This window comes from Melozone crissalis, unplaced genomic scaffold (genome assembly GCF_028551555.1).
Source record: "Melozone crissalis strain CALT ecotype California unplaced genomic scaffold, PUWL_Pcris_2 ptg000014l_1, whole genome shotgun sequence".
In the NCBI taxonomy this organism is placed as follows: Eukaryota; Metazoa; Chordata; class Aves; order Passeriformes; family Passerellidae; genus Melozone; species Melozone crissalis.
Genome location: NW_026535792.1, coordinates 15,117,696 through 15,189,784, shown reverse-complemented (window position 1 = coordinate 15,189,784; position 72,089 = coordinate 15,117,696). Strand labels below are relative to the sequence as shown.

At 39.7% G+C, this 72,089-nt stretch overlaps 1 protein-coding gene across 1 annotated transcript; it reads left to right on the top strand.

Annotated features, from left to right (window-relative positions):
* Positions 1 to 36,138: 36,138 nt before the first annotated feature.
* On the top strand, positions 36,139 to 71,764 carry TRPM1 (transient receptor potential cation channel subfamily M member 1). Its single transcript, XM_054272719.1, has 26 exons — positions 36,139 to 36,212; positions 36,953 to 37,148; positions 37,420 to 37,633; positions 38,336 to 38,460; positions 39,122 to 39,293; positions 41,699 to 41,873; positions 43,383 to 43,506; positions 44,943 to 45,015; positions 45,826 to 45,926; positions 46,782 to 46,955; positions 47,592 to 47,726; positions 48,009 to 48,059; positions 49,533 to 49,673; positions 50,285 to 50,314; positions 51,537 to 51,826; positions 52,348 to 52,576; positions 54,024 to 54,146; positions 54,481 to 54,612; positions 56,579 to 56,707; positions 57,023 to 57,274; positions 57,854 to 58,028; positions 61,170 to 61,190; positions 62,798 to 62,942; positions 64,997 to 65,196; positions 66,332 to 66,464; positions 68,329 to 71,764. Exons 2-26 carry the CDS (start codon positions 37,146 to 37,148, stop codon positions 69,590 to 69,592), a joined length of 4,611 nt encoding a protein of 1,536 aa, XP_054128694.1. The 5' UTR covers positions 36,139 to 36,212; positions 36,953 to 37,145; the 3' UTR covers positions 69,593 to 71,764.
* Positions 71,765 to 72,089: the final 325 nt, after the last annotated feature.

Sequence of the window (72,089 nt, the reverse complement as noted above, 5' to 3'; positions counted from 1 at the left end):
AGACCACCCCTGGGGGGCTCGGGAGTCCTGGAATGTTGCCAGAAATGTCTGGTGGCTGGACTTTGATCCCACAGGGGAGATGACATCAGTATGAGGACAGGAGGATTTCACCGGGGTGAATGGTGAAGGGATAAGTTAATTGGAGTGTGAGATACAGGGTTTAAGATTTCTGTACAGGGGGGTCTAGAGAAGTAAGATGGAGGAATTGGGGCGTGCCCTTCTCCTTCTTCTTCTTCCTCTAGGCCTCCATCTTCTGTGGTGGTGTTGGCACTCTGGGATTGGACCTTACTAGGGGAACACTGGTTAATAAGGGTAGAGGGTATTGGAGAAAAATGATAAATATTGTATACGTAACTCCGGGTATAAAGATAGGTGGCCGCCCCAGGGGCTGTCAGTGTGTGCCCATGGCTGACTGCTGAGCAGAACTCTGTCAGGCCAAGAGAAAATCTTTTAGATAAGCAATTAATAAACACCGAGACCGAGAACAAATCTGAAGTTTCCTCTCGTCCTTTCGAACCCGGGGGCCCAAGGCCATCTTGGGCTTTTCCCAGACCATCTAAACAGCCCCAAAATCCGACAGGTATATGCTCTTATGTTTTTTCGTAGCCTGAGGTTGACCAATTTGTTTTCATTGCAAAAACATGGAGGATGATGGACAGGTGTGTCATTTCCTGTCATGAATTCTTCCATTTCAGAACCAGTTTAAGGGTCTGTCACTTCCATACAGTGCCAGATATTCATTTGTTGTCCAACAGTATCCTGTGGCCAGAGATTACTGTACTTTCCTCCCTCTGTGCTGATTTAGCCCACGTGCTTACACAGATCTGATCCAGGCCACACAAACCATTGAATCAGCTCAACTGATGAAGCAGAAAACTCCAACATGAGACAGGAACCTTCATAATAACATTTGTTTAAAAGGTTTCCTAATGTGAGACTACACTCCTAAAACCACAAGCTCTTTTGGAAAATCTATTCAACTTGTGCTTCTCAGTCACAGAGCTGTTGAAAGTGCCAGCATGGTGCATGTCTGTTTCCCAATCTAGTGGAAATGGCCCATGCAGTGTTATATAAACACAGTGGGGGCAAGAACATCAGCTTAGTTGCCTGATTTTTCAGCTGGGGTTAGTAGTCAGCAGCTTCTGTTGCACTGATTGCTTTCATCTGGCTCTTGAATGCAAACATCCCTTTGGTATTGATGAACTGTGAAAATCCAGAGTGGTCCTTAAAGTGCACCAAGAACAGGGAGCTCAGACATCTTAGAATCGCACATCCAAAGGGACTGAGTCAATTGAGTTAATTCCTTACTCGCATTCTGCACTGTGTTTTGAAGAATAGATTTGTTTTCTAAATTTTTGCCTTTTGAAGAGTATGTCCCTGTTTTTGTTCTTGCTGATCAGAACAACAAATTTCGTGCATCTCTGTATATCAGTCTCTTCCACATTGTTTTGTTTTAGCTTTCAGGACAATTTTTTGTGTCTTCTCTAACCAGCTGCAAGCAGGCACCTGTGCCGACTTTACTGAGGCACAAAGGGATGAACCTAAAAAAAATATAATAAAGAGAGAAGTATGACTCTCCGACTGAATCCTGTAAGTTAGTGGTTCTGACTTGACCTCACAGTTACAAATCTGCCATCCCTGTACATTTTTCTGAAATGGATCTCTGTTTTCTCAGCGCTCTCATCCATTTTCTTTTTCTGAACCAGACTCTGTAACAAATTCCTGGCTGGTGTCTTCTGAAGCCAACTAGATATTTCCTAGTCAATAATTACTTGGTTGTTCTTTTAGAGCACCTTATGTCCTCCTCGTTTCTTGTTTGCCCTCTCCTACCTACCTCCATTTGTTCTCACTCTGCACATTTTAGGCAGAATAATACAGAACAGGTGCATTGAGATATTAGTGAGAATTCATGAAGGTTATACACACGACACCTTATCTGCCCTCATTCCCTAATTAGTTACAATCTGACTGGTGATCTTATGGGCTGTTTGCTTTTAAAACCTTGTCACTCTCATCCTGGGGCCTGGTGTAGGCATCAGCAGTTTTCCTTTAGGGCTCCACCAGGCCTCTAACCCATGGTCTGCTGAGGACCATCTGCTCTTTTCATGTGCCTTTCTACTGATACTAAAACAATTTCCATCTGACTGCCCTGTGCTTTGCACAAATAAAAACCTTTCGGGCTGCTGCTTCTAAAGTAGATTTACCTTCAATCACCATTTATTAAATCTCTGTCCATTAAAAACCATAGCTTGCAGAAGCTGTGTGCATTAAGCCTGATTATAGAGTCAGTAGAGAAGAGGGAGGGGGCCAGCAGTTGCTATCAGTGGATTGCCTTGTTTTTCTGCTTGGCTGGCTGCTGGTAGCACTTGTGACAGGGTCCATATCAGAACAGAATATTTGGCTCATTATTTGGCTTTGATTTTGTTCTATGCATTTGTCTTACTTTTTATTTAAGCTGTAATTTAATGATTGCTGGCTTCAGGAGAAAACCTGCTCAGAGTACGTGACTGAAATCAGGGTTTTCTTTGATGCTGGGGTGCTAGTTCCATTATGGAGGGGATTAAGAAAGGAAAGTTCACAGGTTCCTTACGGAGGATGAGTGGCTCCTTCAAACGCACTTCATTTAAAGGCTCAGCATCTGGATCACAGAGGGTAAGTCTGCAATTACCCAAATAGTGCAGCCGGAGGGAAACAGCTGGAGGCACTGTTTGGCCCTCTTACTTCTAGCAGCTGGTACTGTTATAAATGAGAACTATTCCCTTTGTGCTTAAGTCTCAGAGGTATCAGTTTTGTTCATTGCACTGGTTCTAGCAATTAATCTTATTCCTGTAACAGGAGTTCTTTCACAAGCTCCTGTCTTAAGGGTCTTTGGGTTAAATATCACTGTACAGGGCTAGCCTGTAATTATTCCTGTCCATATCAAAATAATTTTGATGACTATTGATACTCAGTGTTCATCACCAATTTAGATGCAGTAAATGCAAAGACTGGTAGGATGTATACAAGATTTTGATGTGATTCACTGAACTACAGATGACAGAGTCTATGAGAAAAGACTGTGGTTAGAGTATTTGCTGTGTAGGTTATGAATGAAAAAGCAAGGTAGGAGAAAGAAGACATGAGTGACTGCTTTGTAATGTGTGAGCTCACTGTTGTTATCATAAGGTTGCAGTAAATGAATAGTAAGAATTCATTTCTTAACTGTTTTCAAGCTATTGAGAGGATTTACATACATATTTTGTTCACAGATTGATAGATTCTTTTTACAACAAGTACCGACTAACTTCAGCTCAGGATTACTTACATTCCAGCTCAACTGGCCTTTTTCAAACTGATTCCATTCAAATAATGAGAAATAGTTTTTGTCTACTCTTTGAACCCCTGCAGCCCTCTTACCTCTAATTTCTGCTGATTGCCATCACAGTGTTAGAGTCAGATTCTAGCTAAAGGGGTTAAAGGAAGTTTGAAGGAATATAAACTGAGAGAAAAATGCCACACAGGCAATTAAGTATGTATTAAAATGTTTCCTTCTCTAAGAAGATTGTTCTGTACTATGTGCAATATTGGTCATAGTCATCTGTGATTGCAAGAAAGGATATGTCTGTGGTTGGGGACTTTTTCAGCAGAGACTGATGGTCATGGGGCAATTACCAGGGGAATTCCAAGCACTGTCTCAGAATAAAATAATTTACAGATTTGTAACAGTGATGGTTTTTACCTACTGACTGTGGACCCTAGCCCTTCTCCCTGTAGAGATTGTCAGGCTGCATGTAATACCTGCATTACAGGCCAAATTACAGAAAATGAGTGCTAGATTGAAAACAAAACCACTTCAGCTGTAATTTCCTTGGCATCAGGGCCAAGCCCAAACATTTGGAATCAAAACAGAAGGTTTTGCAGTGGGTTTATATTTTCCTCATTTGATGGATGTAAGGCAAAGTGGCAAAATGAAATGTCAGCAACACTTAGCAAGTGTTACTTTGGATAACTTTGCCCATTTTTTGCACAGTTTCATCCTGGTGCCTCATGACAAACCAGGCTGTCCTTCAAGAATCTTGAGTTTCATGAACAAGTGTGCATTGCTTCCTTTGTTCCCCAGATGACTCCCAGCTTCATAGGCTGGGAGTATTAACTTTATATATTGAGTAATACTAAGAAATAATGATAAATTAAGTTTAAAAGTATTTCCCTTTTAAAATGTCCCCAAGCCTGCTTTGATACTGCAAAGCATACAGCATTTTACTTCTTGAAAGGAATAAAGTCAGAGTAAAATACCCAGGCAAAAATTGCTTGATTTTGTCCCACTATTCCCATGGGAAAGACTAGTCAAGTGAAGATAGAAGGAACACAGTTCAGATTTTAACTTTCTTGACTTCTTATTATAAGAAACGTTGTCTTTCAAAAGCTGAAAATTCCTTTTGTGGCTTGCTTATTTTAATCTTCCCAATTCTTTTGGTGTTTATTTGCTTTAATGTTCATTTCAGAAACAGAAACTTTACCTTTTGTGAAAAAAGTTATTAGAGTTGAGTAAAAAACTAGATTTTTATGATTATTTAATAGGCTGTGAGTGTTATTTCTACCAGCAATGATGTGGGTTGGGTCCCTGATGTCAGTAGCATGCTGTTGTCATGCAGGCAGGTGAAGTGCTCGTCTCTGAGAGTCAGGACATCTCCAGGCAGGAAACTGGGCACTGTCATGCTTGAGAGTGTTTTGTATTGAACATTAATTTTTGCTAATGATGCAGCTGAAAAGGGGAATTGAAACTGGTTTTGAATGCGAGTGCCTTGTAGGGGTGTAGTGCTTTGGCATATGTCTGGAAAACCTGCGCAGGAAAGGGTTAATGCCATGTGATTGAGGTTTATAATGAAAATTTCACTGCTACTCTAATCTTTTTTCCCTTTTGCCACTCTCACTCTTGCATTTTTTCTGAGGAATGTGTAACAGTGTGTGGTCCTGGCCCATGATTTTAACTTCCAGCTTTTACTGCAGTAGTTCTGGATACCAAGACTTCTAAAAATGTATCCTGCTTAGTGCTTTACTCTGCTTAGCTTTCCTGTGTAGTCCCCTAATTTTGACAACAGTGCTGTAGAGGAAGATAGAATTTTATTTCCTGGGCAGTTTTACAAAACCAGCTGTGCAATTAAAGGTGTAATTCTCTACCTCAACAAAGAATGCCCTAAATGACATGTGAAACCCATGATACTTAAGAGCGTCCTTGTGTGTCTGTGTTTTGATTTTTGTCTCGTAAACATCTCAGTTTATTAGCAAAAGAAGCAGCTTATCTGGGTGCACATCACTGCTCTGTCTTTCCCACTAATGGGAATTACTTCAAATTACTTTTCTGGTACTAAACAATGCTTTCATCTCTGCTTGCTATCTCCATTGACTTGATCTAAATGTCTTTAAGATGTACCTACTATGACTCATTTTCTGTTCCTCTGAAGAGAAAACCATTTTATTGAAACAGCTTTACTCTGCATTTATTTCTCTTTGCCTATAATTCTTCCATGCTTGTAAATTCTCTGTGATTATCTGTATAAGGGTATATTCAGTACAAGCCTTCCAGATGCTCAGATTTAAGCTTTTGTAGAGCCACTAAAGTATTTTATCACTGTCTCCTTCCTGGTTATTAAATGTAGTACAAGAAATTACAGTAGTGCCTAACAAAAAATTTAAAGAACATTTTATCTAAATGCAATGGAAAACTTTAAAAATCTCAACAGCACTACAATAGAAAATATAATGGATCTCTGTAATATCTTTAAGGAAGTGCAGTATTACCCAGTGGTTTATTGGAAAAACTTCCATGGATTACAAAGGAGAAGATATTATTAGGCCTTCAAACTAAGGCAAATAACTTGTGCTATATTTTGTAAATGACCAGACAAACCAGTGATGAATACGTTCACTTAGATCAGAGAAAATGTAGCTTCTTGGCAGAAAACCAATTTTGTCTCCTCATTAAGTCAGTTTTGATCTGTCTTACCATTTGCTAATGAAGCTTGAAAATTGGTGTGAAATCCCTGGAAGGGAGTTGCAGTTGTTAATATCAAATTGTATGTTTCATGTGCTTTCTTACCATAGGAAGAAAAAGACTAACAGGATGAATTCACTTTCTGCTCCTAAACTATTAGTCAGGCAGCTGTGATTCCTTCCAGTTGTATGCCTTTTGATGGTTTAGGTTTAGCATGGTCATAGGTATACTTGGAAGTTTTGTGCAATTAGCAAATATTGCAGTTATGGTTAAAGAGATCCTTTGGTAACAGTGAAATAATTTTCATACTCATTCCTTTTGAGAGTTTCAAGTTTTTCCTCCCAAATTTCTGCCGTGATTAAGACATGTGCCAATATTTCAGTCAATGGCTCAAGAGCTAAAAGTGCTGTATTTTTTACATTTTGGGCAGTCAGTTGAGTGATGTAAGTAAGAATATAACTGGGACATAATAAAATTTATTTCTGAGCATGTTAATGTTAAAAAACTAACAGGGCAATAATTAAACTGTTATCACAGGTAGACTTTCATGGCCAAAAGGGGAAATGGAAGAAGACTCATGTCTGAAGAACAGGCCAGCAAGTTATCAGTTGCCCCTTTTCAAGTGAACAAAGACTGTAGTTAGCAACCTGTGCAAGGTCCTGAGGTGAGACACGGCAACACAGCCTGTGCAACTCTCTGTAATGGTAGAAGGGAACATCAGATTGGAATAATTTCTATCAGAGTAGCTGTTTTCTTATAAGAAACTGAAATATGTTATAGCTGTGTATATAACTTTGTCCAGTTTTGACAAATCTTTTCTACAGAGAGCATTCTGCAGGCTCTGTCACTTCCCTGCCCTGTATCAACACCAAGGTGCTTTAGTGCGGACTGGATATTACAGTGTCCTTCACAGCCTGGATAAGAGCATTGTGAAAAACATCTATAACAGAGTGTGTGTTAGACAGCACCAGCTCATCTGAATAGGCATTGGAAATAATTCCTTTAACCCCCTAAGCAGGATGTTAAAGTGGCCAAGTGAGTTATAAGACTTGTTTTGCTGTGACACACCCTCCACAGGAAGAATATCTGTAGGAGAGGATTTGTCCAATTTGAGATGTAGAACCAAAAGGTTCTCCTTGGCACATCCGTGACCTTTTCCTTGACATCCTGTTCCTTTTCGAGACAGACACTGCAAGGTATGGCTCTTAGGAATCTCTCTGTTGTCAGGAATTGTTCCTAAGGACTCCGGTCTCTGTTCTGCAGCAATGACTCATCCAGCATAGTCAGGCACGCAGCATTGCAGCAAACCCTGTCCCTACAAGTCAGTGCATTGCAGACATCAACAGAAGCAGCTGGTGTGTGCACTCAGTGAGGAATGTCTGATCTGTAGCACAAAGGAAAGGTTACCACAAAGGCATGGAAGCTTGCTGCTCAAACAGGATATAAGCCTGGAATCAGTGACAAGACCTCTTGCACTATGTCACTGTTAAAACCTCATGGAGCTCTAGCCAAGGTGCTGCCCTCACACAGCTGCCGTGTCATGGTGGCTTTCAGCAAGGTGAATGCCATGAGTTTTGTGGGAGCTTTTTTAGTTTAAGCCCAAATGTTTGGCAAATTCTTAAAACTGCTGGTAGCTGTAACTAACAGGGAGTATCTCATAGAACATCTGAGTGTCTGGGCAAATACTGCATAACCCCCAGAGTTTACTGCCAGTGCAGGCTGAACCCCAGCTGGGTATGTAGGTGACACGACTTCTGTACAGGGCTCATGGCATGGACTGAGTGTCACAGTCGCCTTGTGAGTTATGGGATAAAGTTTTTTACTTTTCAGCAATATGCTGCTGTTCTGTTCAGCAGATTATATTCACTTCTGGCAACTGTGGAACTTGGATGCATTTGTATCTTTTGCAACTCTACTTTGCTGCCAGTTTCCCAACATGAATTTCACCTAGTCTCACACAAAAAATCTGCCATGGTTGCCTGGCTCATGCTGCCCCTCTTGCTGGTTCCTGCTTACAGCATCTGTTCAGTGGCAGACTCAAATAAGCCTAATGTAGCTCTGAATAGAGAACAGAAAGCCTTGAGCAGTTTTAACTTAAAGTACGGTTTTGTTGAGAATCTGAGAATCTGTCAAGAGTGGATACTTACTACAAATTGAAACAAATGCTTATGAGTACTAAAAATCCCTGTCTGACTTTCAAACACAGAGAACAACAAATGCATGTTAGAGTGCTTCTGAGGTGGATCATTTTACAGTAGCAGGAGATTCAGAATGTCAGTGTAAGAGGCCTAGAAAACACAAGTGTGGATAAGCAAAGGATAAAACAATTTTTCTGGAAATTGATTGTTAGTTCATGTCTCATGTAGCAGTAGTAGGTTAGTTGACCTTGCAATGAGGGATGTGGATTGGGGTCCTTATTGCTTTCCAGTCCTGTTTGAAGAATCAGCCACTGCTTTAGAAAACAAAAACTTTCTGATGCTTTTTCATTTCAGACTCTGCATTACTAGGATCACTTCTGCAAGTGATTGAGATTTTTTTATTGAAAAGGGGGTGTTTCATGGGCAACATGGTGTGTTGTATCAGCTGTTGAACTTCTCTGTTTTGTTGCTACTTGGTGAAATTGGGCATCTCCCTTTTCATTTGTTTTTTTTTTTTTTATGTTTCTTGTCCACAGAAATAGTTTTCTGTTATATGTGGGTCCCAATCTCTAGTGCAACTTCTATGATCTATGTTAATGGAAAAGTTAGACAAGCTATAGCTGGTTAAAACTGATTAATGTTCCTCTGATCATATACCCGCTGCTTCAAGCCTCTTTCTAAATAAAAAGTAAGCCATGAGATAACCTGCTTAAGGGCTTACATTTGGGCCCCAGTTTTACCTCCTAGTATGTGTGTTATTTTTTGTGTTGTCAGTACTTTTTTCTGCCCCGTGCTTTTGCCAGCTGTTAGCAGGCAAATTATTGCTATTGAGCAGCAGAAGTGTCATTGCAGGGTTAGCACTTAATCCAGTTTAGAGAGGGGAGAAGTCCTGCAGACAGGCATTAGCAGGGTGGAATCAGAAGGCCAGCTGGTCTTGGGAAGTGTCATGAAGCTGAGAGGAAAGAGCAACTTTTGAATGTACTTACTTGTGAGGAGTGGAAAGGCCTGGAAAGCAGTGTTACATAACCAACAGCTGGCTCATCAGCAGATGGAAGGGAGGGTGGAGAGGATTAAAGGCAGGTGGCAGGGGCTGGGAAAGGCAGCTGTACATGCCTGACTGCCCAGGCTGGGGGATGGCAGCTGGGGCAGATCAGCTGGGCCAGGCAGAACAGGGGAATGAGAAAAAGGAGCCTCTGCAGGACTGAGCAAAGCTGGGGAGGGGGACAGGCAGTGGTGGCTGAGCCGACACTGAGGGAATTGCAGGGGACAGTGGGACAGCAGTGACTCAGCCCAGCCCAGACTAAAGAGATGCTGCCTCACCTTTTGGGCTGCTGTGCTAGAAAATCGCCACACATTCACTCTGGAGCATCAATCTGGTGTCAAATGAGCAAAAAACCAGAGATACCCTGATGATTAATTGTGACACAATTAGAGAAGAGTCTTGCATTTAAGAAAATGAGGAGAATGCAGGTATAGATAATATAGATTTTTTTTTCTGTAACTATGACAACTGATTTCCTTAGTGCAGCTGGTAGTATCTTATCCAAAACTCAAGAAACTGATTAGAAGTTTATTTTTCATGCTAATCTCATAATCTTTAACGGATAATGCTGGCCTTTTCTGCCAGTAATTTTACTTTTTTGGAGGAGTGTGATGCTTTTTGTGATTTTAATAGCATTCCATCAACATGTGATCTAATAGGAATTTCTCTGGAGTGTGCAAATGCAGTCACTTGTGAAGTGTATCAAATAATTAAAGCAATTGCTCTTCCAACACCCAGGCTCACCTGACAGGGGTTTATGCTTCATTAGAGAATTCTATGCTCACAGTGTTGATTCTGTTTTGTTAAAAATCTGTTAAAATCCTGGATGTTCCTCATTAGGACTTCATCAGCTAGATGATGTTAGAAGTTTTAAACTGGATTAATTCCTAGGTACTGAAGATAGAAAATTGCCTGGCCTTGAACTTTCCTTAAGAGAAGATTTAATATCACTATGAGAATATTCTGGTTCTTTTGATGTAAATAGGAAGCTATAAAAGCAATTTTTTGCAGTCACAATAAAAATTAAACAATCAAATTACTACAGTGACAGTGTCTTCTCTAAGTATGAATGGCTTAGATTTTGAGGATGAAATTGAATAAAATTTCACCATGTCATCATTAGCACCTTCTTGCTTCAACTCTTTGTGAAGATGTGCTGTAAAAAAGTATCAGCTTGTATGATGTCCTCTTGGAAATGACAGGAAAAGGCAGCCTTGCTCCATCAAGATTAATCTCTAATAATAGTGCACAGTAAAAGATGTAACAGCTGGTATGGATTAATATTCCTTAATATCTACTTTCATGTGATTAATAGCTGCTTAAGCCCCTACCAGTGGAAAGTGAGCAGTGGTTACTAAGCTTTACTAAATGTACTGTTTGTAATTTTTTTAACAGAATGGACATTTAAATGTTTTCCATTTTTTATTTCCGGTGGTTTTAGTTGACTTTAAATTCCCTCCTCCCTGATTTTCTTGTTGCAGGTCATGTATTAAAAATTTTATTTCCCAAAAAAGGGAGCAATGAGTTGCTCAGGGCTTCATCCTCTGTTGTTTCTTATGCACAGTACCCAAGACTATTCTTGATACAATCATTAGTACAATCACCATAATACAATACAATAATTAACTTCCATGTTGCTTTATTTCTTAAGGTATTTCACAGAGATTGACAGGTCAAGAGGAAGGCATTTGTTTTAGGCTTGATGTTCACAATAAGTACTGAATATCTTTGTCCAGTTCCACATTCCTGGTGGTGATTTTTTTGTTGTATCTTTGCAAATCTAAAATCTTTTTCAGTTTGGCACTGAAGAGTAAAGGGTAAATTCCAAAGCTTTTTAAAATATTTATTCATCATGTGATTAGCTGGATCAGTGCTCAGAGCCTAGCGTTTGCTGTTTTGAAATTACATTTTAATCACTTAATAATTTACCTACATTTTATTGAAGTGAGTCCCCTAAATATTTTCAATTATAGATGTGGATTTGCTCATGACACTGAAGACTGTAAATCCAGGTGGGAATCAGGTGCACTGCTCGTGAGCTGACAAGTTTGTTTCCATTTAATGCCCATTGAATTCAGAGGTCAGGTGTGAGGCTGTTCTGTGCTGCCCAGAGCTGGAGCAGCACAGTCAAGGGAGTGCTGCAGAGCAGGGAGAGATGTGGTTCCTCTCCCCCAGAGTTTGCTCCTACATGGAGATACTTCAGGTAGGGACTGTGTGGAGCAGAGGTAATATTGTTGGGATTTAGGTGAAATTATGTTGTTGCCTTTTAGTCAGCACAGTATCCTTCACCAAGATGTTCTGCAGCATAGCTGCAAATTGTACAGAAGTGTGCCAGTCAGCTTGAGCTCACTAGCTTTGGACATTAATTTTTATCTTTTATGGTTTTTTTATCCTGACAGTATCCCAAGTTGGGGATCTTTTGATGTTGCTGTTGAATTTTGTACTTTTGTATGCTTTTGTATTTAGTTCTAATTTCACTTCACAATTCTGCTGAGCCATCCTTACAAAATCTTGATTCTTCTCATTCCCAGAAGCAGATCAGACAATTTTTGTTTGTATTTGTCAGGCTTAGGTTTGAACAGAGCTGTTGAAAGGTGGAAAGTCAGTGTGTTTTCCTGAATCACTAGCTCTGAGCATTGAAACACTGACATGAGATGAGCTGACATGCATTCACCAAATCTGGGTAACTCTGGCTGCTCAGCAGTGTCCTTCATCCTTAGAGTCCCAAACTGTTGTATCAGCCTCCTGTCTTCAGAATAGTTAATTTACCAGAGAAATGCCTCCACCTTTTCAGAAGGATCTAGACATCAAGTAACATTAATTTTTGTTCTGTTTCAGCGATAGTTCTGCTGATAAATAGTGCTGCATGTAGATCTTCTGGTAAACCAGACAGCTGGGAGAAGGAGGATCCTTGTAGGACCCAGGGGCAGGCAGGCTCAGTACCACACTAAAAGCATTTTTTGGGTTTGGTTCCCCCCAGGCACACACCACAGTGATGCCCCCATGGCCCAGAATGCCTGATGTGTGCTGTTCCTGCCCCTTGGTGCCTGCTCAGGCAGGTTGGCATGGGTATCAGCCCTGAGTGTCTGTGATCCTGAGCCTTTTGGGCTTGTGCAAGTACAGCCACCCCTGAGAGCCTGGCAGGAGGGGCTGTGCTCCAGCAGCTCAGGGTTACTGCTGCCTTTGTGCATTTCATTCAGGAAATGGCAGAAGGAAATATCTGGCTTGATGGACATGGCTGGCCCAGCACATTTGTCATTAGTGGCCCACTCCAGTCTGTGGCCTAGTTAATTTTAATCATTACTTCCCTCTCCCATAATAAATCCTATGGCATTAATGTTTTGCTGTAGATAAAGCTTTAGTAGTTGGAATAAATAAACCCACTAATGCAATCTCTGATCTTTCTGATATTCACCTGTGTCACTCAGTAGGATTTCTAAATGTTTTTTCATTTGAATTACAGATGTTCTGAAGTAATGTTTCTCAAGTACTGAGGGAGAGCCTTGTTGCCTTTATTTCGTATAACAGCCTATTAGGAGGAAGGAACAAGGGCACTTGAATTTGATTGAAACTACTTGAATTTAAGCTGTTAGTGCCATTTTCCATCCTCTCTGGCCTCTAGCTGCTGAGGAGGTCTCTGTAAGATCCTTTGGGATACTAACCCTGGGACACACCAGGAATCTGAACTGGTGCCAGGTGTGTTGGTTCAGGCACCTGACTATTTTATTTTCTATATATTATATAATTTATATATGATTATACATATATTACATTACATGTTACACATTTTATATACATTATATTTTATGAATAATATATATATTATATTATAATATATATAACATATAATATATATTATTTAATATTATATTTATTATATATATTATATTTATTTTATTATATTATATAATTTATATATTATTTTCTAACAAATCCTTTGTTAGAAAATAATATGAACTGGTCCCCACAAAGCCCTGTTAATCTTATGGGTCTATTTCATTAGCAGATGCTGCCTGAATCAAAAGCTAGAGCAAGTCATCTTGCTGTCACCTTGATTTTTTTTTTCTCTGAAAGGAAACAGAGGTTATGAAAATTTAATGGAATGAAGATATGGGGGGTGGTATTTAACTTGGTCAAATTGCTTTGATTTTCAAATAATTGTCATGTTGAAAAGGTAAAATATTCTACTGATATTAAATTTTCACTAGTTTCTCCATGTTCATATGACTCTACTGCTCTTCAAAGTGTTGAAAGGGGTAAGTACTTTTGTTTTCTGTGCACAGGCACACAAAACATCAAATGCATTTTAGTGTTTTGCTAGAACACTACTCAATTTAGAGCAGATTTGAGTAATTTAGAATGAAAATATACTAGTAAAACGTTTCTATGTCAACCTGTGTTATGGTTGCAGAAATGCTAAATAAAAGATGAGTGGAAAAGGACATGAAAACAGGGCTGCAAACGTATTTAATTCCTGTACACAAAATAAGGAAGCTGTGTTCACGTTGCTTTCTGGAGCAATATGTAGAGAAACAGATGCAGCTTGAATGGGAGAGGATGTGTTTGCAGCTGAAGTTTCAGTGGTCAGAATTATCTAACCCCAGTTCCAGGATTATTGACAGGCCCCCAGTTCATGTATTCTAATCATTCTAAAGGAAAGGTGATTCCCAGGCTTTCTGGCAAAGTTACACAACACTCAAAGCTGATTTCTTAGAACAGTTGTGTGGGCTTAACCTTAAGAGGTGTTTAAAATGCACATTATATTTTATTGTTGGCTATATGCAGCAGGTATGAGTCCTTTTCCCCAGCTGCAGTGCTTTTACATTGCTATTTTAATTTTGCCACTGGTATCTGTTGGAGGATTGCTTTACTTTAAATGAAACTATACTTATTTATACAGTTACTAACCAGAATTATCATTAGAGCATTATTCAAATAACTGCTATGTGAATACCCATTATTTCTTTAAACCTCCACTGGTTTAAAGAAATAATGGTTTCCCTGATGAGCTTGGGAAAAACGTAGGCACACTTTTGTGAAGCTTTTGTAATTACCAGCAAAAAGCAGTGACCTCTGCCCTGTGCTGATGGAATCCATTACTCAGTTCCACAGGACAGAAGTTAGCAGCTCTCCTTCTGCTCTGCTCAATTAGGAGCTGACACAGGTTAATGTTCAATATATCCCTGAGATAGATCATGAGATTGGGAAAAAACACAGCATTTTCTGCATTGGGCTTCAGAGCTCTGTGTGCTCAGAGGGACAGGTACCAGCTCAGCCTGCTGAGGAATGTGTCACCCCACAGTGTTTGCCCCTGCTGAGGGATGGATGTGTCACCCCACAGTGTTTGCCCCTGCTGAGGAATGTGTCACCCCACAGTGTTTGCCCCTGCTGAGGGATGGATGTGTCACCCCACAGTGTTTGCCTCTGCTGAGGGATGAATGTGTCACCCCACAGCGTTTGCCCCTGCTGAGGGATGAATGTGTCACCCCACAGTGTTTGCCCCTGCTGAGGGATGAATGTGTCACCCCACAGCGTTTGCCCCTGCTGAGGGATGGATGTGTCACCCCACAGCGTTTGCCCCTGGGCCATCCGGTGCTGAGGCTAGGGAGCAGCTCCAAACCTCCCACAGCATCATCAGGGCACAGCAGAGGCTTCCCAGCCATCTCTGGCATATTCCCCATGCAGGGGTAAGCACACGGTGAACAGGAGTGCAATGAAGCGCTGAGTCTGTCTGTCCAGCTCCACTGGGGATCTCTGTCAGGCCACAGACAGCCCCAGTGCCCTGCCTGAGTCAGGTGTTTGAGCCCTTGGTTTGTTCCTGCAAATTGTATTGGAGAAAGTGCTCAGTACCAGAGAACTCTCCACCAAATCTCGTTTATCAGTGCATGGAAAGGCAGGATTGAGGTGCCACCTTTGCTGGTGTGTTTCCAGCCTTATGCAAGGGGAGTGGCAGTAGGTCAGAATAAGAAAGTGTCACCTTCCTAAGGCTTTCCTGGCCTTCACCACGTTAATGATTTAGTCTTCTTTCACAGCCAGCTGCACTTGGATTAATCAGCCACTAGATAGAGCTGTGTTATATAGAAAGGACCTCACTCTGCAGTATTACATTAAAATTTGGTATTTCCTACTAGTGAGCCAAAAAAATGGATCAGTTGTTGCACAGGACAGATATCAGATTTGACAGGAAGCATTCTTTCTCCAAGATGCAGTAAATTCCCTCTCCATTCCTAATTATACAATAAGATCATGGATCTTTTCCAAGTGTACCTTATAATAAGACTTCAGTGGATAGTCCAATTTAATTCCTATGCATTAATTATTAAATAAGGCATATCTTTAAATTACCCCAGCAGTTAATTTTTAATCAAGCAGTCATCACAGAGCTGTTTCATCATGACTGTGGACAGTAACCTTGAAAGCAAAGTTTATATTACCTTTTTGATTTTTCATTTCCCACATTCCCTTTCTCCCTTCCTCCCCTCTCCAGTGCTGAGAAATGCTCACATATTGATCCAAGAGCCATAAACATGAGAAAAAGGAATTACCTATAACATTATCTAATAAAGCAAGCCTGTTCTGAGTTTTATTTAATACTTTATGTATTTTTATTCTAATTTATCGTGCTAAACTTCTGAGATGTTTATTCTGATTATTATAAAAGATCATTAGCAAAACAACTAGTGATAGGTTTAGGTCAAAAAACTAGGTTTAGTCTTTTGACTGTGTTTAAGATGTTATTTACCAAATTTGTATTGAACTGGTACTAAGCCATACTGTGTGCTTGAGGCTGCAGAATACAGTGTAAGTCATACTGAAAGATTTGCTGATACTGAGAAGTTGTGTGAAAGTTGAAAATGTGTGGATTTGACAGCTTCTGCTGGCAGCAAGTGCTGCTGTAAGAACAGGGTAAAAAACAACCTCCCTTCAGCAAAAAGTACTGATGGCATCCTGTAGCTTCAGCAGGTACAGGCACAGGCATTGTACAGATAATTCCATGTGTATTCTGGCCCTGGGCCTTAGCCATGAACAGAAAGAAATCCCTCTGGCTGTTTCTTAGTGGCACATTCAGTTCTTGGCCCTCCTTGGAGCAGCTCCAAAGTGCAGGACTTGCAGCCAGTTCAGTGGGTGAATGTCCTGCAGCCATGAGGCCATAACAATGACACAGTTTTCTTGCAAATTCATGCATTTGATTTTTCTAGTTTCAATTTTTCATATTCCAAGCTTGACTTAAGCAGAGAGTCCATAATACACACTTTATCAAATACAAGCAAAATTTTTTAATAGCCAGTATTATGAGTGTGTATTTGATTCCATTTTGTTCTCAGTTCTTGCCAATAAAATGGCACTCAGCCTGCTGGTTGAGTGGATTTGTGATTCTTTCCAAGGATCAGCTGTGGATTAGGGAAGTGCAGCTGGTGTGTTTCTCACGCCAAGTAGTTTGGTTTTGGTTTGGTTTTTTTTTTTTAATATCCTTTTTGAAATAAATCCTGCCTCTTTTCCTATGCCTTTTCTCAGAATTTCATCTTTTTCAGTAGTAAACTTCATCCTTTATCAAACTGTATGTTAATGAGGCTGAGCAAACAGGCATTGCCCAAATGTTTCTTTACCCACAGGTGAATTTAAAAATATATTCTTTGTTTTGTTTAACAAGGAAACTTCTTGTTTAAGGAGTCTCAGTTGTGAGTGGAGCTGCTGGTGTAAAATGCCAATGATCTTACCCTGAGGCTGGTATGCACTCGTGTACAAGCTCTTGAGAGGTACAATTCATGAAACTTCTGTCTGATAAAGCTTTTTTCATCTGCAGAGCCACATGGTAGTGGCCAGAGCTGTAATAGAATACTTTTACTGCAGTAGCAAATGTTAATTATTTTGCTCCCCCATGTAAAAAACATGACTGAAGAATAAAAGCAACCCAAACTTAGCAAGTAATTGCATCTCAGCCATCAGAACATGCAAATTCACTGTTTATTTTTGCAGATTTTTCAGTCATGGTACTGTTGTTACAGGTAATTGTGGCAAGTTATGGAAGCAGTTGAAGTGGATGGATCCATTTTAGAGTTCCTGTCCATGGATTCATTGTGTTCAGTCAGTGCTGGTGCTGGCAGGATCCTGGCTCTGTGACAGGGGCCCTTCACCAGCAGTGACCTGTTAGAGACACTAAAGGAAACCTAATGCCTGTTTTAATAGGAGTGATGATTGCTCCTTGCATGTAAAAAACAGCACATCAGCCATCTCTGCAGTAGCTGTCATCAGCAGCCTCTGTTCTCTGAAGGACCAATATGAGTATTTGTAAGAATGACCATTTTTGCACTAAAAAGCAATAAATAGATGGGATGAATTATGAAGGATGCTAGTGACTTCTAACATTTCCAGTAAGTATATTACAGGGTATCTAAACCTTATTCTCTGTGTAGATATATCTGCTCAGTGCAAATTTCAGTTTGAGGATTGAGTAGCTTGGCTCTTAGCTCCTGTTTGGACTCATTTACAGCGATAAAAAGATGCATTTACTCTCAAGAAGTTCTCAGGTGACATTTTCACACTATTCTCTTTGTCATACAAAACAGTTCCTTTTTGGAGAAGCACACAATAACTGGCACATTTCAAGTTCTTCCCCAGACCAGTCTGAAAAGCCATGTTCCAAATCCCACCTTTCTGTGCTGGGAAAGTGAGGAGGTGTTTGGTGGGTGTAATTTGGCTGTGCAGCACAGCATGTGGAATTACAGTGTGTTTTCATCAACTCCTGCTTGTAACTTTGGGTTCTGCATCTGTTTTATTCTGTTGTGCATTTCAGTGCTTGAAAGCCTTTGCTTTTGAAAGGTTTCCTTTAACCTGCAGCCTGTAACTGTAAATCAAGGTTATTGCTTTCCTGTACAAAAAAAGTGCAAAGTACTATATATTTCATGGGTCTTTTCCCAGACAAAACAAACCCATGCTGTTGTGCACAGATTCGCTCACTGATAGTCCTGAAACAGCATTTTGATAAAATTAAGATTGCTGGCAGTACTTTAATTAAGGTGCCTGTTTCCTCTGTGATTCTTGTTTCAGAATGCTGTTTTCTTTCCCCTGTACCATTCTTGAATGGCTGCTGAGGGGGAAAAAAGTAAAATATCATGCTAATGCTTTATGCCAGTGAGCTTAACTCTGTAGTAATCAGAGTTCAATGGAACTGCACATTCAGCAAAGTTGAACAGTGCTGAGAACATGTCCTGAGAACGTCCAGCTTATCCTGAGCTTTGCAACTGAAAAGCACAAATCATCTTACCTAATCTTTCATGGGAACTTCCAGCCTGAAAAGCCAATAAAATAAGCACACTGATGGTTTCCATAATTCCCTGAAAAGGCATTCTTTTGGCTTTAGGCATAATTTAAGTACATCTATATAATTTGGATAGATGCCTCTATCAGAAGTGTGAACAAAGTAATGAATGTAGTAAGAGAGTTATACACACACAGGACGTATCTGAATTATTCTGTGCAGTGAATAAAACATGGTCAGTAACTTTATAGTGACTTTTGTTAAACCCTCAGTGAGGCTGGATGCCCCTTGTCAATGATCTAGTACTCTTGGACTTGTTCAGGGAGCCATTCAAGAAGAAAAGGAGTGCATCATTTCAGGATTTTTCAGAGCTGTGGTAGTTTGGGGACAGAAGAGGATTCAAGGCATTAGTAGACTTTAGTGTGTACCTGTACACAAACCACAGCTTTACTACCAACTCAGCTAGGAAGAGAGTGGCAAGCGCTTCCAAGGGCATTGAGATAAATGCAGTGGGATCTGTGGAAGCACTCTTTGAAATCTTGGCTTTTAGAGCTGTAGGATAAGAGAACTCTGTTCAGACCTAGTGGAATTTGTCAAGAAGCCAGTATGCAACACTTTTACATGACTTTCAGTAAAAGAGAGACAGTGTCATAATGGACAAGAAGGTCCTAAACAAGCCCAGGTAGCAAAAAGTTTAGACCAGAAACAGGCACTTCTCCCCTCTCCCCTCCCTCTCTATCTCCTTTTTCATTCCCTACCATTCTCCCTAAGTGGAGTGCTACAATTTCACTGAATAAATAAACACCATGAGGGTTAATGTAACTATATTAAATGAGGTATGCTTTGCACTTCACAAACAAACAAAAAAAAATCTGTGTCTGACTCAGCAAGCTCTCAGTCTCACTAGCAGGGCATGATTGGAAGCCTAGATACTTCTGATAATGTATTTTGTACTTCCATATCTTCTGCATTCACATCTCAAATTAGATCCAGGAGGGTGCAAGACCTTTTGTAGTGAATTTATGTTCCTTATGATCTATTCAGATGAGTCAGCATGGAAATAGGCATAGAGATAGGGTCAAGTCTTTCCGTATAAATTCTGTTACCAAGTTTCATTAGAAACTCTGCTTATTTATTTTATTATAAATTTCAAAACTTCTGCTTTGCTCTACAACTGTGTTGTATGTTTAATGAACTTCCCTCACACTGGACAAGTCAGAAAAGCATTTTTGTGATGACTAAGGCAGTAGCACAGGATGGGAGGATGAGCAGCAACATCTTGACTTTGAACTCACTTCTGTTTTCTCTTTTGCTATGAGAAACATGTCAAGTAATTAATTTGACAGCTTTACGTTGAGAATAAATTAATTTATTGCAAAGTATTCATTTGTTCAGTGTCAAGTATCACTCTCAGCTGTTGTTCCAACAAACATCAGCTGTTCAACTCTAACCTTTATAAATATTTTGCTATTTAAGCTCCATACTGAAGCAGCTCTGTTGGCCAGCAGTGACAGTTCCTCTCCAGCTGTTTCTGTGATGGTGCAAGGGATGGATGTGTGTCCTGCACAGCTCTCTGGTGGACTGGTAACAAACCTTAAGTTCAGCAAATTAATGTGTTGGTAGAATGGCATTTAGGGTTAAGTTTAGGTGTGCTGTCAGCTCTGCTTTTGTGCATGGTGCTGCTGTACAGGGTCACCAAGTTGTTTAAATTGCCACAGTCTTTATAAAGGGATATGATAAAGCTTGGAGCTGCCATATTTGAACATGCTGTCCTCAGACAAAGAGAACTTGAAGATTGTCTTGAACAGAAAGATAGAGGATTGTATATATAAATTTACCTGCTGGCTTACATACTCTGTGGCATTTCAAGGTGAAATTATGGTATTGTAACCCCTGTGTTTCTTTTCTCTAAGTGCTAGTCTGAGGAGAAAGTTAGAAATGCAAGTTTAAAGGGTAAATTATGCACATGTCTCATGGCATCTAATGAAACTGAGGATTTACTCAGATACCCTTGCATTTTTTCAGCCACTGCTACACTTGGTAGCAGAGAAAATACTTGCATAAAAATGTAAAACAAAATACACTAGGGAGAAAATTCCTGAATTCTTTTTTAGCGGTTATACAGCTCAAGATTACTGAAACTAAATAAGATTTAGAGATTTCCTACCCTTCCCAGTAATGCTTAGAAGAATTATTAACTTCAGAATCTCTCTAACAAGAGCATTTGCTGCTTGCTGGCATTTCTGTTTTAATTACTGGGGGAACATAATGTGTTTGACAAAGCTGAAAGCTGCAGTGCCTCATACTGTTTCACCAACATCTGTGGTTTTAATTTATCTTAACCCATATTGATCAGTGGGACCTGAATTTATGACAGCAGATTTCCAGTCAAATGTCCCATGATTCCAGAATGTCTCCAAGCTGTTTGGCTTGGGACTATCTCTAACTTCACAAACTTTATTCAGCAGGTAAATAGCTGTCTGCTGTGTAGGGCTAAGAGGGAGTTTGTACATTAAACTCTTCAGAAGAAAACAGTTGGTGAAACAGAGAGTGTTCTCTTTATTGTAAAGACACTGGTTTGTGCGTACATGGACATATCACTGTCTGTGAACAGCTTTCTGGGAATGGCACAGTTTTGTGGCAGTGTGTGGGCTCATCGTGGCTGTAAATTAGGAGTGTGTGTAAGCATTTACAGAACCAAGAGTTAAACATTTACAGAATCAAGAGTTAAGCAAATGCCTTTGTGTGGAAAGCTGGATGTGAGCAGTGCAGGTAGGAGAGGAATTCAAGTGCTCAGGCCGCCGTGGAGCTGCTGGCATGGGTGGCACTGCTCTGTTGCTGCCCTGAGTGATCAGCACTTTTTTCTTCTTTGTCACAGCTCATCTTTGATGTCAGTTGTGCTTAAGCAGAACACACAGTTCATTGCTGTTTTTTCTGTATAAAGCCTCTTCAAACACCAAAAAAAGGGGGTGGGGGAAGGAGAATTGTGAAACGTATACAGTTGCCACTGTTGCTATGTGAAGTTTAAAAGCTTTCCCTTAGGGAGGAGTAGTACTTATGGCACTTGACTGTATTACAGAAACACATATCAGTGGGTGAAACCTTGCCAAAAATAACTCATTTCCCTCACACTTCTCACAGGATCAAACAGCCTTTCTTACATTAACACCAGATTTAAAAAGGCTGTGTCAATTCTTGTCTGTTCTGCTTTAAAAATAGTCTTTCCAATTCCAATCACTTGGCATAACTCAACAGGAGGGCTGCAGATGCATTCAGAGTTGAACCTGGGCAGTAAAGAAGGCAATTATTTAACTTAGTTATACATCTCTGTCATCCAGAGAAGAATTGCAGTGATAGTATCACACAGCTGAAAGAAAAGATCAATTTTATTTTATAGTCCTGTCCATCTAAAAGCACTTATTCCCTGCATAAGCAGCACTATATATTTTCCAGGAACTGGGTGTTTCCAGTGGATTGTAGATTAGGAGGGAGGGAGTGGGTTGTATAAAGGAGAGAATAACGGGAATGCATTTTTTTATTGCTGCTGCACTGGGTGGTTTAATCATATCCTACTTAAGGTCATAATACAGTTGCTGGGGATGATAGCCTGTGCTTCAAACTGGACAGATAATTCCATTCCATTCCGTCCAAACCCATTTTGTACAGAGATTATCACATTTCAGTAAATGTAGCTTGGGTTATAGGAATCAGACTGGGAATTAAGCATTTCCCACCACTTCTGTTCATGGGTTATAGTGTTAATTGATTACATTTGAAGGCTGTTGAGTTGTTGTTTGTATCAGCTGTTCTACACCCAGAATGCCTGGGTAATTCATCACTGGGAGGAAGAGGGTTTATGATCATTTTGCTATCAAACTGTTTCTTTGGGGTTACATTTTGGCTGTTATGAATGAATTCAGGTTTTATTGGAGTGCAGCAGTTGCAGTGGCATGATGATTATCTCATTATTTCTCATCTATTCTGGCATGTATAGCTGTGACATTTGTATTTATGCTCATCACAATTCTCACCAGTTAGTGAGAATAAACCACCAGTGGTTTATTCTGTGAAACCCTGGTCATTAGTTCAAGCTTTAATTCAGCTATAAAAGAAATAGAGGCTTTCTTGAGCTGCAGTTTTTCTCAGATATGACAGCAGGTTTGGCTTGTAAGCAGCATTTGGTTCCCCTCAAATGATGAAACTTCGATCAAAGGGAATTTTGACACTGTTTTGTGGTTTTGCCACCCTCTCCCTTTCTTCAACATTCCTGAATTATGTCCCATGGCAATTACTGCTCACTCCTTTGTGACTTTGGCATTTATAGTTTACTGGGGCATTTCAAGTTTGGATTTGGTCTGATCATGACTGTGGAAAGGAAGATTACAATGTATACCTTAGATGTTTTTCATGAAGTCTGTCTCAGTTCCTACTCGTGCACAGTTTTACAAATAGTCTTACACAAAGACAACAAAGACATTGCAGCTTACAGTGCATTTTAGTATGTCAGAGTTTGGCTCACCCATTTGCTATCCATGAATTTTACTTTTGACCTGTGTATGCATGAGTGTCTATATGATATGGCTTGAAAGCTCTCAGAGAATGCTACATAAACACTGCAGGAGCATAAATTCAGGGGAAAACTTTCCCTTCATACTATTTGAATTAATTTGCTTTTATTAGGAGAGTATTTTCAAGACCAGTAAGTATCTGATAAGAAATGGTACATGGTGTTGATTTCATTGATAGACACACATTTGGGACACACCAGCAAATGCATCAGATCAGAGCAGTGTCATGTGTTTTATCTTTTTGTTAGAAAGGCTGTTGGTTGCATTCAGTAAGTGAGCTATCAAGCATGCCAAACAAAACTTACCACTTGGGAAAAGATATGCCAGCTGCCCATTATGCCTACATAAATATAACTGATTACCTAGGTATTGGATTTACAGCTCTTGTAATAAAACCTATTCATTTTTGAAAATAAACAAGTTCTGTGCTGTCAGTGAAGCAAGAATATTTTTATTTTGGTGGTGGGAGTAATAGGGGTGTGATTTTACAGTGAAGGATGTAATTAAAGCTTTTTTGGGATGGATTCTTTATCATATATGAAAATATTGTTTAAATCGATAAAACCAAAGTAATGAGTTCTTCCTTGCTGCTTACTCCCTGTAAGCATGTGGGTACTGTTGGAAACCAAGGGAATTTTTTTCTGAGACAGTCACAGTGAGGGCAGCAGAGATGCATATCTTTATCCCTTTCCTTCACAGTGCATTTATATCAAGCCATGTCACTAAACAAACTCCAAGTGCTGTGAGCCTTCCCATAGTATGAGTGCAGGCATCCATGAAAACTATCCTTTGTCTAGTGGCCTTTTCTCTGAGAATGTAATTTTTTTCACTCATGTGTGTTATTCCTTTGAACTCTGAATGAGCACTTTGGCTGAACTTGGCAGAATTATACATTTAGAATTAAATGCCAGCAGTTTCTTCCTCTTACCATGCAGAATTTTGTCATAGGCTTTTCAGACAGTAAGCACAGCAGACAGTGTGCCCTTAACAACAGAAGTGCACATTTATTAGGTTTTTAGCCAACTTGGTTATGGTTTATTTTACACACATTGTGTATAAGGCCCTTTGCTTTTACAGGGCTGTTCCCCAGCCCAGCCCTGGAACATGCTGGTTAATTCCTATTGTATTCTATAACTATTGTGGTATTATCATTATATTTTTAGAGAGAGAGAATTATGTGCTATTTGAAGTACTGTTCAGAACATTCAGTGTAGGCATCCTGACAAGCTGTGGCATTGCTTAAAATGCTATGTCTGAAAATTGTGGTTTTTAACATCATCCAAACTTCTTTATTTGCAGTAGCAAGTGAGGAAAGTGTCCCTATTGCCTGTAGAGAGGTCTTTGATCTCAGTCACCTTAAACTGAAGTCTTTAACAGTTACAATTTTGTTCTTTTTGGGTGGATGCACGTCTTGGTTGTCTTTCTTGAGTCTTGCACTTGAACTGAGGTGTCAGAGCAGTGTTAGGGCATTCCCAAAGGGGAACGCTGGCAGGCTGCAGGTCCAAATTTCTGATAAGGAAAGTCTGCAAAACTTGTGTTTGATTTTTATGAGTGCTGTACTTTCTCAGGTGTGTGTTTCTGTCATTGCAGTTTGGGCTAACAGATGGCAGAACAAAACACACATTAATGATGTTTCCGATATTTGTTCTTAAAATGTATCATGCCTTACAAATGTAGGTGCTGTGGATACAACTCCCTTTCTTACATAATGTCTGGCCAAAGAGAACTTGTTCAGCAGCAGAGAGGAATTAATTGCTTATTAACTTCCATTGTTATGGAGTACCTAGCAAAAAAAACATACCACATTCCATGTCCATGTTCCATTTTCAAAAGGGAGTTAAGTGCCCAAATCACCTTTTTGTATTAATTCTTTGGCTTATATATCTTTGATAATATTTCTTGTCCAATAGGTCATCCTTTTCTAGCTCACAGAGTACCCCACATTCTATATAATAGACATCCATAAAGGCCTCAAATTTGATTTCCCCTGGAAAAAGAAACATCTGTGGACTTCATTGTGTGTCCTCCCTCCATTTCTGTGCTGACCTTTCAAGAATCTTCCATCCTCCATCCTTTTTCTAAGCCGGCAGGAACTTTGTCTCACTAGGAAGCCCAGGATCTGATTCTAAACCAAAGCTGTTTCAGCTGCACACTTTGCCATTTAGGGCAGACAGAAGTTCAAATTAGATCTGTAAAACATTTTGTTGCCAGCCACAGGTGAGTACATGTTCAGTACATTGAAGATAAGTTTATAGGATCAGGGAAATAAGTTTAGAGTCTAACAGTGCAGTGCAGCAAGAACAGGCAGGCAGCCTTTAGCTCCAGAGAGCAGGATCCTTAGATGTGATTCTGGATCTCACCCTTATCTGTTGCATTATGGCAATTCTTTTGGCCCCTAGCTCATGGAGGCAAATGTTGAAAGTTAGAACAAAGAACTACCTGCAACACACAGTGTCCTCTGCCATTGGTGGTTTTAAAGTATTAGAAGATGCAAAAAAGCCCTTGTCAGCAAAGGAATTAATTATATTGACAAAGGCAACAGGGTATGAAAATGCATGTGATATGTAAAGTTACAAAATTAATGGCTTATTTACGACTTCAGCTGTTTTAGTACAGCATTTTGCCCAACTTCAAATTGTTCTAAAAAGGATTAGATATAATTAATGCTGTATGACCTCCTTTTTTCTTCTTTTCAAAGAATGTAGAGCTGTACATCTAATGAGGACCCCTGAAAGGACTATTATGTCCAATTGTCTCAATTATGCAAATAGCATTGATATTTTAGCAGAAGGGAGGGGATACTTCAAATTAAAAGTTTCAGCTCCTGCTTTAGCCTTTCTGCAGTGCCGGCATTTTTACAGCAAGCACATCCACTGTTTGAAGAGAGGAAAGGAGGTTTAACAAATTGGAGATTTGGGCACTATCAAAGTAGATTTGTTGTGCCTTGTTCCACCATGAGATGAAAATACCCTCTGGGCAGAGAGATGGGTCATGAGACTTCTAAAGGATTACCTTCAAAGGGAGTCATGAGATTGGTTTGAACAAAGAAGCTGCTCACATGCTTATCATATGAGATTCTCTTCTTAAAGTGGTGGAAACCCATCTCCTTGGGAATTCTCATGAACTTCAGAGACTGGAAGTCCTAACAGTAAGATGAATGAGACGTCTGAACAATAAACAGAAAGATGGAACAGAAGCACAGAGTTAAATGCACTTTATTTATTCTAGCTGTAATTCATCTTTCCAAACTCTGAAACACTTCCAGGGACGAGCAGGTAGGACATGATTTTAAATCATTTTTCATTTCATTCCTGATAGTCTTCTACCTTTTGTCACAGCGATGTGCACAACGGAAATTTGTGCCGAAGAGCTGCGTAGTGACCTGCAGCTGATGGGACACGGATAATTCCCTTGATCTGATTAGACTCCTTATTAGATTTCTCATTTTGAAGGATGTGAAACATGAAGTACTAGCTGCAAGAAGGCAAAATGAGTTTTCAAGTCCAAAAATTATGTCTCAACACTTCAAAATTAAAAAATTGCGTGAGCGTGACTGTAATGCAATGTTGAAATACTGGCAAAGAAGCACCACGTACCTCACGGATTTCAGTATTTTGAATGCTAATTTCAAGCTACCTCTGCAAAAAATAGGGAAAGAGTTCTGGGGTTTTATTTATTTTGTAGGTTGTGATTTTTTATTTTTTGGGGGCTGTTATGGGTTTTCAAAATTAGCCAGTAATATTACTTTATGGAGCTCTCTTGTGGCAATACGCCTTCTGATGAGCAAGCTTCTTTCTGTGTGTGTTTGTTTCCAGGAGAGTTTATCAAGGTCTTATGGTAGGCATTATGGAAGCCTTAGAGCAGGAAAAGGGCAGAATTTATGGTGGTTTTCCCCGCCTCAGTGAGTGCTGGCCATAAAGGAGGTTCCCCAGTGAAGGACGTTTAACAAACATCAGCAGCCCCATCACGTTCGTACCCACAGTGCTGCTGCTGTCGTGTGAAGAAATGCATCCCTTCCATAAAGCTCATTGGGCTGGGAGGTGAGAGGTCTCACAGAGCCCCAGCCTACCTGTGATCTCTGAGTATCCCCACACCAATCTTGCAAGAGATTGAGGAGCCAAGGAAGCCCAGGTTTGGCCCTTGTTCCCCCCAGCTCTTCGAATCATGGCCCCAAAGAAGCTCCCACCCGCTGTTGTGTCCTTCCTGCCCTTTGCTGCGGTCCCACTGGGCCCTGAGCGGGCACCCATCCCCTGCTGAGCAGAGACAGCCATGGAAACAGCTCCTAGCCTATTCCAGTCTCCCTTAGCTCCTCCAATTCAGGATTTTAAAGTTTTCGTTCCCATTTTTGATAACAGATTAAATCCAGAAAATGGAAACTTTTATTATAGTTTTTCCCTACTATCGCTCTAATTCAAATAATGGACAGATCATGGATTAAAACAATGGATTTTAAAGAGAAGGAACAATGTGCTGCACACCATGATCAAAAAGTCCAGGAACATCACTGGACATACTGTTTCTGTTCTACGGCACCCGTTAGTTCTCTTCACTTGCCTCTTCATGGCTTTTAGGTGCACAAGGACTGAAAAGATTGGCCAGATTTTCTGAAAACTGTAAGCTCTGCAATCTCCCATTGCCCTCACCCTCTGTAATTGTTTCAGCCCTGAAATATTCAGGTTTTCAGGAAGTTCCCAATGAATGTTGGCCACTCTCTGGTGTACATAATGCAATATTTCAAACATAAGTATTTAGAGTCTGCAGGAAATAATTTAAACCTTAAATTCCAATGCTTTTATAAGGATTTCTGAAAGATTATGAGAAATAATTTTGTGCAAACCCTGCAACCCAAGAGTTTAAATAGCTGGAAATTCTTTTTTTGAAAATGACAGAAAGCAGCAGAGAATAAAATGCATCTGATTGTGGCATATTCTATGGAAGGTTTTAGCTCTTAGCTAATGCCCAGAAAAAAATTGCTCTACTGAGTGTGAAATTAGCCACAGAAAGTTGCAAATTTTCAACAGCTCAAACAGAATTCTACCTGAAGAGTCAGGAAAACTCTGTGCTGCAAACTAATGTTAATTTCTCCAGAGATAGATTGGCTAACTAGTGTATTATATACATATTTCCAAAAGGGTGCATATTTACAGTACACAGCAGAACTAAATATTATAATATCTTTTCTCAAAATATGTATTTGTTCAGCATCTCCAGAATTGAGAGACTTCTGAGATATGCATATATTCTTTACATGTGAATATAGAAATGTTGCTTCATAGCAATTTTAAATCGTGTTTTATTAATGTGCATGCCCTAAGTACTGGCTTTTTGTCACACATTTTGAAAATCTCAGTGTAACGAATTCTTCAAGCCCAGCTGTTTTTTGTGCTTTGCACTTCAAGTAGTACTAACTACAACTGTGCATTTAGAACAAAGTCTCATAGATGGGTAATGGTCCATGCAACATGTAGTCATTTTCTTCAGTTGTTTTATGTTTGTGGTTTGCCCTGTTTCATAAAGAAAAAGGTTTCAAACGATACAATTATGTCATGTATGAAAAATCAGCACGACAAGCTGACTTGTCAGAAGTTGTATAGCTCTCTCTGAACTAGGAACTTGTAATCTCAAATATCAAAGAAGTGCTTTTACTTTTAGTCCTTTTCCAAACAGCAAGCACATCTTTTATTTATACTCTAATTATTAATAACAAGTCATTATTTTTAATAATGTGGACTCAAATGACCCAGATCTCACTGATGGAGGCAATATTCTAGTCCTAATCCATGTTTTTGCATCTGCATGTAAGTGTGGGCTAGTCTTTTCTGCAGGCATGATTGACATCTATTGACACCATTTTCTAAACCACAAATAACCAGGAGAATTAAGTATGTGGGTAGTTTTAGTGAGAACTATTCTCAGACTTAGTTTTGTGTTAAGGGAAGTACCTTGTCATGTTGATCATGATTTCATAAGTGTTGATGAATTGCACAAAGGAAAGTTTGCTGTTGAGGGTGTTGAATCCCAGGGGTTTTCATAATAATAGCAGTTTTATATTTCAGCTTAGAATTAATGGCCTGTACTAAAGGCTCATAGTTTAGAATTATTTAAAAGAAACAGCCCACATGAAAATAATCTGGAAGCACCCTGACTTCTTTTGAAAATATTATCTAGCAGAGTCTTTACATTAGCCAAGACAAATAATAGTTATAGTACAAAAAACATTCCTGAGCCTTGTCAGAACTAGATACCAGGATCATCTTAAACTTTTAAATATTTTTTAACATAAAATTATGTTACAGATGAGACTAGGAATTACCAGGCTGCTTTACAATGTTAGAGGCTGCTTACTGTCTCTCCCTGCTCGTCCATCCTGCAGTATCAGACCTCTTGAGAGTGGCACTTAGGTGAAGTTGCTCACCACATCTTAGTGTCTTGGTTAGTGTGTAAGATCTGGGAGTAAATCTTGGCGTATGGAGTGTCTCTGGGCTGAAGGTGCTTTGGGGAGAGAGGTGCAGAGGCTCAGTACAGGTTGGTGTTTGTGTTCCCCATCTCCCAAGAATCCAGACGGGAGGGCTAAAGGCAAGAGGAGGATTTGGCAAGGTATTAACGGAACTGGAATAAGTAACAAATGGAGATTAACCCTATTGCTAGCATGTCTTTCCTGAAATTTGGTGCAGTAAGGGAAAGGACAAGCTGTTGCAGAAATGCTTTTTGCTTCCTTGAAATGTGGTAGATGTGGTGTGTAAGGTTGTCAGTGAATTTCTTTCATATTCCACACAGAAAAATTCCGTACTGCAAAACTACACAGGATATGTTCTCCCCAGGCATGTGCTGAGCCAGGCTGTGCTGCAGTGCACTCCAAATGGTTCTTTAAGTTGCTTTATTATAGTTTCATTAGCAGCGTAGTTACCTCAGTGCTGGGCTGTGCCTGCCTCTCTGCAGGAGCTCATCCAGCACTTTGCTCCTGTGCCTCCATGGACTTGGTGCTGGGGCTCTCCACCATTTCAGAGCCAGCCACTCTGCTGTGCTACTGAGGCTGTAGCTGCTTTTCACACTGCAAAGCCTCTGGGGATGTGCTGTGTATCTCTCAGAGGTGCAGCAGAATCATCTTAGCTTTGAAAAAGGAGCTTGTTACTTCTTACTTGCATGCTTTGCAAACCGTGTCCCTCAGTTAATGAACATGGAGAGAAAATGGAAAAATTTTCTTTTTACGGCCGATGTTTGCTGTGCCTCTCCAGGAGCACAGAGTGTAATGAAGCCATGAAAGCTCCTTACAGCTCTCTGTGCAGTGTAGCACCATTTTCTGCTTTGCACACCAGCAGCAGGAGGGATTGCTGGCCTCAGTTTGAGATAACAACATTGCTTGCCTTGCTTACAGACCCTGCCATCCTGGCATGTGTTAGTCTCTACCACAGAACAAGTGGCTCCCTGACAAGCTGCTACAAGTGCATGGATTCAAACTGAACAGTATGAAAAACACAGTGGGCTGACTGTCTCAAGATCATACATAACATTTGACAGAACTCTCTGCATCACTAAGAATAAAAATTGTCTCAAGCAAATAGGATTTTATTTGAAAGAATCTTTAAACTGTTACAAATCCCTTCTTGATGCTCTTATTAGCAAAAAATATAAGGGATCCTCTTTCTCTTGGGTGTTGTTTGGTACTTCATATTCTAATAATTACTAAAGCTATTCTTGGTTCTACAAATAGATTTTGGTAGAACTCATGCTCACAAGAGTTTTGGGAATTTCGTAGATTCATAGGCTGTTGCTGTGTTCTGTAGTTGGGGACATTGTTTGTGGCTCTGGCTTCTTTGTGGCATAACACAAATTCAAAACAGCATTTTGATTTCATGCCCTGTACTTATTCAGCAATGAATAACTTTTCAGTAATATCTTACAAGTTTTTGAGTGGCTACAGGATTGGCTATTAACATACATCACATAGTTTGGAGGATTTTTCTCTGAGCAAGACCTTGTTATTAGGAGGAATGTAATTTCTAGGCAGAACTAATCACCTGAAAGATTAATTAGTTGGGCACTTGGAAAAACTGTTCCTTCAAAGTGAAGAAGGATGATGAATAGTGTAATTGGGATGTTGCATTTAAAGGCAGCACAAAATAGAAATTGTTCTCCTGTCAGGATTTAAGTTCCGGATAACAGAGATTCTGCTAATATAATGATTTCTTTTTTCTCCGAACTGTTTATTGTTCTTATTTACTTTCTTTTAAGTAAGAGTGCAGATGCTCTTGATGTGAATTTCATTTCACATTCAGATTACTTCTTTCTTTCACTATCTCATGAAAGCAAACATCCCTGTGCTCAAATCTAGCATAAATATCCCAGTTTAATTCTGTAGAGCATTCTAATTTTATGATTTGGCAGCACAGTTGAGATTTAATTTCCCTGGTACTGCCATCTTTTCTGCAGCATACTGCAAGCCATAGGAGGATTACCTGAAAAGTTGGTCAGATGGTGTTAACAGGGCTACAGATGAGTGTTTCCATAAATGACAACAGTCAGTCCACATCTTAACAAGATGTTGGTCAAAATAATTTGTACTAGTCCACAGATGTAAGCTCTGCTGCCCAGCCAGATCCATTTTTGTATTATTGTGTGCTTGACTTAGCCTGAACAGCTCTGTCAGACCCTGTATTATTCATGACATACATTTGTTTGGTCCCCTGCCTGCTCCCTCAGTGAATTTGTGCACCAGGCACTGTCTGCATCTCCAATCCCCATCGATGCACCAAGCCCTGCTGTTCTCATGCCTGCTCACCAGCTGGGCCTGGCCTAGGCTAAACCTCTCTGGAGAGCAGCAGCTGTGGAATATGTGCTCCTCCCTTGTGCCCCAGGTGCCTCTGAGCTGTGTGAACAGAAACTCTGCAGCTCCAAGGTGAGGCCAAGCCCTGTCCCATCCTGTGCCCGGTTCAAGCAAGCCAAGCCATCGAGCAAGGACACGAGTCCCTGTTCCAGGAGCAGCACTCTGGGGGTCATTGGAGCTCACCGAGCTCAGTCCTGCTTTTAGGCCTGCTTGGGCTTTGGGTGTGCTCCAGTGGCACAGCAGACCCTCATCCCTGCCCCCCTGTCCCTCCCCAAATTCTTCCACGCCTTTTGCTGGTCATTACATTCATCACAACCACTAAATGCTGTGCCATCCTCCAGGGGTATATCTCTACTGAAATTCACAGCTTCTGGTGACACAATGTCATGCAGGAGTTTGCTGCATGACATTTCCAGTGGCTTTCCTCTCCTGTCTGGATTCCCACCTTGGAGATTCTCCAAGGATGTATTTATTGGTGCATAGCCCACCTGGTGCTCTTGCATAAACGTGCAGTGAAACAGGGCTGCAGGCTTGGTGGTGGTACAGCCTGAAATTCAGGCCAAGTGCTTCTTTACTGAATGCTTGGTTATATATGAAGTGAAATACATAAAGTTTAATGTTAATTTAGTAGAAAACTGAGATTATCTATGTGTGGGAGAGAAAATTCTCTTCAGTTGCTGCACCTAAGATGATTCAGTTGCTTTTCTCTCAGCAAATAGTGTAATTCATTTGCAATAGTCAAAGGATAATTGGTCTTTTTAGAACTAGTTCTTGTGTTTATTAGTTCCTATTTTAGTAAGGTGACTAGTGGTTTAGGGTCTTGCTTTTGTTACTCTGTGATTTACAAACCAGTTTTACTGGTTTCTTTTTGTTTCTGAGGAGGATAACTTTATAATGCTAAAGACAGCTAGCAAAACCCTATAGTGGAATAATATAAATCCAGTATTAGTTCATGCTGTTTCTCAGCAGCATATTGGCTTCTAGGCTGAAGTACATGAATTAGCAGTGGTTTGGGGTTTTTTTTTATCATAGCTTAGGAGACCTGTTGCCAGTTTACATAGTGGAGAACAAATATACCACTGAACATCTGAAATGTGTTTTTTCCAAAACTAGGTTCTAAGTAATACATTCAGGATTTGCAGTAACAAGCAAGTTTGAACTTCACTACTGTCCACAAGCTGGAATCTAGTTTTTTTGTTTTCTTCAGAGATGTATGGAAAACCACCACTGGCTGTTGGTCTGAAAACTGTAGCTGATCTATCAAAGTCCAAGGCTGTTAAAAAGTGCTTACTGTTTTTTCATTCTCACAAGAGACAGTATGTGTACTTACATTTTTCCTTGAAAGACCAAGAGCTTTTCAATCCAGAGAGAGAAATGTACAGAATCTGTACAAAGTAAGTGGAGAAAGTGCCCATTTTCTGACAGCAAATGTTCCTGCTCAAGTATTTGCACTGGATTATAATGAAGCTTTGGTTAAGCAGATTAAACAGACAAAAGCAGCGAAACTTCAAAGGCTGACCAAATGTGCTGAGGTTTTTATTTCCCCAGTCTGTAATGCCTGCTTTTGCCTTCCTCTCATTAGCACAGAAAAATAAGCCAGTAGAGCACAATGTGCTGTCCCTCTGCAGTGCCTGCAGCGGCTGATTGCTAACGGGGTTCTGGGGTGAGTATCCAAGGCTTTTCCAACATAGCAGTAGATAAGAGACCTCCTCTGAGAAGGGGTTTAAGAGCAACTGCACAGATGAGAGTGCAGCTGTTTGTAGAGCTCCTTTTAGATACCAAGATGCAAAAGCTTCCTTCCAAACACAGATGTTAAGTCTGTGATTTAATAAATGGTTAATTAACTATTTTTAACATGCTCAAAACAGCAAAAGGATCTCTCTGCTTTGGTAAGCTACAAGGAATAAGGTAAAGCAGTATTCACTGGCGTGGTGTAACAATCCAAACTGATTTGATATTTCTAGATTGCATTTTCCAGTATTCTCTACAGAACAGTTAAGTGTGCAGCATCTGTTATGGTTTTTTATTGTGAAAAGTGTTTCCTGCACTGTGGGATTGATTTGGGCTTTTGTGTCACTTAGTCAAGGAGTTGCCAGAGACCACACAGAATTTGGAAGTTTTAATCAGGTGGGGGAAGTGAATATGTTTAGAATATATAAAACAATATAACCAAATTATTTAAGAAATTAAATACGTACAATTTTAGAAGTACAGAAATTACGTAAGCTCTGTAACAGATTCCTGTTAAGCTCATTTGATTATGTTACAGTTCATTAACTAATATGGTGTATATGAGAAGTAACAACACTGGACATAGTTATGAAACAGCAGTAAATTTGTACACTTTGTACATTTGTGTACTTTAGGAATAATTTTGAAAAATTACTGTAATTCAAATCAAATAGACTATTTTTGGATCTCTGAATATTTTGAACTGCCTGAATACTTGTGAAGTAGCAAAATCTCGTTCTGAGCAGGTAAATGGCATTTCTTTGATTTAACCACCACCTCCACATACCACAGAGCCTCAGGGATCTCACTGTTGGGGATGTTTTCTCTTGATTTTTCTAGAACTGGACTCTGATGGTATAGAACAAAAGCATTTCCTAAGCTCCACTTCAAGTAAATACTATTGCTGAAATTTGTCATGTTGTAGCAGCCTTACGAGAAGGCGCATGAAAAGAACCTTCTCAATAATTTTGGAAGTAAGGCTTTTTCATTTCATTTGAAGAAGGAATCTGTGGAGTCAAGACAGAAAAGCTGACTAAGCCCCACAGCCTTTCAATACTAAATCTAATACTCTTTTCCTTCTTATTTTGCTACATAATCAAGCCCTTTATGCTAAATGCCTGAGATACACGCCTTGTCATTCAGAAAGCAAGTAAAGCTGTAAGCCACAGGAAGTTTTTTCTATCAGTTGTTATTTCTTCCTCACTGTTGTGCTGTGAGGCCCCAACAACTCCTTCTAAAATGACATGAGATGGTTCTGCCTTGGTAAATCAGCAAGATGGGAGTGGAGAGCAGAGCTGCAGGATCTGCCAGGGCACTGACTGCCCAGACTGGCTCAGAGGCACCTGGGAGAGGGGAATGTTTGTGTTCCTGAACAATTATGAACACCCTTTTAATGAAGGAGAAGCTTGGTTTGGCAACTTCCTTGCAGTTACTTGCAGTGAGGGAACTTCCAGTAGTCCCCTGTAATTTTAGATACAGTGGAGTAAATGAAGAAGACCGATAGGAAATAACAAGTCAACAGACAAAGGAGCCTCAGAGACAGCTCTTTCCTTGCATGGGAGAGAAAGATGAACTCTGAAACCGCTGTTCATCATGCTGGAGCCTGTGCAGCATTCGGAGCATGGCTGGTCTCAAAGCGGCTGACTGGCATCTGCAGCTGGCTTTCTTCAGTCAAAATCAGCAAGGGTTTTAGTTCTTTCTCTAAGAAAAATCCCTTTACTTTTTTTTAAGTTAGGCTGAAAGTTGTTGTGTCATTTTTAGCTTCTGTGTCTGCAAAAATTTAATTTCACTTCCATAGCACAAACTAAAGCAAAATGTGCAACATTTGCTTGTAACTTGAAAAGAGTGTTTCATAATTCAAACTCAGAAGAGGCAACTTTTATCAGCAAGGCAAAGGTATTGATATTATCCAATTGTGAGTGGTTTTTAACATTTTTCATTTCTTTAAAGTTAAAAGGCTTCTTTGAATTCAATTTTTAAAATTGGTTTGCAAGCAGGATAATAGGCCAACACAATTTGAAGGTCATTTCCTTCCTCCTGTTTCACAGATACCCAAAGAGTTTGTGTTTTTACTGTTCACAGGGTATTTAAATTTAAAAATGCTCCTTCCAAGACACATCTCATTCAGAGTAAGATGCCTTAGAAAAGACTGGAACTTGATTTACAGTAGGAAAAAATTATGTGAGAAGATAGTTATGAAGGGAAAGTTACTGAGAACTTTCTGCATACAAAGTATAATACTAAAGCATTATTTGAAGTAAACACTATTATCTATTTATTTCACAATTTATGATGATTTTCTGTGCTACACTGAGGCCATTTACTGTTTACTGCAGTAGGAAGGAGCAGGCACATTTTTTGGTAGAACTTGAAACTTCAAGACCATCATCTTTCTACAGAAGGGTTTTTACACACATTTGAGATTTTAATTTTATCCAAGTAATAGAAATTTGCATCACTTCATGAGTAGATGTATCTGGTGTTTAAAATTGATGTAATGAATTTAGTAGCTGAAAATAGAAGGTGAATGTTGCTGTATCTGCTACACAGAAATATAGCAGTACATTTCTTTTTTTCCCCCTTTCTCTCTTTTCAGGGTCAGAAGGCTTGGATAGAGAAGACCTTTTCTAAAAGAGAATGCATCTATATAATTGCTAACAACAAAGACTCTACCAGGTAACATTTGAAATTTTTGTTTCAACAGAAAAGCTTAATACCAGAGAAACTCAACTTTGTTTGGGTTTTTAGATGTGTGAAACCCAGTTTAGTCACTGCCTGTGAAAGGAGATGACAGAGGAACAAAAGCACAAGTCATGCTTGCACTCCAGTCTGCACAGAGCCATGGGACATGTCACACAGAGATGTAAATTCATTACATCAGGATTGGGAGCAGGGAGGCAGTGAGTTGTTAGCTCCTAGCTTTGCAAACCATAATAGATTCATAGTGAATTCTGAAAGCAAGGGTGCAGCAATGTGGTGCCATCCTTCACAGTTGGTATGATATTACCAATGACAATAGCAGACAGGGGGATTTGATTTCTTATTCTAAATATTACTGTTACTCCATGGGCTAGCTGCATATTGCGGTCCAGCTTGTGTGGATAACAGAACAGGTAATGTCACATGCAAGCTGTCACCTCTAGGTAAGAAACAGGTGGTCAGTGCTCCTGTTCTGCATTCTTCCTCCTCGTCTGGCCTTTTACCTAGAACAGCTTTCCAGTGCTTAACACAAGTGAAGTAAATGTTATTATCTTTGCATGTTAAAAAATGCCTAAGCCTGTTAATTCTGGCACATATGTGTATGTGAGGGTTTTTTTCTATTATTCCTCCTGGGCAGTTGAAAATCTAATTTCTGATATTTTTTTTTTTATTTTGAAGATACTCTAATCAAAGTCACTTCATATTTTAACCTCCAGGTGCTGCTGTGGCCAGCTCATTAACCAACATATTCCACCTCCTCCAAGTATAACAGCCAATAAAAATGAAGAAGAAACGAAGCAAGTGGAAGCTCAGCCAGAGAAATGGTCTGTCAGTAAACACACCCAAGCATACCCAACAGATGCCTATGGAAACCTGGAATTCCAGGGAGGAGGACATTCAAATAAGGCCATGGTAAGGGGCATAGGGTACTCTAAGGTATTTATTCATCTGGTGTTCAACAGACTCTTGAGTTTTCTTAGCAGTAAAAGTAACAGCAGTTCAAACTTCTGCAAAAATTCTCTTTGTTTTTCCTCTCTTCTGAAAAAATCCAAACTTAGGTTTGTTTCTTTGTTTGAAAATTGTAAAACTCCCTCTTCAGGATGAAAGGCAAGCAGTAACCATTCTTTGCTCAGAGAATTTTTAGAACAGGTTGAGTGACAGCATTACACATTGCTCTTTGCAGTACATCCGTGTGTCCTATGACACTAAACCAGATTCTCTTCTGCATCTCATGGTGAAAGACTGGCAACTGGAACTGCCCAAACTCTTAATCTCTGTCCATGGAGGCCTCCAGAACTTTGAAATGCAACCAAAATTAAAGCAAGTGTTTGGAAAAGGTCTGATAAAGGCTGCCATGACCACAGGAGCTTGGATTTTCACTGGTGGTGTTAGTACAGGTAAGCAATTGCCATCACTTTTAGTTTACTTAAGAATTCAGTGATATTCATTCACTAATCTTTCCCACAGGCAGAAGATTTAAGTCCACATGAGCGAGTCATTACCCACTAGACCAAAAAAGGAGCATTGTAATCATTTGTGTTAATCTCCTACCCAGCCCAGACCATAAGATTTTCCTGGGTCAGTATTGATTTGCATTACTCGGTGTTTCCCCTGAAAAGAAATTTCAGCCTTGGTTTCAGTAGAAGGAAACTACCACTAGTTCTAATACACTTCTTTTAGTGCTCGGTTATCCTTGTAGTTAAGAAGTTTCCTACTCAAATTTAGCTTTGGTGTGTTTTTTCGTACAAAGACATTTTTATTACTGAAAGTGTATTTCCTGCTGTCATGGTTTTTGTCCAATGAATAAAATACCACGAGACAGACAAGGGGACAGATAGCACTGTGGCAAGTTGGTAATGGGGTAAGTCTTCCACAGACATCAGAATTCAGCACAATGATGTGAGAAGGTCATGGGACTTACAACACAACCATTACAAAATAAAACCATGGCTGTCTAAATTGCATGTTCCACTATAAATACCAGTACCAGTTTAGTAGTGAAAGCAACACAGCAGCTCCATGAGAGGCAAGAAGAAAATTCTGTTGTTTAGTGATCAGTCTAAAGTGCCAAAAATGCATTAAATTAATTGTACCTATAGGTGTCATTCGCCATGTGGGAGATGCCTTGAAAGATCATTCTTCCAAATCCAGAGGACGAATATGTGCCATAGGAATTGCACCATGGGGCATTGTAGAAAACAAGGAGGATCTAATAGGAAAAGATGTAAGTGTTTAAGGAAACAGCTGTGTGAAAAATACATTGTTGATATTTCTGAAATAATACTTTTTTCCATTTCTAAAGCAGGTCTAGAATGTGAAATTGAACAATTTCTTGAGAAAACCTGTTGTTTAAGAATATTTCTCAGGTTATCATAAATGAGATCAAAGTAAATATGGAATTGGTGAGGTTTCCATTGCTTTCATTAGTAAAGACCTCTCTGTGGTGACAGGTTTACATCCTAACTTCAGTGTGGCACTCTGAGCCTTCTGTAAATCACATAAGAGCTGGCATTTATCATAGGTGGGTACTCTGGAGTGGCATCTGAATTACTAGGAACTCCGAATGAGAATGTATTTTCCAATGCACTAAGAGGATTATGTAACAGCACAGTGTGTGAACAAGGAGAGCATGGTAATGAGCTTAGGGGAACATGCAGGGGAGTGCACAATCTGACTGTCACCCTCCAAAGAAAACAGTGCTGTCAGGAGGACAGATTTGGAATGTAAAAGCAAGCTCCTTTTCTAATTCTCCTCTGGTTTTTATAGAAGTTTGCTTGGTTTCTTTCCTCAGAAGACTCTGAGTGTGCCTCTGTGGGGTGGTGGGGGGCATTTTCTCATTTGATTCTCGGTTCTAACCTAGGTGCATCTCTCCTCTTGACACACAGGTAACACGAGTTTACCAAACCATGTCAAACCCTCTAAGTAAGCTCTCTGTGCTCAACAGTTCCCACACCCACTTCATTCTGGCAGACAATGGCACATTAGGTAAATATGGAGCTGAAGTCAAGTTACGGCGTCAGCTGGAAAAACACATTTCCCTCCAGAAGATTAACACACGTAAGTACGAGTGGGGCAAACTGTGACCATGACGCCTTGAAGGGGGGGAAGGAGGGCTTGAAGCACTTGAAATTATGGAAATTAAAGGCTTCTTCCAGCTCTTTCCATGGAAACGTGATCAGGACTGTGTGACTGGACTAGAACATGTGCTGTTTGATAAGTGGTGAAAGAGCCCACATGAACCGGGCAGGAACACCATGGAGTAAGGATTGCATAAAGGGATGAGGAAAAATTGGCAAATCATAGTGAGGAGAAGCTTCAAAGCAGTGAGAATCTAAGGAAAAGGAAATGCAAAGAATTTGTGCACTTCTGGGCTAGAATTCATAAGCATCAGTAAACACACAGAACAAGGGGATTTTTTACAGTTCCCGTTTACAGGAATCCTGTGCAGCTTAGTGATTTCTGATTTTGAATATTCACACAAGCATTTTGTTTTCTCTCTTATACAAATGGATTTTTTTCATTTGAAATATCTCACTCAAAATACTTTGGTCTTCCTGATAAACTTAGCAGGCATTTTGATTTTTAATGACAATTACGATAATTTCATCTTAATGGTCTCGTATTTAGAGTTTTGTGCAGTTTAAAATTTCTTCCAGCTATTATGGCCTCTTTAAAATAATTTTCTAGAATTTTTTCCCATTGTTATTTAGAAAATAATTATTTTAAAAGATATTTATTCATTAACATGTAAAATATTAGTTTTAAAAGGTGAAATAAAAAAATATATAAACTATTTAAAAATAACTCCACAACCCTAATTAAAAATCGTCCAAAAATGTTAATAGTATTTCAACTCACACATCAGTTAAGAGCTACTGGAGAATCTACAACAGTTCTACCTCTTACCTCTTTTCTTACCTCTTACTGGTACCTCTGTAAAATGTGTAAGCCTGTAAAAATAAGAAAAAATAAACATCCAGAACAGCAATTGCATTGAACTCCATAGAAGTTCCTTATAGGGTCTATCTCTCTTATGGGTAGAGCAAAAAACTCAAGTAGAGTGGCAGGTAAAGCCAAAAGGTGCAATCAGGGATCAGCCATGATGTATCCAAATGTTCTGGGAATTCTCTAAGTGCTGCCCTGTGCCTGTGCATGAGCCTAGGAAACAGCTCAGCAAAATGCTGCCCCTTGCCTTTGAGCATGGAGGCAGTGCCAGGTGCTGCTGCCCACAGGTGGAAACAGCTCAGCCTGCTCCTGCTTTTGTCATCTCTGTCTTCTGCAGAAGTGCTGGCAAAGCTGGACGGTTGTAAAATGGAGCATTGGCTTGAAAGGTCAGGAATTCAGGGCCCAGAGACAAGATGGACAAGATGTTCTGTCCATTTCTTTTAATACCAACATCAACTCGGGTTTAGGTAGTGTTTGATTGTTTTTGTCATGAGAAGGGCAAAGTTGGGAATACACATAGAAGCCTGTTCTCTGAAGGGCTGCAGTACACTTGCTAGTTACAGCATACAGGGAATTTTTTTGTTTCTTCTTAATCAGTCTAAGCACAGGCACCTCTGCTGGAAATCTCAGGAGGAATCACTAAAGATTTCATGGACACACAGGTGGGCCCGTGCTCTGTGACTCCTCCTTATCAGAGTGTGTGGGGTGTACTGACAGGAGGATGTCAGGAGCTTCTCCTGTCACTGTGCATGGTGTTCCTGCTCTGCAGAGAGGAATCCAGCTTGAAAACATGAACTCTTTCACGCGTTCTCAGACAAACAAAAAAAGTGCACCTTTATAAAGCGCTGGTCATTTCACGGGTTAAGAACTGAATTCAATTGCTTATGATAGTGGAATTAGTCAGCATTCAGGTAATGTTTTGTCCTTCATTTCCCCAAGTTTCTTGTGACCAAGGCTACTGAGACCATGTGACCTGTGGGCTTCCCTTTGTCATCCTATGCCTGGAGATCACAGTGAGGCAGGGACAGCAAAGGGATGCTCAGCTGTCGTCTCTTCCATCGGCCAGCCATTTCCGCCTCATGATAAACACACTAATTCCATTGTTTTATCTTAGCAATAGGCATAGGTATGCCACCTCACTGAAGACTTCCCTAGGTAACCAATGAAGAGGTAAAGCATCAAAGGCTGGGAGCCTGCTGAAGCAGTCATGCTAGCTGATTTATCTGTACCTGGTGTCTGTCGAGAGAGGTTACAAACATCCACCAATACTGAGTGGATGAGTTATCAGTATGAAGCAAGGGCAGAGAGACATCTTCCTCTTTTCCTTTTGGGCTTCGGGAACAGCATATGGATGTTTTTGCTCACATTGGCCACAAAATGGCCATCATTTTTCCTTCTGGTTTGAAGCAACGCTCTAACACAGAAATCACACCCACTTATCTCAATTCCTTAAACTAAGTTTCAATGACACTTCTTTTTTTTTTTTTTTCTTGTTTCTGTTCTTCTGGTTTTTGCAGGACTGGGGCAAGGCGTTCCTGTAGTTGGGCTCATAGTAGAAGGAGGTCCCAATGTGATCTCCATTGTCTTGGAGTGTCTGCGGGAAGATCCCCCTCTCCCGGTGGTGATCTGCGACGGCAGCGGGCGAGCGTCAGACATCCTGTCATTTGCACACAAGTACTCAGAGGAAGGAGGGTAAGGGTTCAAGACCTTCACCAAAGCTGTGTAGGACTGTATGCCTTGCTTTTATAGAGGTTCATTAAAAAAAGCCCCTCAAGGACAAAATGCTGCTAGCAGAGGCATTCTGCTGTCAGTCAGCTTTTGTTGCCTGTTTGGTCCTAGCCCTGAAGTTAGTGAGTAGAAGTTATTACCATTTTGAATACATGTTATGGCCCTTTGAAATGAGCTTGCTCTCACTACAGCACACTGTTTTACAAGCTCCATCAGGGTTGCTGCACTATACTTGGTGCTGGGTTAAGCATGATAGAAGCAAGGACAGGTTCCCAGGAGTAACTCTTTTCTTCAGGCCAGGGCTGAGGTTAATTAATGCATGGATTTGCAAAATGTGTGTTGCCTGATTCTGCTGTATTGTGTGAATGAATTTTACTGTCCAAGAGTGCCAGACCAGCTGTGGAATTTTTGGGCTTCCTTCATTCTCTTGCTTTTGCCTTCCAGGCAAACACCTTATTATTTGTCTTAATTAGGTTGTGGCACACCTGTCTTGTGCTGAAGATAGAACCTATTTCCTGGACTGAAGTTGAAGCTTAGCTTGGATTAAATATTAAGCAGACAAGTAGTGTTGCAAGCAGTGTGGATGTTATTTGCTGAATTAGGAGAGCAGCTCTTATGCTTGATTTTGTTGGTGTTTAGACACAGCACATATTTAATTGCACCTACAGTATTTATGATTCAGCAACTTTCCTTTCTGTCTAACAATCTTTCTTAGTTTAGATCAAACTTGGCTTGCTTTTTTTTTTCTTTCTTATTCATTTTTCCTATCACCTCATGGGTAATTGAAAGATCTTATCAGGATCAGCCTTCAGAGATGTGCCCACTGCATGACTTTCCCTCCCACTGACAGTGCATATGATGCAGTGTCCAATTTTCTTCTCCAATAATGATGATATATGTGTTCATCTAGTAAGGCAGATCTATAATGAGAATTTTTTGTCAGTCCAATCATTTTCTCACAGTGAATTTTGAATTTTACTACATCTCTCATCTGCTGGTAATGTTTGCCATAATCTGAAAACACATGTGTTTTGTTGGAAAATGGATGAACATTGAAGGGCTATTTCATAGTGCTTTGGGAGAGCAAACATTACAAAACAGCCCTTCTATAACAGATCTTTCTATAATGTTTTCAATCTAATTTCTTAAATTATCTTTTGGATTGTTCATTTGTTTCTCAGTTGGGTATTATGAGGTTTCAGATGCATTAGCAAGTTCAGTCCTTTGTTTAAAACCATAACCAAGGTGACATATCAGAAGTGTGAAATATTTTGGGGTTTTTAGCTATATGCAAAGGGACTTGAAACATTTAGAAGCAAAGGTATGGGTTCTGTAAAGCCTAATGATAAAATCCCGAAGACTGAACTTGCTAACAGAAATGTATCTGTGATATTATAGTTTCTTAAACAGCAGGCCTTCTGAAGATATATTCATTCTGGCAATGTCTTCTTTTATATCTCATTTTTCATTTAGGATAATAAATGAATCCCTTAGGGACCAGCTTCTAGTTACCATCCAGAAAACCTTTAACTACAACAGGAATCAAGCTCATCAGCTGTTTGTCATTCTTATGGAGTGCATGAAAAAAAAAGAACTTGTAAGTATCCTAAAAGTAGTTCACAAAGGTGATTTCTGTGACCAAACTTTCTAGAGTACTTTTAACTGCCATTTTCCCAGGGAAAGGGGCTTGACAGACCTGTGGAAAGAAACTGAAGCCCTGTGTTCCTGAAGATCCTCCCCTGTTCCTTGCTCCTGCTTTGCTGCAGGTCTGCTGTGTGTGCTGCAGCCCTCACTCAGGCTCCTGCCTGTCTCCCACATCCCAGCTGCAGAGAAAAGTGTGCTCAGGAAAAGAAAACCTTTGACATTCACATCTGTGGTCTAGAAGCAGTGTATTGAAACTGCATCCACTGTGTCTTTGCAGGCAGAATGAATCTCTGAGAGTTTGACTTTGAGTAATCCTTTCTGTGAAGTTTTGTAAATATGGTACCAAGATGAGTTCCATACATACACCTTCACTGGATGTAAAGTTGGTAGTAAATATGACTCTGATGAGCTGACTGAAAAGAGAATCAGCCTTCCTAAAAAATTTGTTTGAGAAAAGGGAAGAAGAGAGCCCACAGCTGCTTTAGTCAGACTGTTTTGAATTTAAAATGTGCATCAGAGCACGCCTGGTTTACTCAGCAAAATTCAGACACTGGCTGTGCAGCCTAAGCAGACTTATGGTTATGGTTTTCTGTTGATAGTTTTGTCTGTTCTTGCTAATTAGTAATATTTTTCCCGTAGTTGTTCTTTTTCTAACATCACGTATCTTTGCATTCCTGCAAAATATGTTCTAACTGTTGAGAAAATTGCTATTCTCAGTAGTTAATGTGAATAGCTGCTTTTGGAAAATGAAGAATTTGAGGTTTTTTGGTCTGCATTTGTATTAAGTTTGTTAACAGAGAATATTTGGTTATTCTGCTTTTGAATAATTAGCCATCTAATATGTAGTTAAATGGCTAAGCTTTACATTAATTACTATTTTTAAAATCATTGAATTGCAATGGACTGAACTAAGCAAATGTGACTAAAAATAATTGCCTTTTGTTTTACTTGGTTCTGCCTTTTTGATTGTCATATGTAACACATCCTGCAGCTAAAAAGTGTTTGAGTGTTATCATCAATAAAATAGATGCTATGATAATTATCTTGGGTAACTAGCATTTCCATTTCCATTTCTACTAGGGAGTAATAGAACCATCAGAAAACAATTGGTTTTGCATGGCAGTTTTGTCAGCCCATTTTAGAATACATGGGCTTGGTGAAGATTTTTCATTAAGTTTGTCATGTTCACCAGTGCAGCGATATTTTAGGACAACCTGACTGAGAGAATTTAATTAAACTCTTCTATCAAAATGAAATTTCAAAGAAAAATTTAGTTGAACTGTATTTTTGAAAAATCTTAAGTTGAAAGGAATAATGAAGCTGCTCCATTTTCTATCCACATGTTCAGTGTCTCTTTCCTGTGCTGTAATTTGGTGTGTTTGGTTTTAGATCACCGTGTTCCGCATGGGCTCGGAAGGGCAGCACGACATTGAGATGTCCATCCTCACTGCTCTCCTCAAAGGTGGGTGTTCCAGGCACTCAGAGGGCTGCACAAGCATCCCAAGAGGACATCCCTATGCACTGTCTGACTTTCAGTCCTCGTGTTTCAGTCTTTGATTTCTTCACTTGGATTTTAACAAGTGCCGGGGTGTGTTTGGTTAATGCTCAGATTAGCATGAAGCATAAAATCTAGACTGAAAGTTTTGTGTGGCTTTCCTCCCCTGAAAGTGTGGGATGGATGGGAGTGCTGCAACAACTCTACTGCTGATGCTGCAGCTCATTTTGTTGCAGTTCTAGCATACATTAAAACAGTTAGGGAAAAAAAGTGGGAAGATGAAAGGCTGTCTGGATTTCTCCAGATCTCAGATTGTGCCATTTAAACCTTAGAGCAACAGGATCAAATCCATATTTAATTGGGGTTTGTTTTGTTTGCTGAGACAACTGTTTTCTGTCTGTGGGTATACAGTAGTGGATACAGGCTCTATATAGAATCTCTGGAGCCCCCAAATTGCCATTTTTATGTACAGTATCAGCCAGAGGAGCTGAGGGGTCTTTAAGAAGAGTTAAATATCTGTCTTTAGCATCAAAATAAAAGTCAATGTGGAAGCTTTAAAAAAAGTGAGAAAATCTCATTAATCCTTTGGAAATTAAGATTATAGGGTTAAATGGAAGATGCTATAATTTGATTGGATGAATCTACTGCTTTGTGTCAGAATTATTCTAATGGTAGTATGATATGGAGCCAGACTTGCTGTTTTCTAGTTATTGCAGAAGGTTGTCCAACCTTGTTTCATCATGTGTGAAATATGAAACCTCTGTGGTTTCTCTTCAGGTACCAATGCATCTGCTCCAGACCAGCTGAGCCTGGCTTTGGCCTGGAATCGTGTAGACATTGCCCGCAGCCAGATCTTTGTATTTGGGCACCACTGGCCAGTAAGAAAAAGTTTTCTTTCTTTGTCAGTAGTTTAAATTAAGTTGTGTAATATTTACACCTTGGGTTTTGATGCTGCACTGGCAGCAATGGTGAAACGCTGCAGCTCACCTGTGTAACTAAAATCCTGTGTTTAAGCTATTTTCATGTCTCACTGTGTTGATGCTTTTTGCTTTCCTATGTGAACCATCTGATACTGGATTATTCCAAAGTGTCATGAGGAGAGCAGCAATCCAGTTTTCTTCTCTGTGCAGTTTATGTAACCTAAGCATTATCCGGAGCAAGTTTAGCCTCCAAAGTGTGATGCATGTGTGCCTCTGCCCTGGGCAGACAGGTTGGAAAGGGGAAGGACCTTAGCTGAAGAATAAATGTGTCTTGAGAGGAATAGACAGAAATACTGTCTGCAGAACAGAAGTGAACCAGTGAGTGGCTCTCCGTCCTCTCCTCTCTGCTCTGCAGTATGGATGTGGTTTGGCATCATGCAGCATTCTTGTAAGGCTCTTTCTGTCCAGCTCTTGTTGGTATTTATTTTCACAACTATTGCTTTCAGAGAGAGCAAAGGACCTGAAGTGTCCCAGTCCTCTCACACTGACTTTATTTCTCAAGAGAAGTCTTCCTCAGTCAATCTCCTTCACTGCCCTGACTTTCAATGTTACAAAGTTAGACTTAACAGCTTTTAAAAAGGGGTAAAGCTGTGACTATGCAGAAAGGCCCTTAAACTTAAGGAAATTACCATTTTTAGTTGACTCAATGTGAGAAGTGGTGACTGGGGGGTGAGCTTGGTAGGAGTGTACTCAGTTAAATAGTTACTGTAAGATCAATTAGATTTCTCATACTTTAATACATTATAAATACAGCCTTTAGGAAGCCTTACAGCTCCTGATGGTACAGCTCCTGAGAAGGAAAAGAAATCTCCAGCACCTCAGACTAAAGCAGGCAGAGGGAAAGGAAAAGGAAAGAAAAAAGGAGGAAAAGCAAAAGAAGAACCAGAAGAAGAAACAGACCCAAGAAAACTTGAACTCCTGAACTGGGTGAGATGAAAGTATTAGTATAAAAAAATGCTGAAGGTTTTTTTTTATTCTGAGGTACAAAGACAGAAGGAAGATACACACTTTCATTCTGTAGAATGCTCTTTTGCACATTCCCACAAGATCAGCTGTAGATTCTGCAGGAATGCTGTTTAGTGTTAGAGCCAAGAATCCCTCTCTCATCCCAAGTGCACCACATGCAGCCATAACAGTACAAGTCAGTACTGAGCTGCAGCCTCTTCTTCCCTGCCCTTGTCAGAAGGAAATAAGACCACCAGGGAACATCTTCCTTCTGTGAATGTGTTGGTTTAACTTGTTCCTATCATTCTCAGCAAGTAAATCTCTTTTTCATGTAATTTGTCAGGCATGGTTTAGTTAAAAATGCTAAGCAAAATGATTGAAAGCTACATGCTGAAAGACTGAAAGCTACAGTTGTATTGCTAAAGGTTTGGAAAACCCTGCTATCTCTACTCACTTCATGTGGTTAAAATGTTACTTTCTAAATTCCTTTGTACTTACAGAATACTCAACATTTGTGGGAACTCAGTCCATATCCTGAGTAGTGAAAATGGCTGTGGCTGCTGCCCACCCAGCTCATTTGTACTCATGTGCTCTCCCATCCTCCACCCTGCCATTCAGGTGAACTCCCTGGAGCAGGCTATGCTGGATGCCCTGGTCCTGGATCGAGTGGACTTTGTGAAGCTGCTCATTGAAAATGGAGTGAACATGCAGCACTTCCTGACTATTCCTCGCCTGGAGGAGCTGTATAACACAGTGAGTGAGCAAAAATGCTAAAAAGCCCTGTGGTATTTTGCCACTGTGTATGTGACTTGGATCACCACAGAAGGGTTTATACAAAAGGGATATTACACAGCTCTTGATAGAAGGGTGTTTGTCACTGTAGCCCAGTTCCTTCTTTTCTCCCCTCTGGGGTGTGATGGCACATGGCTGTTGTCTGAAGTTCTCCTTAAGGTGCCAGATCACTAATTGTGTTTGTGTTTGCAAAAAATCTGAGGAACTGAAGCTCTAATGGACCGTGAATTATTTCTGTTTCAGAGACTGGGTCCACCAAATACGCTGCATTTGCTAGTCAGAGATGTGAAAAAGGTAAGCAGTGTTACATTTGTGTGATTGCATTAGCCATGTGAATCAACAGTAAAAGCAAGCATAGCATGGGGCCAAGCAGGCATTTGAAATTAGATGGCAGCTGTTAAGAAAAGTTAAATGTCTCCCTGTGTGGCAAAGAGTGATGTCAGTCTGAGTTGGGTATGGCAATGCTAGCAATTTAAAAACTAAGGAGCTAACTGAATTAAGCTCCTCTAGTGTAATGTGGCATTTGAGATTTAGGTTGTCTCTGTTTCTTCTCTACAAGAATGCAGCATTACAGTGGAAGCAAAGGCCTGCTAGGTTAACTGGAAGTCCCACTCATGACTGTAGAATTTCTTGCATTATGTTTGTTTCCTTGTGTGTTTTCCAGTTACTTTTCCCCCACTAGTCCAACTTTTCACCTGGGACAAAATCTCTTCTGTCCTAAATTTTTTAGTCATTTGTTTCCATTTCATGAAAATTTGTTCACTGTATGTGAGTAGGGAGGGTCATTGTGAGATTTGTTGTATTTTCTCTCTTAGAGGCTTTGAAGCTTTCATTCAGTAAAATTCAGCTACATGAAATTGTCTGTGTTAATTTCTGCAGGAAATCTCCCAGTCATTCCAGGGAGGTTCAGATGTGGGGATTATGCAGTACCTTGTTAATGTATAATTCATATTCATCTGCTTCATAGCTTAACTCTTTTCTCATTCAGTGTTTCACTGTGAGTGTCACTAATGTTCCTCTGCATTCTGCTGTCTGTCTGTCTCTCCTCTTTTCCATTGCATTTCCACGCTCCCTCCCTCAGCGGCAGTCCCGGGGATTCAGTTGGGTTAACCTGGAGGTGATGTGCTTCCTTAGGCTGTGCTTGTTCCATCATAGCAGCTGCTCAGTGGTGATGTAGAACCAGTCATTGCTGTAGGATGTAGCTTGGACCATGAAGCACTCTGTTTTTCCAGTGGAGTCAATACAATTACCCAGTTTTAGCTGTAACTGCCAAAATTAGAGTTTGCCTTTTGCTTTGGTTCTGGGCTGCACATTGATCATGGTCTGCATTGTAGTCTCAGCTGTAGATAATATGATGGAATATAAGTTTCCAATTAAAAAGTATATGAAGTATGGTTAGCAGGGATAGTCACCATGAAATTGTCATGCTTTTATACTGGATGATAATTAGTATAGAGTTTCTTAAGTTCATAAATATAACCCTTGTAAACAATATAAACTTGTATGGACACTCATATGTGAGTAAATCAAATGAAAATTTGTTCAGAAATATGAATTCTGCCAACAACAACACCAAAAAGCTATGACCCCAAAAAATTTCATTATGTGAATCAGTTAATTTCATACAAATGCTCAAAGACTGAACCCAGTGGCTGTAGGTAATACCCATGTTCCAATTTAATTGTGACATATGTCTAGCCAGGCAATTTAATCCGTGTCATGTTTTCTTATCCTAAGTCCTTATTAAGTTGTGGGTTTTTTTGTTAGGGAAATCTTCCACCAGATTATCATATCAGCCTAATAGATATTGGCCTTGTCCTGGAATATCTCATGGGTGGAGCCTATCGCTGCAACTACACTCGGAAAAGCTTTCGAACTCTTTATAATAATTTATTTGGACCAAAGAGGGTAAGATTTAATTAATTCTAGATGTCCCATTGTAGTAGTGGTAAAAAATAAGTAACACTGTTTCTTTGTTTTTGTGAAACACTGCATATTAAATTCTAAAGAAGTGCTGTAAGGTAGAAGTTGAAACTCCAAGAGCAAAGTTATATAAGAAAGTTGTAAGACATCTCTGTTAAAGGACATCAGGACATGAGAGGTGGTGAATGCACTGACCTGGAGGCGGAATTTCTTCCTATTCCAGTATTCCTAATCCAAGTATTCCTAACTGTGATGTGCTTAGAAGTGCTATTTTTTTTTTTTTTGGCTTTTGTGACCATGTGGTGATTTTCATTCTCCAAGCATTATTTATCAAATTATTCATTTAACTTTCCAGTCTGAATTAAAATCTTTCCTTTGAGTGGAGGATAAATATTTCCTAACTCATTGCATTCCTGCAAATACAACTTAAATGAAGAGTAACTAATAGCAGCACTATTGGTACAATTTTTTATAACAGTAAGTTTCATAATAAGTGCTGTACATTTGTAAATGAAAATGGGATTGCTTTGTATTGTTTGGTCTTTCAAATTTTCCTCCCATCTAACTGATTCTCTTTTCTATTTTTTAATATTCAGCCAAAAGCTCTTAAACTACTGGGAATGGAGGTAAGTTGGATTCATTTAAAAAACTGGTTTTATCAAAACTTTCCTGGTACAATACCCTTTTGTTTTTATTTGATTTTCCTAGGGTGTAGTGGACCTAATTTTTTGTCCTCCATTTGAGATTTTATGTCCTGTGCTTCAGAGGTGGTAAATACTTTGTGTAATTGATGGCCCCTGAATTTTCCACAGAAAACAGAGATCACCACTTACAGTTGTTAAAACTGCTCAAGGAGAAGTACATGCTCAGGTGCTGAGCTGAAGAGTCATCTTTGGAAATGGTGTGGGAGGTTGAGTTCCGAATTTGGATTTAAATACACATTTTGTTGAAAACAGTGCATAATGCTGAGCTTGCTTGAACAAGAACTGATTTTGTAGAATAGCAATTTCTTTTACATGCAATCCATTTCTGAGAATTGGACTCAAGGTCTGCCGTGATGATGAGCTCTGCCTTATATATGCAATGTTGTTCCTACATTTTTTTAAACCCTAATTTTCCCAATCATGGCTTTTCTCCCTTCAGGATCCTGCTTCATTGTCACTACTTCCCTTCAGTTACTTCCATGTTGGTTCCTGTAGTAATGGCCTCTCCTCCCTATCCCTTTAAGAAATGGGATACTTAATACCTTCCAGGTGCACTGCATACATAGGAGGAGATTGCTTATTCCAAGGTGAAGACTCCCTTTGGTATCTTGCTGTTCTTAAGGGTGCTGTGTGCCTGTCTTTGCCTTTTGCATGTTGCCATGGCCTGCACGTCAGTCAGAAAAGTGCTCTGGTACCTGGAAGATGTGCAGCGATAGACGCAGACATGTGGAATCAGAAATGGCAGTGGAGCCTCTCTGTAGGGAATTCAGCTTTGTTAGAGTCCCACTGACCCTGCAGAGGAATTCAGTAATTATTGATTTGTTGCAGGCCAGCCTGTGCAATTCCACGTGAATTTGGGATCTGTGTGCAATGCAGTGTGAAGGGATGCCTGCACTACTGGGGGGTGTATTGCACTTTTCCAGGATGACTTGTAATTATGTGTACAAGAAACAGCACCCTGCACAAAATCTAAGTCTCTGTGTGCTTGCCCAGTGCATGCTCTGCCCTATTGCATTCATGGTAGCAAACAGCAATACCAAGTTAGAACTTTGAGTATTAATGTGTCCTCTCAGTACTTGTTCCATGCATGGTGCTGTTGTCAGGTGAGCTGTTAAAAGTTGACAGGAACAATTTTTCTTCCCAGGATGATGAGCCTCCCACCAAAGGGAAGAAGAAAAAGAAGAAAAAGGAGGAAGAGATTGATATTGATGTGGATGACCCAGAAGTCAGCCGCTTTCAGTACCCCTTCCATGAGCTGATGGTGTGGGCTGTGCTCATGAAGCGGCAGAAGATGGCCCTGTTCCTTTGGCAACGAGGGGAGGAGTCCATGGCCAAGGCTCTTGTGGCTTGTAAACTCTACAAGTCTATGGCCCATGAGTCCTCAGAGAGTGAGCTGGTGGATGACATCTCTCAGGATCTGGACAACAACTCAAAGTTAGTAGATGCAGAGCAGATTTCGTATCTACTTGATACAAGCTTGCTGAGAAACTTTACTTTTAGTTCAGTACAATAATTTCTAAATGTAGTTTCACAGAATGCCATTTGGAGCCAATTTATCAACTACAGACAAGGCAAAATGTGGTCTCTGGATCTCAAGGCAACACTAGCAAGGAGAAGACTTGCATTTTTTCTGACAGAATACATTCTTTCTTGAGCTTCTCTCTGTAAAACTAGCTGGTTTTATTTCACAAAGTTATTTTTAGAACTTACTCCCAGAAATTAAGGAGTATCTGATGATATATTTAAACTGCCTTCAAGATGTTATTGGTCTAAGTGAATTCCCTCTGTTCATTAACAATGTGTTTGGAACTTTTGTAGACTGTCCCAAATTAAGAGATTAGTTGTTCTTGTCACTATAATTGTGTGTGGATAAGCACAATGCCTTGTGAACAGAGCTAAAGCCCCAAAACAGACTGATTTCTAAGTCAAACTTCACTGATCTTATCTTGTTCCAGAGATTTTGGCCAGCTGGCTGTTGAACTCTTGGATCAGTCCTATAAACACGATGAGCAGATTGCCATGAAACTGCTGACATATGAACTGAAAAACTGGAGTAATTCTACCTGCCTGAAGCTGGCTGTGGCAGCTAAACACAGGGACTTCATTGCTCACACCTGCAGCCAGATGCTCCTGACAGACATGTGGATGGGGCGGCTGCGCATGCGGAAAAACCCCGGCCTGAAGGTATTCCTGCTCTGCAGCATTCCCAAAGAGAGCTTGTTGGAGGCAGCATTTTGTTACACATAGCAAAAGTCACTTACTTAGAGATGTTTTAAGAACATATCTGCTTTAAACCTAATTTCTTCAGTTTCCAATTTCAGGATATCTAAGGAATATTACACCATGACTAAGGAAAATATAACTCCATAAAACACTTAGCATGATTGGAATCTGAGAAACAAATTGTGGCTTTCAATGAAGCATGAGATTTGTTAATCGAGAACATGCTCCTATTAAAAATCAGTTGTAGACAAGCAAAAATATTTCCATTAGGGGTCCATGCAATGGGAATAGAGATAAAATAAACCATATGTGGATACATGCTTCTTAAATTGCTTAATACCTTACCAGCTGAGACTCAGTGTTGAAAAGAGTGAAATCTGTGCAATTGCATTGTGTGAAACCATGTGATTTTTATTTCCTGCTTTCTGTGATTTGATGATGCAGTCTCTTACTGATTTTAATATTTCCTAATTGTTTGATTTACAAAAAAAAAAAAACAAATAATGTGAGGGGGCTCTAAGAAGAGAAACACGAGTGAGTCAACACCAAGGAAGCAGAGCAGTGTTTGCTTGTGTGTGTTTTCATGTGAATAGAATCCTTTCTTTGTTGAGTTATGCAGTTGCTGTCACCCATATGGAGGCCCATCCTGCTCACCTCCTTATTTCCTTAAATCCCCCTTACTGACAAAGTGCTGTATCTGTTTTCCCAGGTCAGATTCCCAAGTTTGCTGACATACACATTGCACTGTCTCTGCCATTCTCAGTTTATTTCCTTTTACCCATATCTCCCTCTTAAACCTGATTAAAATCTTAAGGAATTGAATCTGCCTTTCTGATTGCGTCATGGTACTCCCCAAATCTGTTTATTATTTTCCTTTCTTTTTTCCAAAGAATTAATCAACCTCCTGATGTTTGTTCTGATTTCATTACCTGCCTTCTTTTCTCTGCTCCTTTTCTACACTTTGGCTTGTGTTTCTGTATCTAAGCAATCTCATATAGTAAGAGAATTTTCCCAGCACTGTCTGCAAAGATTCTTTTACCTTTCATAGTTTTTTTAACTATTAAAACTAATGACAGTAGGTGTCTGAAGTAACTATAAACTCCAGTAACAAACCTAAAGGCCTCTTCTAACCACCACTGCGTCCATTCCATGGCATTTCTCTGCACACTAATTTTGGAGCAGAATTTCTTAATTGCAGGGTATTTGTGGAGATGGGAGGTTTTCCAGGGTGCCATATTTCATTAAATACCTTATTGCCAATGCTTCTTAAATACTTCCTCATTTCTATAGGCTTGAGGATGGCAGAATATCTTGAATACTATAAAAGAAATATTTTGGGTTGGGACCTACCTTGTTACAAAAGCCATAATAGAAACAAATATTGAGTTGAATTCTTTCTTGTTCACAGGTTATAATGGGAATTCTCTTCCCTCCCACCATCCTTTTCCTGGAGTATCGCAGTTATGATGACTACTCCTACCAGACATCAAAGGAAAATGAGGAAGGCAAAGAAAAAGAGGAGGAAAATGCGGTCAGTAAATGAGATTATTAGAAAGTTCTAATATCTCAGGACTGCTCATTTTTCTGACCTTTCTGATTATGCTGTAGCTCACTCAGGTTAAAATCCCAACTGCCTCTGGGGGATAAAATCAGTCTCAATCATGGGAGAGTATAGACTGAATTCTCAGGGCATGGGAAGTGTTTGTGGAGTTCCAGATTTGCAGAATTCTATTGATATATTTTTAAAAACAGGTCTGTTGCTCAGGGGAATCCCTGCATAGTTAACAGGGCTGGGGCTGTGGTTGAGGAAAACTACTATTTTAGCTGCTGTGTATTGATGAAATCTGACAACTTTGGTCTTCCAGGATGCCAATGCAGATACAGGCTCCCGAAAAGGGGATGAAGAGAATGGAAAGAAAAAACAACCGAGCCTTCCAATTGGAACAAAGATCTATGAATTCTATAATGCACCTATTGTCAAATTTTGGTTCTACACAGTAAGTCATGATGATTAAACTGACAGTGATCATTTTTCTCACACCTGTGAAACTGACAGGATTCCAATGTAAAAATAATAAACATGTAGTAAATAAATGTTTTACTGACTTTTGTGGAATCTAATGAGTAAAGCACTCCCTTTATTCAGAGGAAAAAGCACAGACAGTGAAACAGAATGGATAATAATTGAAGCTTACATTGTCAGTCTCTAAAGCTCCCACATGCTGTGAAGGAGGCTCTGTGGGGAATACACCAAACTAAGTGCAAGCTCCACAATCCAGGCACTCAATCCAAACTAGGCTGGATTCTCTTGCTTTGTAAAGGACCTGGCTCTGTTCTGCATTGAAATGTCCTTTAGGCCCCAAGAAGTAACCCCAGGGTATCATTGCCATTTGCCCTGTGGCTCAGATGGGAGCACAGATCCCAGTCTGCTAAGACTATATAGGTTCTTTTATTAAAACAATAAAACCAATCTAAACTAAAATACTTATTTTTGACAAGCATCTAATTTTATTGCATCAAGAATTATCAGGTGTTAAACTGTTATAATTAAACAGAACATCTATTCATGCTACATGCACAAATTTTGTGTGTGCCCTGTAAAAGGGATACTGGTTTCTTGTATGTTCAAGACTAGGATGCCTGATACCTGATAGGTCATAGTAATATGCAAGTTTTCAGTTTTAGCACATTTTAATCACAAAACACTACATTAATCCCTTTCTGCTGCCTGAGTTAATAATTTAAAAGCGAAATTCCTGTTTAATTTCAAAGAAAAGTGTTCAGCATGGTTTTACAGTGCAAAGAAATTACATTTTAGTGGGCTAAAAAAGCCGCAGGCATAAAGGGGCTGGTTTAGAGTGCTTCAGAATTGCTGTTTTTCTTCTTTCAGCAATTGAGATAATTCAGCTGTCTGGATCATATGCTCCCCAGCCTCTGGGACTCCTTTAGGTGCTGGAGGCCCCTGGCTGTGCCAATGTGGAGGGCTTTGCAGCAGGCCTGCTTCCTGCAGAGAAGGAAATATTTTTTCTTGTGCAAGTAAGGGTCTTCAGCAGCTGAATATTTCACCCTTGGCCTCAACACCCAGGCTCATATGAATGTCCTAATTAGCACAGTTATTAGGGACCTGACTAAAGGGGGCTTTGCTTTCCTGCATTATCAGGCCCCTCAGCTAAGAGGATTTGCCTGCCTTCTGTCTGGTGTTTCTTGTCTGGTGATGCAGCCTTCTCTGCTCTTACTGAATTAGGCTTTAGCAAGAAACTTGCTCCTGAGACTGGGAGCTGCTTAAAGTAACCAAATCGCCTGCAAACCTACTGTCCATGTAGATGGATTTAAGTGACAAATGTAGGAAGAGGGACTGAGGAATGAAGTTTGCATGCCTCTGGCTTCAGCTGAAGAGTGTATTCTTCCCAGATGGGCTCAACCACATCATTACAGAGTGGAGAAGCAAGTGGGCTGGCTGGCTCTTTATTTTCCCTACCCCTCCAGGCAGGTGCTGCTCACAGCTTTACTTCCTGTTCTGCCTTGAGATGGTGGGTAAACATTTCACACTGAAAATTCCATTCTTTAGAAAACTCCATTTTCTCCCTGAAATATCCTTTGGTTTGTTACTGTTTTGCATCCAGGTTTGTTTTTTCCCTTTTAAGTCATTGAATCTTTTTTGATTTCTCAACTCTGGATTTCTGAGTTCTCAGAATTTTTACTTTGGCTGATCACCAAAGGCTGCTGTGCAGCTTGGAGACACAAGCACCAGTAGTTTGACATTTACACAAGTGGTTATAGAAAACTGAGTGTTAGCTCTTTTGGCTTACACTAATAATCCAGGACTGTGTAATGGAAATAAGTGGGGAGTTGGGTTTTTTTGTGTGTGCAAGTCATCTCAAGTAATTGAATACTGCCCAGTTTGGGAGGATCCTAGGATGCATCATCTAGAGTCCATGAAGGATTTTCCTCCTTTTTTGGCAGATATCATACCTTGGTTACTTGATGTTATTTAATTACATCATCTTGGTGCGGATGGAACGGTGGCCATCAGTGCAGGAATGGATTGTCATCTCCTACATTGTGACACTGGCTTTGGAGAAAGTCAGAGAGGTAAAGCCTGCCCATACCAACATCCCATAATCCTTAGAACAAAGCTTGCTCTTTATAATGGCCTGGACTTGTGCACAGGGTTGAGAGGTCACACAGGAGAGAGAAGACTGTCATATTCTAAATATACTAATAACTGAAAATATTCTTGCTTGAAGCAAATTTTGCTGACAGTGGAGGGTGTCTGAAATTCAGACACCTGTTGAATATGACAAGATTTGTCTTTTTTCATGACCATTACTTCAAAAATGTAACTTGGAGTTTTTTCTAACTGGTTTTTTGTTGTAAATTCATATGTTTGTTTGTTTTTTATTTCAGATTTTAATGTCAGAGCCTGGCAAGCTGAGCCAAAAAATCAAAGTTTGGCTCCAGGAATACTGGAATATTACTGACCTGGTGGCTATTTCAGTATTTATCATAGGAGCAATTCTTCGCCTGCAGAACCAGCCTTACATGGGTTATGGAAGAGTGATTTACTGTGTAGATATCATTTTCTGGTACATCAGAGTACTGGATATCTTTGGTGTGAACAAATATCTGGGACCTTACGTCATGATGATTGGAAAGATGGTTAGTGCCTAAATTGCTATAAATTATGTCTTTAAGAACTCCATGTGAAAATAAATTCTATTCTGCTTTAAAAAGAGTTTTTCTATCGAGTAGGACTGAATACAGCCTGTGAAAAGTTGCCATGTGAATTTCATGCACACACACACACAAGATGTTATACTCATGTAATAACAGATTGCAGGTACACTAGGATTATCCAGAAACCCATCAGCTGTGCACAGGAGATGGTACAGCAATGATTATGATATCCTCTCTTTGCAGCCACAGAGGAGATCTGTGTTGAAAGCACAGCATACTACATTTGATGCAAAGGAATGGGGATAGCAAAGGTTCTAGCATTTTAAGTATTTTGAAGTATAATCTGGTATTCCTTTAAGTAACTGCTTTCTCTGCATTTGTATGTATGCTTAATACCTGAGGTAGAGTAGTACTTAAAGTACTAATGAGTAGTACTTAAAGCATGATGTCAAGCAGATTCTCTTGCCATTTCCTTGTTTGCTGCAATTCCTGCTGGCAGACAGATCTGCTGCTGCCACTGGTGCTGAGAGGCTCTCTGCGGTCCCTGCTCTCTCTCTGCAGATGATTGACATGCTGTACTTTGTGGTGATCATGCTGGTGGTGCTGATGAGCTTTGGAGTGGCCCGGCAGGCCATCCTGCACCCGGACGAGGAGCCCTCCTGGCGGCTGGCGCGCAACATCTTCTACATGCCCTACTGGATGATCTACGGAGAGGTGTTCGCTGACCAGATAGACCGTAAGAGTAGAATTCATAGTAAGAGTCTGTTTCCTGTTTCTCAGGCAGATGATCAGATCCAAATTAAAGACTGCTTTTAATTTGGAAGTAGTGGGTTTTTTTGCTTTATGATGATATTGTTGTTGTTTTCTTGTGGCAGACCCGAGGCTGAGCAATTTTGTCTTCCCCACTCGTGTGTCTGCTCTCTTGGTTTATATTCAAATTCAGTTTAACACAGGAAGTGATGTAGTCTGGAATATTCTCTTGTCCAAGAGTGTGGCTGTATGAAGTGTTCTGTTTATTTGCAGGGATCAACATAGATCATTCTGAAATGTTCTTTTCATTCAGAGGTTTACTAAGAGTCAGTTCCAACAGAAGAAAAAGGAAAGAAATCCCTTGTGCAGGGAGGTTAAAATACACATATTCTTTCGTCTCCAACTCACAAGCAATGAGCTCATACATTTTTACTCCCAGTCATACATCTGTCTGCTTTCAGAAACGTTTCCATTTCATTAATCACTCATGTTGTTTTTTTCTACACCTGTGGGAAAACAAAACAAAAAAAGCAATCTCCACTTGATTAGCTTTGGATGTGGAAATAGCCTTTCTTACAGGAATCCTGCACACTTTTAAAAAATACTTGTCAGCATTTTAAAGGAGATGTAAGCTGTCCTGTTACTGCTAATTTTGTGCTAATATTTGAAATTTGTATGACAGTCCAATGTGCAGCTGGTCTCCTCTAGTGTGTATCATGTAGTTTGTACTTTATCTGAAATAATACAAGCTGCTGTTTCAGCTTTGTATATTTGTTACCTCAGTCACCTGCATATACTGACAGGTAGGGAAGTGAAAGGATGAAGAACCTGAAGGTCTGAGTTCAAAAACCATTAAGGTTCATCATCATGAGAAGCTTTTTTTCTAAATGTCATTAAAGTGTACTTTAACTGTTTAGAAAGGAATGAAGTGTCATTAGTCTGTTTCTGAACAGTGCACAATCAGCTCAACTTTGCTTTCCTAATGAATGTTTGTTTCAATTATGTAACTCAGGGTACAGTAAGTTACTCTTGCCAAGTGAAAGGCCAAGCCTGTCATCTGCTGTCTGATAGTGCAGTTTTAGTGCACATGAGAGATCCTGAGCTTATCCTGGTTCACAGGTGGGACAATTCCCCCATGGAGAGGAAGTGACTGTAATGGGCTATCCCTTATCTCATGTCCAGTTTGAACAAAGAATGTTTGCCAGTGTAGACAGTTTGATTTCTTTATAAATCAAAACTCACACCTTACCAGCCATCTCTTTAGTGTAAGAGGGGTCCCAGGCTTCTCTCATGCTTCCAGTCATTTCTCAGTCCTATACTCAGCATGCTTTGGATTGGAAATCTTTCTTCAGCAGTGCAAAAGATTTGGGGGTCGAAAGGTTTGGACTTTCTGGTTGTACAAGTTCAGCTACTTGGTCCTTCCCAGGTCAGAAGCTTTGCAGGGCATAAACTAGCTTGGAAGTGTGTGGCTTTACATTGTTTTAATATTAAAGTAATTCTGGCTATGCAAGGCATTCTTCTACACTGCCTTACAATTGTTCTGTAAATTTCTCCTGGATAGAAGTCTATGGACTGACTCCTGAAGATCTTTTTGCTTTCAATAAGAAATTTTCAGTCTAATCTGTCTGTGCTTCTCTGTAAACACACTGCAAAAGCCGCCTCAGAAGTCACTGGGGAGTCATGGCTATGGGCAGTCTAATATGACTCTGACTCAAGAGTTAATGGCTGGTTTTGGCAAGGTCCAGAGGTGTTAAAAAATTATGGAAAAAGTATTTATTCAAAATTTTCCTCTGAAAGAAGGCAGTTGGACTTTGTCAGTAGCTTCTCTGAGGATGGGAAGAATCTTATACATTCATCTGGAGATCACAAGTCACAGAATTTGCTGGGCTTGGAAGATACCTTTGGAGATCATCCAGTTGAACTTTCCTGCTCAAAACAGGGTAAATTAGATTTATCCCAGATGGCTTAGGGACTGTCCAGTGATGTTTACAGTATCTTGAAGGATGAAGAGTGTGCAGCCTCTTTGGACAACCTGGTTTAAATGGAATTGTCCATCTTTCCACCTTTGCCCACTGCTGCTTCTCCTTTCACTGAGAAGAGGCTGGCTCTGTGTTCTTTTCTCCCACACATCATCAGGTATTTACAACATTGGTAAGATCTCCTTGGCCTTCTCTAGACTAAATTATCCCAGCTTTCTCAGTCTTGCCTCATTTGTCAGGTAGCCCAGTCTCCTTAGTAATGGAGATTGGATCTCCCCCTCTGTGGCCACAACTGGACTATTCTGATATGTCCATGCCTGATTTCTATGGAGGAGCTGAGAACCAGGCACACAAGTCCGCAAGTGGTTTCACCAGAGCTGAGTAGAGGTAAATAATTACCTCCCTTAATTTGCTGGTAACACTTTCCCTAATGCACCCCAGGAAGCTCTTTTTTGGTTCACTCTCTTTAGAAGATGAGCACAAGCAAAAAGTTATCAGCATTTTGTACTCAACAGCATCATATTCTTAAACAATAAAGAAACCTGGTTGAGTTTTATCAATAGTGTGACTTTTCTTACCAACATTTAGGAATTGGCAGGCAAGTATCCAGACTGGGAGTCCAAATGGGCATTAATGATACTGATGTTTTTACAGTGTCAAATAGCATGCCTATTAGTGGAAATGTAGCTATTCAAAAGAAACAGCTGACAGATTCAAAGCCAGGGTGGTTAAAAAAATAAAAGAGAGACAATGTTTCCATAATAGCTGAAAGAATGATTTTTGTATGATAATTTTGAGTTGCTTGGTGTTGATGGCCAGTTTTGTTTACTTGCCGGAAATATCATGTATATTTAAATGATCATCTGCCAGAAGCATTTTGTGATATATTATTATCATTAGTTTGCTGCCATATGTAACATTTGGGGAAAACAGCATGAAAAGGAAATTGCAGAATGCAATGCATTTTTAACAAAGACATTTTTTCTCAACATATATCTCTACTGTTCTGACATTTGAGTTGCTTATCCTTTCTTGGCAGCAGAACTGTATTTCCAGTCATCTTTTTTTGGGCTCTGTTTATTATTGTATTGTTTTCTTTTTTCTCTCCCTGCCTCCTTTCTATTCCGTTCCTTTGGACTGGTGTTCAGTCTATGCCATGGAAATCAATCGTAAGTCTCTGGGGAGAGCTGATTATCTCATTTAGCTGAATATGTTCATTAATGTTTTTCTTGACTAGTCAGTTATATTTTAATTGCAGCACTTATGCAATATTCAGGTGTGAATGTTGTTTTTCTACTGTAATAGTTTCATTAGAAAATAAGCGGAGGAAAAATATTTTAATACAAAATGCAGATCAGAAGTTTTAACTGAGTTGAAGTTGTTGCTAAGACTTGTTTCTAGTACACTAACAGTAAAATAATTGGGTTTTTTAATTATGATGCATAAGTGGCATTGTACAACTAATTTCCTTTGATTACCTAGATAGAATATTACTGTGGTTTTGGCAGTATTTTCATTGGTCCATTAGAATAAAATAAGGACTCACTTAACTTTCCTGCTATACTTCTCTTAGGAAAACCAGGAAAAAATTTAGGTCTGATGTTTGAAAAGCAAGTAAAATGAATGCTGTTCATTACAGTCCAAACAGCTCTTTGAGACCTCAGAAAATAAGCTTAGTTTGTGTTCAAATATTTTGAAGTATTTTTCAAGTGAGGCTGAAGCATTGTGGTTTTTTGCAAAATTTTTAAAAATACCGGGTTTTCTATTTACATAAACTAAATCTGTTATGAACTCTGTCAGACTTTGCATTTGCTTAGATTACAGCTAAGGAACCTGTGGCTGACAAGAACTTTACCTGCTACTAAATAGTTGCAAAAGTTAGCCTTCTATTTGAAATCAGATGTGTTGGCACTGCACTTACAGACAGAAAAAAATTGCTGCATTTACCCAAATCCAAGACAGGTCTTACCCAAGACAACCTATGTAAACTTAGAATTACTTCAGGCAATTATTTTATATTGGTTTGATCAATATTTTCAATTTTTGTCCCATTCTCAGTAGTCTTAATTTGTTGCTACTATATTATTTTCATTTTAGAATTGGATCTTTTTGGTAGCATTAACCTGCTGGTAACATTAACAGTCCCAGATAGGTCAAGTAACAGTCTGGGATCCATCTAGGGAATCCAGTAAGGGGCAAAAGGAGACAGGGCCAGAGACAGAAGGGTCCATCCAGGGGACTCACCCTGGTCCAAGGTCCATCCTGGAGGCAGGAGTGAGACACAGCTCAGGCAGGGACAGGTGTGCAGAGGGGGCACAGGTGCAAACCCCAGTGAAGCTGGTCAGGGACATTAAAGGACTCTTCAATACTCTGAGCCCCTGTAGGTTTTGAATTTATGCTCAGCAATCTGTTACCACTAAAACAATGCTTTTATCTCTTTGGCAAGGTATTCTTACAAGCTAATTTTAATAATTTGTTTGTAATTCCACTATTAATATGTATGTGTATGCATGAAGATCTGGTCTTTGATTATTACTGTGAGAAAAAGAAACTCCATGGGAATGTGAATAGAAAGCCACACTGTACAGTAAGGAGTTGCCTCTCTGTTCACTAATATGGAAGCAGAATTTGAAGTAGAAATTATACATACTTGCTCCTGGAAATAATCTGACAAAAATTGGCAACGTTTATGTAAGTATCATCATTAAATAAACAAGAATAGTATTTTTAAGTATCAGGCAATTTGTGAAAAATACCTTTCCTGCTTTTCCTTCAGCTCCTTGTGGGGACAATCTTTATGATGATGATGGTAAACGCCTTCCTCCGTGCATCCCAGGGGCCTGGCTCACTCCTGCTATCATGGCCTGTTACCTGTTGGTAGCAAATATCCTATTGGTAAACCTGCTGATTGCTGTCTTCAAGTACGTAAACAGTCATGCATCTTTGTCTTATTGTCAAGATAAAGTTTCTGTTTGAGCCCAACAACTGATTCTGCAAGGGTTTGCATTCACTCAGGATCTCACTATTCCATGGATGTCACTGGCAAATTCTGGCAGCAGGGGTGCCCTGGAGAAGAGAGAGTGGCTTTGAATTTGCCAGGGATTGCAGCAATGGATGTGAGAGAACCTGACTACTTCCAGTTACCTTCTGATGGATAGTGGCAGGCCTCAAGGTTGCTGTGGAAAGATGAGAAATGGGATCCCTGAAACCTGGCACACACCTGACAGAAACCCGTGTAGCCACTGGCAGTCACAGCTCTGCAGGAGAACAGCAGAACAAAACTCAAAAGCCTGAGGCATTTCCACTACATCATCTGGCTTTTGTCATGTTTTGTTTTCCATTTAGAAAAAGAAATTAGGGCCTTGCAGAGTCCTTTCATGACCTAAAATATAGTCTGTATTGCCTTGAACCATCAGGTAGGATGGCTATGTGTTGCCAAGGTCTGTGGCCAATCCAAGCAGGGTGCAGTATGCTCATATTTAGACTTATCTGGAGTAAAACTAAAGAAATTTCTGCTGCTTGTTCTTCCTACCTGCACCTAGATTGCATGCTTTTCCTCTCATGATGTGGGGATTAATAAAATAATGACTTGCTGGCAATACTTTCTGAACAGAGCACCTGAGAAAAGCAGGTGATCCGTTTTTGCTGCCTTCAAACATGTAGTGTTGGAGGGCTTGTTGGTGTAAGCTTGTGTCACAAATGCAAAAAACAGTCCTTCGTGTGCCCAGAAATCTGCAGCTCACAAAGCCTGTCTTTCATTTGATGTATGTAGCTTAAAAGGTCATGAATTTAAAGTACTCAAATGCCAGTCACATAGCTGGGGAGAAGGGGAAGAATCTTACAATGGTAGCTATTATTGGCTGAAGGACCAAGGCATCAGCAGTTTGGGAAGTAGGTCATGCTGTTAACTCCTGCCATCCCAGCCTGCTTGCACAGGGCTGAGATCTAGCTGGGGAATTCCTGCTGTAAAGGAGACACGGATGAAGACAGATTGTTATTTATCATTGATCATAGTCTCATGTAGACTTAACCTAAAGAAAGTAAAATCTATGTGTATACAGGAATTCTTTGGTTTCGAAGAGATGTTTTAACTGGTTTTATGGATGTAGAGATTCTAAAGCATATAAAGTTAGGAAATAAGTGGACAGAAAATATAAAAAGGAAGTTCCAGTATCATCACCATCATAGAAGTGCAGTGCGCTGTCTGAAGATACTTTAAAATAGCTTGGAAAGCCTTTTCCAAGACAGAATATCAAGTCTGCTTTCTCTTAGTTGGTATTTCATAACTGTGACTATTGTTATCTCTGGATTGACTACTATCACTTCTTATCAACTGAATTTTAAAATTAAAATCTTTAAAACACACCTTACTTTGCTGTAAAAATGATGAAGCTTCCAAGAATAAATTCCTTTACAAGAATCTGCAGCATGTTTTCGAATCAGAAGTTTGAGGAAGTAAAGTTTGAATTTAGGACATTCTGTGAAAACTTGAAAAGTCTTCTATGTAGGTCAAGCTGATTAGCATATTAAAGGCAAACTATGTGAAGCTTCTGAGTTTAGCATACAAAATACTTTTCATGGATTTAATACTTTGTGTAGCATCAAATACTGGCGTGTGTTAAAAGAAATAGTTTATAACCAAGCCCAAAACACCAATTATGTGATGCATAAATTGTGTGAGTTTGTTTTCACTGGCACCTAAGGGATTTGTGCAGTAGCAGCACTTGGTCTGAGAGGACTGTTCTGAGTGGTGCCTGAGGGGTGCAGAGCACCTGCTGTTTGCTGCCTTCAAAAGGAGTGGTGCAATCACGAGTTCTATTTAATCCTTAGTTCAGTAGCACCCACGAAGAGCTGAACCAAGCAAATCCTGTGGCTCCATGAGGTTATTGAGCTGCTGCTTTTTTCAACACAGTACTTGCTCAGTGAAAAGTGAGATTAGGGACCTCATAGAAACTGTACCTATGTTTCCTTTCAGCAATACCTTCTTTGAGGTAAAATCAATATCCAACCAAGTCTGGAAGTTCCAGAGGTACCAGCTGATCATGACATTCCATGACAGACCTGTCCTGCCACCACCAATGATTATCTTCAGCCACATCTACATCATCATCAAGCGAATCTGCTGCCGCTGCAGGAAGGGTGATGGAGACCAGGACGAGCGTGACAGGGGACTGAGTATGCAAAAAATCTTCTCTAAATTGAGTTCTTTGCACCATATTAGCAGAAAGCAGGAGCTTCTAGAACACTGAAGTGTTTTGTTCACCTTGCCCATCAAGTGTATTTGCAGAAGAGAGTATGGGCCAATATTTGTATCAAGTATATGTATGTATGTAACAGCTCTTGGGCTCTGTGAGTACCTGAGAATTTGCAACTCTCAGATGCTAAAAAATACCTCCTTTAACATTCTTTCTTAAAACAAGATGGAATTTTCTGCCTTCAGGGGTTTACCAAATTCTGGTGAAGCCCATATGTTGGGAGGGGCAAATAGGAATTACAGAAGGAATACAGTTTCAAATGTCAATTATAGTGTCAGCTCTTTGTGAGCAATCTGTGACTGTGAGTATCCCCACCATCATTTGGAGATTTATCTGTCATTTCACAGGGAAACTGTGAGGATTCTTCTCCTAACATACTCTGTAACTGTTAATAATTATTTTCATTATATGCCTCATGGAAATAATGTGAGGGATGCTCACAACATCCCTCTACTTCTACATTTCACAGGAAACATTTTTGCACAAGAGGAAAAATGAAGAAAGGAAATGTAATGTTCCTTCCAAATGCAAAGGGACAAATTCAGATAAAGGATGAATTGTTCCCACAAGCTTATAATCCCCTTGGATTTTTCTTGTGTGATTAGAAATTTCTTAACATCTTATCCAAAGAATATCTCTGAACAATCTGTTAAGTTTATCTCTTGCCTATAACTCACATCCTTTTAAGAATAACACTTGAATGAAGGAACAGCCAAACTGGCAGAGATTGCCCAGGTCTTTATCTTGTAAAATCTGCTCCATTTGTTCAATGCACAGCTGTTGAAAAGTGCCAAAGTCATTCAGAACATAGAGCCCCCTGTGGATGGCCATGGAAGCAGATGATGCTCATCATGCATTCCATTGCCTTCATAGCTCTGCCCATCTTTAGCTAAGTGCTCATTGCTTATGTAAAAAAATCATCTGTTCATTTAGTAGGAGTAGCAGTAGAATCTGCAGTATGGCCATGTCTAAAATAAACTGCTAATTTGGATTTAAACTGTGTGCCAGAAGTTCAGAAAAAGGAAACTCCTCTTTTGTTCTTCTCTTTTGCACAGAGTTATTTCTGAATGATGAAGAGCTAAAGAAACTCTATGAGTTTGAAGAGCAGTGTGTAGAAGAATACTTCCAGGAGAAAGAGGATGAGCAGCAGTCATCTAATGATGAACGCATCAGAGTTACCTCTGAAAGGTACCTGTTGTAACAAAAATCCACTCTGTCTGTTGGGAACAGTCTTTTTAATATCTTCTTTATACCTGTGGTTGAGGGAAAATACAAAAGATTTTGATCTTGAAGAAAGCCACCACCAACTCAGAAACTGATCTGAATCCCAAATAACTATCTGAGCAGGTGCATCTCTCAAAAGAGCAAAGTTCTTGTTGTTCCTTCTGTTTTGTCACTAAATCTGCTGGTTTGGGTAGCTTTGTTATAAGAGCATCTTTGCTTATGATTAATTGTGTACATCTTAGCCATACGAGGATCAGAGTGATGCTTTTTATCCTTTTGAGAAAATTGCTGCTTGCTGAGCTTCCAACAGTTCATCCAACCATGAGAAATATGTTGGAGCTTAATGACAAAAGCACTGAGGGTTCCTCCCTTGGACCTGTGGTTTACATGAGGGTCTGGCCCTCACAACTGCTGAATTTTAATCTTGCCACAGATTCTCTTGCAGGCTTTGAACAAGGCATTTAGCTTTTCAGTGTGAACTTCCCCATATAAAAGGTGGGGAATATTCCCATGTTAATCATTATGCTTGCTCTGAGGACTAGGTAGTGTTTGCACATTGCTGTGTAAGCACACAGTGCTAATGGCAGCAGCCTTTTTTGCCAGGTCACTTGGCAGGACTGTTCCCAAAGGCTCTGCCTATTCTGTCAGTAGATCTAAGTAAGTCAAGAGATGGGGTCTTTTGTCACTTCCTTGAAATGAAGAAAAATTCTCCCTGTAATGAAAATCATACACATTTGAAACACTCTTTCACCTTAATCTGTCTCAGAGTATTCTGTTGATTAAGTACTCCAAATACATATTTATCTATATATCTATTTGAATCTTCATTTTAACATTTGTTATGAATTAGCTCTGTGAGCCATATAATTCTTTAATAGATAAAATTCTTTCTCTTGAGAGAGGCCCTGAACATCTTGCATTATTATATTTGAAATTTGAGAATAGAGAAGTAAATTAAACCTGCTACATATATTTGAGTAGTTTCTATCACACTGGTTATCCGTGGCAATTTGTCAAATTCCTAGGTATTGTGGCAGAGAATAAAGCAGGGCTGATAAGCCTCACTGATTCACTATGGTCTATGGCCACAAAGCAGATTTGCTTATTTCTCATGGCTCCTTGCTCCAGATGCTTCATCATCTTTTGTGTATGGGAGCAAGAAAACGTTCATTTAATTTCCACAGTAGATTTATTAGTATATGATCTCTAAGCCACATTCCAGCTAATTATGTTTATATGCTTTTTTCTAGTACCATTGCATCCATTATGATATAAATGATAAAAAGAAAATGGGAAAAAGTATTATTTTAATTGAACTAGACAATAGTTCCATTCCCTTCAGCTGATACAAAATAGAAAGGTATTTCAAGAGCAAGGGCAATCCCATCAACACCAGTAAATGTTTCTCTCTCATGCAGCGGCAGAACCTGTTTTACAACATGCTTTGATGCTATTTTAAGTCACCCTGTGAACATGCCATTAGAAAGTACTTTTCATGTAATTAATTTGATATTTCACAGTGAAAGAGAAAACAAGTGAGCACACAGTGGGTGGCACACGCAGAAATGTTAATAGAAGTCTGTCCCTAAGGGCTCTCTTGCCATGAATATAAGGGCAAAGTTCAAATACCCCTCTAATATGGTGTACAAAAAGCAGGGATAACAAGAAAATGCTCCTGCTTTTGTTGCTACCCATAGGAAAAAAGAACAAGGCATGACAGACACCACAAAATTCTGCCTTAGGAAGAAATCAGGAGCTGTGTGCCTGTAATGGGTTACTGCACAATTCTACAGGTTCTGTTCTCTGCTTCCTTTCTTATACCCCACAGAGTTGAAAATATGTCCATGAGGCTAGAAGAGGTGAATGAAAGAGAGCATTTTATGAAAGCCTCTCTGCAGACAGTGGACCTGCGGCTGTCTCAGCTGGAGGAGCTCTCGGGCCGGATGGTGAATGCTCTGGAGAAGCTGGCGGGCATCGACAAAGCCGAGCTGTCGTACACGCGCTCGCGGGCCTCCTCCGAGTGTGACGCTGCCTACCTGCTGAGGCAGAGCAGCGTCAACAGCTCTGATGGCTACAGCATGTACAAATACCACATCAGTGGTGACGAGCTCACCTTTGATGACAGCACCACGCCCATGTCACCGGCCATGCGTAAAAAAGCCCACTCTATTGGTACCAAAGAAGATGGAGCAGACCCAAGGATGCTGGCTCCAGAGCACCAAACTGGACTCCATACCTCGAGTCCTAATGCAGTTGCTACAGCAGATCACAGTAAATCTACACTAGAAATTGCACAGAATGTTTCCAGAGCCCATTCTGGCTCAGGTGGTTTGGGGAGTGAAAAGCAGGGGGGTTTCAGTAGTGATGGAATGATCCCTCAAAGTGTGAACCAGATGAATTCTGTTACAAACAGTCAGTCAGCAGCAGGACCAGATTTTCAGAACACTCAGTTAAAAGTAGAACGTACCAAGTTAGAAGCAACCATCTCTTATCCCTTGGACAAATCCAAAGCAATGCGCTATTTTCCTCCTGAAACTTTCAGTGCTTGTCAAACCACTATGATGAAGTCAAGGAGCTTTATATTTGCACAAGGTGGAAAACTGGTTGGAGGAGTTAACAACTGGACCTCAGAGTACAGTACCATTATGGATCAGGTGTGCCCTTCTACAATTGAGCAGTGGGCCACGGAGTGGAAATACGAAGTTGAGCAGCAGCTTTCTCAAGAGCGTCCTCCAGAATACCCTGGGCTGATCTCTGAGGCAGAAAGGCAAGCAGAGGAGAAGCAGATGGACACAGATGATGATAGTAATGTTGCTGAAGCAGGTATGAGTGCCTCTTACACCTCTATGCCTGCCCCTGTCAAGGCTGAGAAGGAGAATTTCCTGTCAGCAAAACCAGAAAGGACTCCTGGGTTCCCATCAGTACGCTCCAAGAGTTTGCACAGCCATTCCCGGAAAGCCAAGTCCGTGAAGGACAAATTAAATAGACCAGGACATGCCAGCAGTGTAACTAATTTGGTGGTAGCGTTCGGCAGTGCAACAGAAGAACAGAAAACTAGGCAAGAAAATGCATCCACAGAAACTGAATGTTAAAGTGGCTTATGGTCCCTGTTTTACCAACAGTTGAGCAAGCAGAGTGACAAATTGAACAAATTAGGGATTTTAAAATTAATTTCTAAAGAAGAATTGTGAATATATGTATTCCTCTTCTGTTAAAATTAATAGATGCATGTTCTGTTCTTAAATAAATGTTTGCTGGGTTGGGTGAAAGGGAGATGTTCTCTCAGGGGCAGATAAGAGGTAGGTACAGTCCACAGATGCCGAATATATAGATATTCCTTTGTTCCATTCCAGCCTCCCTCATAAGCTCATTTAATGACAAGCTCATTATAAAGCTCTTAGAGGAAGAGCAATATTATAATGTAATAATTTTATCAGAAGATTTCTGAAACTGAACACATTTTTAACCAGCCTTAGTTTTATCCTTACTTATGCAGCTGGTTTCTTTGTAGCCATGGTGTTTTTTGAGATCAAAACAAAATTGTTGGAGGCAAGGAAAACTTATGCAGTCCCTTCTTTCACTTCTGATTTCATGCATGCTGCTCAGCTTCTCTTTCAGAATGGCATGACATGGCATTCTCATCCACTAAAATAGGTCAGACTGGCAAAATACAGTTGTGTTTGGAGAAATCTGACCTGGAAAGCCACATGTAGACATATTCTTAATCTGTCCTTGAACTTCAGTGGCATAATCTTGCTTTCAGTATCACATCTGTCCCCAACCCAAAGCATGCTGTGACAGCCTTAAACTGTTGAAAAACAGTGATCATTGTTTCAAAATGTTTTGGGAGATTCTAAGAATACCAGGTACATAGATATTTTAATAATAGAAATCCAAGATCTGCATTAGTATTTTGTATAAATGAGGATTACAACAGAAGTCCATGCAGACTTAGAAAAAGATTCTGACTTTTCTTAGATGCCTGCAAGTGAAAACAAATCAAAACAGAATGGGAAAGGTGTTCTGATCAGGTGAGATTTTGATCTTTGCTTGAAACAAATCTACTGTGACAAATTCATCTTCCATTTTGCAATTTCATTATGACACACGAGGAACAAGGAACAGTTTCTAGGAGTCTGTCTAAACAATATATAGATTTTCCAGATGAGAATAGAAATTCCTTTTTTTGAGTAAATTTTCTTGAGTAAATTTCAAAAACAAATGCCAAAGGAGAAAAGTCTCTACACCAAAATTGTTTTGAGGACAAAGAGTAGAAATCAGCATCTGTAGTTAGATGTATCCAGAGCACTTGTCTCTGCAGTGGCATTCTAAGTATTAGGTTTTGATCATTTTCTTCATAATAGCAGACTGTTATTTGCCTCATTCTTCCCTGTTAAGTTTTAGGAATTTTGATTTTCCAAATATTCAGCACCTCTCTTCAACAGGGGATGCTTACCACTGGGCAGAGAATTTTGAAAATGAGTTAAAGGCAGAATACTGGTCCAAGGTTTATGCTTAACTCATTCATATGCTATTTTGAAAAGATGTAATTTCTTTTTTCACTCACCATCAGCCCCACAGTGCAGGTCTCAGTGTCCTCCTTGACAATGATGCTTACAGCATTTTGAAATGCAGAGATTGATGGATTGGCTTTATAAATGCATTAATGGTATCTGATTTGTATTGTTTGCATTATATTTTCATGCTCCATCCATTTTTATACCCTGAAGTACTGTTACTAGACTGAATGATCATGGAAAGTGCACAGACATTTCACACAGTTCAGTCATCATTTCTTTTGGATTTTTGCTATCTTGGTTCTTACCAGCAGGTTTACTGGTTTCACTGCTGTTGGAACAGTGTTGACACTTTGCTTTTTATGTGGGCTTCTCTTTTTTTCAACTTAGGGAACTTGACATTTTGTACAAACAGAATGACATTTGAAATTGTTTCACTTCCATGTTTACTTCTGTGTTACCATTCTGTGCAACTACATAGCCATTGTGTATATGTGGTTAAAATAGCCTCCAGTTTGCCAATGCCTTGTTATTGTTTGCCTGCACGTTCACCAGAAATGGATTCATTACAAACACAAAGGGATGCAGCTTTTCAGCACTGTGCTAAACAAGCAGTATGCATTGTGGAATGGAATACAGTGTGTTGCATACCTCTTGTTACATTGTCTTTATGAAATGCGTGTTAATCATGCTTTTGACCACTTAATTTTTTTAGCACTTACATTGAAAATTTGTCTGATAGCATGTAGATTTCAAACAAAAATATTTTACCTTTGTATTTATATACTTCCTTTGTGTAAAAATATTTATAAAGAAACACATGAAAAATATGATAAATTAATTCAATATACCAATTTTTTTCTCTATAATGTCCGAACACTTTACTAATCTGTTTCTTCTTATGCAGTGCATGGGCCAAACATCTTCTAATATTTTTTTTTTCCCTTAACAGTTGCCAGTAATTTTGCATAAAGTTTTCTACAGAGGGATGATTTTAAGAGGTTTGGATATTTTCTGTGTTCTCACACAGCATGAACTGAATGAAAACCTCTCTGCCGCTACATGTGAAGTA

Coding starts and splice junctions, on each gene's coding strand:
- TRPM1 (XM_054272719.1), top strand. Junction 54,147..54,480: donor AAAAAGAGGAGGAAAATGCG/GTCAGTAAATGA, acceptor TTGGTCTTCCAG/GATGCCAATGCAGATACAGG. Junction 58,029..61,169: donor GTTCGCTGACCAGATAGACC/GTAAGAGTAGAA, acceptor ACTGGTGTTCAG/TCTATGCCATGGAAATCAAT.